The sequence below is a fragment of the Myotis lucifugus genome, unplaced genomic scaffold (genome assembly GCF_000147115.1).
Source record: "Myotis lucifugus unplaced genomic scaffold, Myoluc2.0 scaffold_6, whole genome shotgun sequence".
Taxonomy (NCBI): Eukaryota; Metazoa; Chordata; class Mammalia; order Chiroptera; family Vespertilionidae; genus Myotis; species Myotis lucifugus.
The window spans coordinates 7,829,131-7,901,219 of record NW_005871054.1 but is presented as its reverse complement, the minus strand read 5'-3'; the positions used below and the strand labels follow the sequence as shown (position 1 = coordinate 7,901,219).

The window sequence follows — 72,089 nt, the reverse complement described above, 5'->3', positions numbered from 1 at the left end:
TTTGTTTCCTTTTCCTGAGGAGACATATCAGAAAAAATACTGCCATGAGAGATGCCCAAGATTTTACTACCTAGGCCCGTGGTCGGCAAACTGCGGCTCACGAGCCACATGCGGCTTTTTGGCCCCTTGAGTGTGGCTCTTCCACAAAATACCACGTGCGGGCGCACGCACAGTGCGATTGACACTTCGTGGCCCACGCGCAGAAGTCGGTTTTCGGCCTGGGCGAGTCTATTTTGAAGAAGTACTGTTGATATTTGGCTCTGTTGACTAATGAGTTTGCTGACCACTGGCTAGGCTTTCTAGACACAGAATGCTTTCTTCACATAATCCTAGTTTCACATCACCCTTTAGTGTATCATTCCACTGGCACAAAGTGAATACCCACAGAATGGCAGTTGCCATTATTTGTGTATTGAAAAGCGCATTAGGCTGGAGAGCCGGGAAACTTGAATCCTCCTTTCCGTTCCTCAACTAAGAAAGCCGCCTGTGAAGCCCCTGCTCTGCATCAGGCACTGAGCCAGGCACTCTCCACAGGCCGTCTTGCCCAAGGCTTAGATGAAACCACCAGAGTCTGTACATCATTAAATATCACAAGTGAGGAAACCGAGGGTGAGCAGGTGTAGCAGGGCGAGGCTGTTCTACGTGATGTCTAAAGAAGCAATAAGAAGTGGAACACCAAAGTGCCTAACTTGTGTAGGGAAGGCTGTGGGCCTGTGGCTCTGGAGTCATTGACCCGGCAGGTCTATCACTCTCTGAGGGTTGCACTGGCCACTGAACTTTGGCCAAGGGTCTGTGAGGAACTCGGGAGGCATGGAGAAGCTCCATCAGTCCACTTTTATTCATATGTTGTAAGTGTGTCTTATATTTCCGGCTGAGGGCCATCTGTTCTCATTCTTATAAGTCTTTTAACCCAGACTAGCCCTTTGAAGTCTGGCTTAGCTCAGTGGGTTAAGTAATTTGTCCAAGATCATATAAATAGTGAGTGGTGAAGTAAGTGGCTTGTTTCCATTCTCCCAGCGATCTCTCCGCCAGCAATGCGGTTAGGACAGGTCATTCCACCTCTCTGTGTTGGTAACTCCCTCACCTGTGCAAAGAAAGAGTAAATAGATGATGCAGGCTGACTTTGTTGTTAAATGCACATCACAGGGTTCTTTTGTTTTCTTCAACATTGCAAATTCCTCAAAGACAGAGACTACACTTTCCACATTCTTGAATCACTAAAACTGCTTTGCAAATTAACAAGTGCTCAGTGAACATCTGTTGATGCAGAATGAATGAGTGACACAAAGAAAACAGGTTTAATGATTTTTCACAACAGATTTTCAATGCTAGGACACAACGCCTGTGGGGACCCTAAAATCTCTCGGGTTCACATTTCAACTGTGGAGTCTTTTCTAAAGACGGCATTTGTCATGAGCCTGTTCACAGGAAGATGCTTAGCCAGGGTCAGCTTGTTCTCATCTGAAAAGAGCAAAGAATTGAGGGTAGGAAAGCAGGACGCGTAGAAAGGATCAAGGTAAGAGCTGTGGTAGGTAGATGTCTCTGCAACAAAACTGTTAGGGCTATTTTTATCTTTGTGCCGCTGTTATAGCAACAAAACGACTAACTGACTATTCAAATCTAATACAACTAGAGACTGTCCAAACAGATTTTGAATAAATTGTGAACTATGAACATCTCTATTTGGCATGCAATAGAGAGAACTACTAAAGCTTATGTTCCTGTCTGTAATTTAAACAGTGTTTTAAATGTGCCCTTGGAAGATATAATACAATTACTTATGCATTATTTAGTAGTGTTCTTTCTTTTTGCCAAAAATAAAAAATCCAAAGGAAGGTATACAGCCCTCAGGAGGCACAGAATATATGGGTTTTTGTAGTTACTGATTTCGAACTTAAAATCTCATTGAAGTCATTAGCGAACAGTTCTAAATCTTTATGCCTGAAAACTTGCGAGCAGATATCCCTACAGCCTTCCTGCCTCCTCCGCCATCCCCGGCCAAAGTGGGAGGGAGGCAGGACCTGCGCTGCCAATATTGTTTCTGGAATAAAAACAGGAACCTGCAGCATACACTGGTGTCTGGCTTTGTCTCTTGAGGGCTACAAAGACCAGCATTATATTGAAACTATAAAATTATTGTTTCCTAAAACGTAAAGAAAAATATGGAGAAGTTAAACATTATTTTTTGTTGTTGAAAATTGCTTAAACTTAGAATGTCAAATTTTTCCAACTAAGTTTTTATGTAAAAGGCAGCTTGGGTGGGGGAAGCCATAAGGATTCAAACTGTTTTTGTGCTGCCACATTATAGACCGCCAGTGGTGCTTTCCGCATCCTTTAACTAAATCCAGTCTCCACGTTGTTTCAACCAGAGACACAGTAAAGTCACAGTGTCTTGACTTCCAATTTTTTTGACCACTTTGTGATAGCATTTAGCTTTCCTGTCCCAGAACAGGAAGAGGAAACACATCCTGTTGATTAAATTTGGGTACTAACTTATCCTTAGTGTGGATCATTTTTACATTCTCAATGTCATTCTAGTTTGCAAGAGAAAGTACAGGACTCGGTTATAGTAAACTAGAGGCCTGATGCACGGAAATCATGCAAGAGTAGGCCCTCGCAGCCCACGGCCCCGCCCACTGGTCTTTCTGGAAGGTCATTCCGCCATATGGTCTAATTAGCATATTAGCTCTTTATTATATAGGATGTCATGGCAACCTGAACGGAGATGGTCCTGAATCCTCTAGACTGTGTTTCAGGCTTCCTAATATTACTTTAAAGTTCTGTACAAGGAAAGATATGAAAGGAGAAAAAAAACCTCCGATCCTAAATAACCTTGGTCTTTGTAAATACTCCCACAAAGTTCATTCTGACCCTGAGTTAAAATGATCTCGCTGTACTGAATGACGATCCTGGGGCTGCGCTTCGGTACTTATTCATGTTAAATTTTACATAAGCCCTTAGATTGTATGAGTTAGAGAGCCAGAACAATGTGAACAAAATCCAAGCACACTTCTTGGTACCATTATCTCATTATCTGCCATATATCTCCCTATGTCACTCCCAACCATGGAATCCCAGGACTAGCTCGGTAGGACTATTTGACAGAGGTGGAAATCCCACAAGTATATGTTTTCAACAGTTTTTAATTTTGAAAGGATGCTAGTACTGCTTGATTATTTCTAGCTTCTGGTATTAGATCAGGAAAGAAAACCATTTTTTTTAACATTTTCCCTAAAACCTTGGAATATGATAGGAATGGATAGGAAGCCTTATGTTTTCTTTCTGCACCCCAGGGCGATGCTTCCCGGGGCTCCCACAGGGAGAGACTGACAGCTTTCAGAGTGCAGGTCAGCCTTGGGTTGAGCAGTCCCCTTTCTAGGGAATAGTAAGCTCTAAAAAATGATTAAGCAGATTTACAGAATTAAGTGAATTCCATTTAGGTGAACTTGGAATGTCAGCTGGTATTGTTGTATAACGAATATCCAAGCTCTGCTTAGATTTGCAGATTTGTTAAGGACAAAATAAGTTCTTATGTAATATATTTTATTTAGTTAATATTTAGTCAAATCATAAAATGCAAAAGCATATCCTTAACTATACTGTATATATTATAGTTTACATAGTTGTTATGGGTTTTATATTTACTAGTATATATCCTTTTTGTGAGAAAAAAATCGAAGCTAAAACTTAAATAGCTTACATAGTCACCTTTTCTTCCTTGTTAGGAAAAATTCCTTTAAAGACATTACTATTACAAATACCCCAATTATAAATGTACTCTGTTTTTAATTTTTACTCCCTCTAATCTGTCCTCCATGGGCACCTTGAATTTTCATTCTGAAATACAACTTGATCTGTGTCTTTACAGGAAAAGTCCAAATCCTTAGCAAGCTGTATATGATGCTTCACCATCCAGCCATAGCCCCAATAACCTATTTATTTTTTCTGCTTCTTTTATTTTTTATTTTTTGTGACATTTGTTATTTTATTATTATTATTTCTTTAAACTTTATTGTTGAAAGTATTACATATGTCCCCTTTTCTCCCCCCATTGACCCCCTCTAGCCTCCCCGCCCCAGGCTTTCACCACCCTATTGTCTGTGTCCATGGGTAATGCATATATGCATACAAGTTCTTTGGTTGATCTCTTCCCATCCTACCCAGTAACCTATTTTAATCCATAAGAGTCTTCCACTCAAAATGTCTGGTGTCTTAAATGTTAGTTCAGGTATTTTAGCTACTATTCTCCTTTGTGAATTGTACATGATAAATATGTTAGTCTAATAGTTTTCAATATTATAAAGTTACTTATACACAGCGGGGGAAATCGCTCTGCGTTACCATGCTGGAGCTACTAAACTCACTGAAAAGACTTGATGCCATTGGTAAAATAGTAGATAGATTTACCCCTGGATGTCATTACCTCCCAGCAAGAGATTTGTTAATAAAATTTCAGCATTCATTCTAATGACTTTGATCACAAAAGCCACATTTTATATTTCTCTCTGTTCAGATTATTTCAAACAGAAACAAAAAAGAAAATTTGTTTTTATTTCCAAAGGCATTTCCTCAATTTCATAATCTTTTACTAATTTAAAATTGATATATATATATATTGGAGGCATTTTGAAAATAGCAAAGAAAAAGGGAAAGAAAAACTACCCACATTTTAGGAGATAACTATTATTATCATTTTGATGCACATCTTTCAAATATTTTTCTATATATATATATATACATATATATTATATATATACATATATATCTTCTTACAAAAGTGGGGTCATACTACACATCTTGTTTTGTAACTTGTTTTTTTAAAAAACTTAATACCATATTAAAAACATTGTATATATTAGTAAAAAATAATCTTCATAATTTTATTTTTTTAAATATATTTTATTGATTTATTTACAGAGAGGAAGGAAGAGGGATAGAGAGTTAGAAACATCGATGAGAGAGAAACATCGATCAGCTGCCTCCTGCACACCCCCTACTGGGGATGTGCCCGCAACCAAGGTACATGCCCTTGACCGGAATCGAACCTGGGACCCTTCAGTCCGCAGGCCGACGCTCTATCCACTGAGCCAAACCGGTTAGGGCCATAATTTTAATGGTTATCTATTATTCCTTCATATGGAAAATATGGTAACTTATGTAACCAATTTTTAATTGTTGGACATTTCATGGATAGATTTGTTCTTACCATAGATCTTCGCAACCTCCACATAAGTTTTTCTTTCCTTATTAAGTCAAGAACTTTAATCTTTTCACTTAATGGCTTCTCTTTGGCATATTTGAATTGCCAGCATCACTATTCTTGTGCTTTGTGGCCATTGTTAAGTAAAATAAGGATTACATGAACACAAGCACTGTGATACAGTTATAGTCGGTTTGATAACTGAGGTGACTACTAAGTGACTAACTGGCAGGGAACATAGAGCACATATGCTGGACAGGGATCATTAATGACCTGGGCAGGATGGAGAGAGATTTCATCACTCTACTCAGAACAGTGTTTATTTCTGGAATTATTTAGTATTTTCGGGCTGCAATTGACCCAAGGTAACTGAAATCCCGGGTAACTGAAATCAAGGAAAGCAAAACCATGGGTAAGGGGGCGGACTACTGTATAGGTACTACGTTGTACAACAGCTCTCTAGAAAGTATTCATCTTGTTTTACTGAAACTTTATGCCTGTTGATTAATAACTCATTTTCTCCTTCCCCTGGTTTCTGACAACCACCAGTCTATATACGTCACATTTTCTTTGTCAGTTCATCTATTAATAGGCATTTTGGGCCCTAACCGGTTTGGCTCAGTGGATAGAGCATCGGCCTGCGGACTGAAGGGTCCCAGGTTCGATTACGGTCAAGGGCATGTACCTTGGTTGCGGGCACATCCCCAGTAGGGGGTGTGCAGGAGGCAGCTGATCGATGTTTCTCTCTTATCGATGTTTCTAACTCTCTATCCCTCTCCCTTCCTCTCTGTAAAAAAATCAGTAAAATGTATTTTTAAAAAAAATAGGCATTTTGGTTGTTTCCACTGCCAATAGTGCTGCAATGAACAAGAAAGTGCAGGTATCTCTTAGAGATCGTGATTTCAATCCTTTTATAGAAATACCCAGAAATGGGATTGCTGGATCATATTTAGATAATTTATTTAATTCAGTTTATCAAATTAAGTACCACGTACAAAGTAAGTCCCTGGAGCTACTACAGTGCACATGTACTGGGCACTGTCATATGCTATGTGGATACCAATGTCTCAGTCAGTAGGCTGAGAGGTGCCAGTTATTAGCCTAAAGATGGAAAGATAAGGACAGGCTGATGTCAGGGGCTGGACCAAACTTCAGTTGATTAAGACTTGCCATCTTCTTGGAATCAGGGTGGAAGAGGCATCATGTGACAGACATCACCAGAGCTGGAGTTTGGGGAAACCCTTGTGCTCAGTATTTTGTGATGTGGAAGTTAATTCTAGGCTCTGGTATCATGAAGCAAAATTAAAAAGCCAAAGTCAAAGCCATATTCTTATAAATGAGAATGTTGTAACACCTGGTGAGAGAACCAGGAAGATCTTGATTGTGGAGTCATTTTCTAAGGAATTAAATATAGATTGAGGTAATACAGAACTTAGATGTTTATGTAAAATGTTTTGCCAGGTTCTACTTTTTCCCCCATTACACAAATTCAATGAAATTTGTTTGAATAAGAGTTTTCAAAATAATAATTATATCCCACCATCTAATTATTGTCTTCTTTAGAATGAATGAAGCAAACAACATAATTTGCAAGCTTAATTACTATGGATTTTCATCCTATGTCCCACATAGGAGCTAAAGTGACTTGCTATTTGTTTTATTCATAATTCATTACCTAGGAGACCCCAGTTCTCTTGGAAATAAAATTTATGTTAATTTGAGTACTCTTGCCTCAAAAGTTTGACTTAATTGGTAAATCAAAGTCTCTTATGAAAGAACAGAATAGCCAAATTTTCCAAATCACAGAATACAACTCCCACGTTGGGGGAGGGGATGAGGGGCTATAAATAAAACAATAAGTTACCACAAATTCTACCATCAGGGATGATGAGGAACTAAAAATCAGTATTAACATTTTCAGACAATTCCCAACCCCTATCCCAATCCTCCTTTGTGTCCTCTGCTAGCTCCAGCCTTTATCTTCCTCCATAGTAAGCGGTCACCCTGTTTGTGGTCAGCTTTCAAGAAACTAATTCTGAGCTGGAGCACAATTCTGCTTGATTTGGTCTTAGTTTCCCACCATGTAACCCTATGAATGTTTAAGAAAAAGCACTGAATAAATACTTTCTTATTAATAGACCAAATCAAGTGACTGATCAACTACACTGAGCTAGTCACTCCCAGAGAGACCACTGGAAGCAAGCATTTGGTGGATAAGAAAACTAGACTGGTGACCATCTTTTTTTCTTAATATATAATCTTTAAAATTTTTCAATTACAGTTGACGTACATTATATTAGTTTCAGGTGTAGTATATGGTGATTAAACATTTACGTAATTTACATAGTGCTCATCCTGATAAGTCTGGTATCCATCTGAAACCACACATAATTATTACAATATTATTGACTATATTCCCTATGCTGTACTCTACATCCTTATGACTATTTAACATTTTTTTATTTTTTAGAGAGGAGGAAGGGAGACAGAGAGAGAAACATGCATTCATTGGTTGCTTCTTGTATGTGCCCTGACCAGGGATCGAACCTGCAACCTTGGTATATGGGGACAATGCTCTAACCAACTGAGCTACACAGCCAGGGCTCCTGTGACTATTTTTAGAACTGGAAATTTGTATTTCTTAATCCCTTCACCTTTTCGACCATTTCCTCAACCCCTTCCCATCTGGCAATCATTAATTTGTTCTCTGCATCTATGAGTGTGTTTCTGTTTTGTCTGTTGATTTTTTTTTTTTTAGATACCACATGTAAGTGAAACCATATGGTATTTTTCTTCTTGTATCTGACTTATTTCACTTAGCATAATACCATCTAGGTCCATCCATGTATTTGCAAATGGCAAGAGTTCATTCTTTTTCATGGCCGAGTAATTTTCCACTGTATAAATGTACCACATCATCTTTATCCAAATGTCTATCAATGGGCAGTTAGGTTGCTTCTATATCTTGACTATTGTAAATAATGCTGCAGTGAACATAAGGGTACATATATCGTTCAGATTAGGAGTTCAGTTTCTTCCATAGTAGGACCCATCTTCTGGCTTTCACTTCTTCGTTGTTGTAACTTTTGAGACCTCAGACTTTCAATTCTATTCAAAAGCAAGCATATCAATCACTCTGGTTTGTTTGAGCTGCCTCATCGGAAAGTCATTTGGAAAACTAAACATGGCAGCCATCTATCTACTATTGAAGTAGCTTTCAATTCAAAAGAGGGAGACATAATATGATTAATTAAATTGCATTTTGATTCTGGTGATTAGAAATTCTTTTATCATTTTATTAGTGGTGTCAGATTGAGCATATCTTAGAATGCAATATTATCATTATGAAGAGTTTTTCTTAACCTCTTCAATGAAATCTTTTTCTCTTCTTCCTTTCAGCCTTTAATCCTTCCCTTTCACTTTGTCACCTCCCATTAGACAGGCGATTTGAATATATGGATGATGACTTTTTATTTGTCTGAGATTCATCAGGCTGTTAATAAATTAGATTTCTTTATGAAAAACAACAGTTTTAATTCAGTCAATAAGCACACACTATTCAAATTTTTATTAGGGTGACAACAGTACACTCAATTTTTGTTTTAAAAGTATAGGCAGAAACATATTTATTGGGATTTAGCAATGACTTTTTTTTAACCACCTGCAAAAAAATCATTAATATTAGAAAGATACTTTTTTCTTCATCTTCTATTTTGTCTGCTTTTATAAAAGAAGGAAATAAACTGGCTTGGGTTTTTATGGGTACAAAAAGAAAACCATTTTGATAAGAAATGGCTATTTTCTGAATCTCTATTTGTATTACAGACTGAAATTAATGAGAATATAACACATTAACACTAAAAAAATTCAGAGTATAATACTCAAGTACCAATTGCAGGTGACCACTTATGAACTGAAACATTACAATGGCATTCTTACCTCCTTTTGTGAGCCTCTCTATGAACTGAGGCACATACCTGAATTCAGAGATAAAATACCCTTTCTAGGGGAAATGAGATGCTAAAAAGAGTAATTTTTTAAAAACCCTGGGAGGTTGAAAAGATAAGCCATTTCCCTAATGTTGAGACATACCCAGGAAGGGGAGTTTCCCCTTGACTATTTTGACTTCTTGTCAAATATTTAAAGGCATGCTGAGAGCCTCACCTTCATGGTTATCAACCTGTAGTGCAGTTTGCTCCCTCACAGACGACCCCTTTAAAACACAACCCAACAGTCTTTGGCACATTAAAAAATTTTCTTCGGATTTTCCACCTGGTGAATCTTTTTTTTCTAGTGGTTCTTGTGTCATTAGTTACCTCTCCATTCTGCCTTCAAATTATTCTTTTGATTCTGTACAAATTATTTTCAAAGTGGTTGTCAGAGAGATGCTTTATGAATGTCTGTAAAGCCTGTGCATGCATCTGCTTCCACTAGCCTGGCCCGGCCTGGGAGCCACCCTCCTCCCCCAGCAGCCACAGGAAAGCGCTGCCCGGCCTCCCCCAGCACAGCGGAGCCCCAGGGTTGCTCAGCTGAGTGGTCCAGTCTGAACAGCTCTTGCCCATGGGCTGCAGCTGAGAGCTCTTAGTCCCCAAGTTCAAAGCTGTATCCCAGATGGCGGCCTGAAGATACATGTTTTTATGACCTCAGAGTGATGCATGCCTCACTATAATGGAAAAATTGTCTAGGAAAGTCGGTTGTGAAGCAAAACTCCATAAATAAATTTCTGTCCCTCTTCCCAATCATTTTTATCCCTCTTCCCAATAATTTCGTGTATAAAATCAGAGAAACAGTATCAGCAAGAAGGAAAAAAAGTAACCTCACAGCTTTATATGTTTATAGCTCTCTGTTGCCAAGAGGATTTAAAGTGATTTGTAAGGATACGTAAAACTGTAACAGGAGGTGCATTTAAAAGTGAAAAAGGATTTAAAAACAACCACCCAAGGGTGAGGGATAAAACAGAGCCAGGAACAGGGCTTTTTAAAAAGTCTAACATAATGACCTCTGCTCAGGGTGGGTCACACTTTGGCTCTAAACTATCTGGTAGCCCTCTATCAGCTGATGGCATCACCCCAAAACTCAATTCGCTTATGAGCATTTGGGAAGGAGGTGGAAAAGGCCAGGGTGAGGGCGGAAAATACAGGGGAGTCTGGCCAGCTCCTTTTCATTTGGCTTCCTGTGGGAGCAGATCTTAACATATCTGGAATAGAAAACATCTTAAACTGTGTGTCCTTAAAGCAATCTTCCTCAAATATTGTTCTTCTGAGACAAGGTGCCCGTAAAGATTGGAAGGCATTGGCTTCAGAATCGAGGTGGGCTTGGCTTGCCAAGAACAGAACCTTAAAGCTGTATAAAGCTGCTTAGCGTTTCTCCTCTGCTTCAGAGTCAGACAGCTAAAGAGACTGATCTATTCATGCTGTCTCCATTTGTCCACTTCCCCTCACTTCTGAAACCATTCTAACCTGGCTTGCACCCCCAACCCCATCACTCCACTGAAGCTGATCCTGCGAAGGTCTGCAAAGCATTTTTTAGTTCATATTTCACTGGAGTCTCAGTAGCATTTGGAAGTTGACTGCTCTCTCCTTAAAATACTGTGTCCTTAGTTTTCCTAATGCCTCACTCCGTGGTCCTCTCCCTCTTCCCTGATCATTCTCTCTACCTGTGCTCTGTCTGCTTCTCCTTTGCTACCTGACCCTTCAGTGGTGGTGTTCCTCGGGATTTCTGTTCTCATGTTGAAAAGAACTCAAGATCTGACAGAGTCCATAAAAGTGTTGCTATGACACAGGCCAGCAAGAAACATTTCTGATCTTCTGTTTACCATAGTGTAGAATTTCAAGAAGTTCTGGCGAAGTGAATAATGACAGTGGTAGATCTGGTGGCGTACTGTCTTGCTCAACCTCTGTTCCAAGCTCTTCCTGGTACCTTCCTTTCACTGCAGACTTTGGAGAGCTAGGAGCTGTTTTCCTGATTTCCTTGCAGCTAAAGTCTTCAAATGCTATTTAGGCTTCATCAGTCAGAAGTCCTCCTGTGACATTTGGAACTGAGGTCGGGAGAGAAGCAGCAGCGCTTGAGTCCTCCATTTAGTTGGCGTGAGGATTTAGCAGACATTACGTGGAGCCAACAAGTCTGGTGGGGGCTTCCTGCTGTCTGGACTGCAGTAAGGGTAGCATGTTCATAAATGCAGTGATCTGGGTGGCAGCCTCCTGATTCCCAGCAGTTCCCCAAGTGGACCTATCAGAAAAAAATTGTCTAAGGCTTACACACAGAGATACAGGGTGTTGTTCAGGGAGGTTCTGGGTATTGTCTAGGGCAGCGGTTCTCAACCTATGGGTTACGACCCCTTTGGGGGTTGACCAGCCCTTTCACAGGGGTCGCCTAAGACCATCAGAAAACACATATATAATTACATATTGTTTTTGTGATTAATCACTATGCTTTAATTATGTTCAATTTGTAACAATAAAATTGGGGGCCACCACAACATGTGGAACTGTATTAAAGGGTCGTGGCATTAGGAAGGTTGAGAACCACTGGTCTAGGGCTGTGGTTGGCAAACCACAGCTCGCGAGCCACATGCGGCTCTTTGGCCCCTTCAGTGTGGCTCTTCCACAAAATACTGACTTCTGCGTATGGGCCACGAAGTTTCAATCGCACTGTACGTGTGTGCCCGCACGTGGTATTTTGTGGAAGAGCCACACTGAAGGGGCCAAAGAGCCTCATGTGGCTCGCGAGCCGTGGTTTGCCGACCATGGGTCTAGGGCAGGGGTGGGCAAACTTTTTGACTCGAGGGCCACAATGGGTTCTTAAACTGGACCGGAGGGCCGGAACAAAAGCATGGATGGAGTGTTTGTGTGAACTAATATAAATTCAAAGTAAACATCATTACATAAAAGGGTACAGTCTTTTTTTTTTTTAGTTTTATTCATTTCAAATGGCCGGATCCGGCCCGCGGGCCGTAGTTTGCCCACGGCTGGTCTAGGGGAATGCTCAGGAACTTTCGGATTCTAATGGATGTGCTGCATCTATTAGCAAGTTGCGTTTAGCATTCCTGATTGTATGTGTTTATATACAGTTATATACACGTGTGTGTGTATACGTACATGTATACATACTTACAGTCTGAACCAGACACAACATCCTCCAGGTTCCCTCATTAGTTAATGCACTAATTTAAGTCTTTGACCCGTATCATATTTGCGTGAGAATCACAATGTTAACATTTGGTACTTTAGCAGCCAATTCTATAGAGTTGCTCCAACAGGCCCAATATAAATCTGTTCTCCCAGCCCTTCCAGTGATTTTGTAAGGACCTACTTCCTTATGTTGAATTCCATTCGAAAATAGCTAGGGTGGCTTTCATTACCTGCACCCCGGCTGATACAAGGACTAAAAATTATTGAGTGTTTACAATTTTCTAGATAGTGTTAAACACTTCACACAGATGATCTCACTTAATCTTCGTAACAACTCTGTGAGGTTGGCAACATCATCTCTGTCGTACAGATGAGGCTCTGAATTTACGGAACTTGCCCACCATGACCAGTTAAGAAGTGGTAGCTGGATTCATATCCAAGCAGAATGATCTTAGAGGCTACTTACATGACCACTGTGCCAACATCTCATTTCTTCCCACTTCATAAATAAAGCGTAAAGAAGAGTGGATCTGTCACCTTGCTGGTCTGGGAGCTGGTGTGTGGCAGAGAAGCTAGAGCTTTCGGTCATGCCTTCTCCCCTTCTTCTCTGCCCCCCGGCCCTTGGACTCAGTTGCTGGTTCTCAGAATCCTGGGCATAGCTCCTGCCTGGAGGCAGCTCTTCTAGACTCTCTCGCTCAGGTTCATGACATGCCATTTCCCACTGTAGCTGAGAAGAAGCTCTGCCAAGGCCCAGAGGTATTCCTAGTGGAATTGCACCACAAGTGTGTGACTTTAAGAGTCGCAGAGTTTGCAAAACAGGGTGCCCACCAACACAGGCAAAGGCAGAGAACAGTTACGCTGTAATAACTGCTATTAAGGGCCTACTGTGTGTCAGACGTTGCCTTAGGCAACTTACATACATTCTCTTTAATCCTTTCAATAACGCAGTGAAGTATTATCCCCATTTTAAAGATGAGGAATCTGGTCTCAGGTTAGTTATGGGTGTCCTGTGATTCCCTTGATAATCACTGAAGTCTTTACTTATTGTGGGCTATTATCTGACAGAAATTCTAGACATCATATCCAAATACCATTAAATGCTTATTTGGATAAAGAAGTATATGGTCTTATTTGCCCACATCTAACTGAGTAAGAAAACTTGCTAAAGAACATAGAATAGTAAAGATATTATGTACTATCCTTCCATTATTATTTTTAAATATATTTTATTGATTTTTTACAGAGAGGAAGGGAGAGGGATAGAGAGTTAGAAACATCGATCAGCTGCCTCTTGCACACTCCATACTGGGGACGTGCCCGCAACCAAGGTACATGCCCTTGACCGGAATCGAACCTGGGACCCTTGAGTCCGCAGGCCGACGCTCTACCCCCTGAGCCAAACCGGTTAGGGCTATCCTTCCATTATTAATGCTAGCTTGAAAGCTTGAAATGGGCAAGCAACTGAGTATTTTCCGGCATGCACCACGTTAGCTTTTATTCCTTAGCTCTCATTCTACTGTCTGCCTTCTTGCTCTGCTCCACATTTATACCACCGCTGCAGAGATGTCCAAAAGGATTATGCTGCCCCACTTTAGTCCCAGGAAATAGAACTGCTATGAATTATTAATAGTGGATTTCTAGTGCTTTAATTTCACCTCTTTGTTTCAGAGGAGAATATTAGATGGAATTTTTATATCACCTCAGGAGCTTATTACATTTTATAGGAGACACTAACTGACTTGAATTATAGAAAAGACAGCCTTATGTTGATTTCCACTTCTACATGTGATGGATTCCCCATGTAGTCCACTCCCGATAGCCTTGCTCACTGATGGGCTAATAGGGCAGTTTTCCAATTGAGCTTTTCAGAGCCTTTGGGATTCCCCAGAGGTGCTCGAGGTACAGCTGGGGAGATTCTGCACCCCACCTCCCAACCAGTCCTTTACTTCAGAGAAGCAATTCACTTCCACTATAAACATTAAGCTTTTGTCCAAGATTATGTTGGAAGAAAGGATTCTTCTCTTTATAAAGCTTAAAAATCCTGAATTAATACAACAAATACAATAGTAGGTGTTTGTGCATCTTTGGGATAATAAGAAAAGTGCCTAAGGATTTGTATTTGATGATAACCACAATATGTCTGAGCATATACAACCACCCGGGCACTGAACTTGACTGAGCAGGCAGCATGTCACGTGACCGGATCTGTGGGCCGGACTGGGCCTCCTCTGGTGGAGTAATACTCACTCTGAACTCTGGGTGAAGTCATTATCATGCTTGTTTATATAATGAGTAAACTGACATGCACAAATACAGTAAAATTTGGGGGCTGGCAAAAATAAATGAACCAATTCTATGACTAAACTTGGTTCATATTCTTATATTCAGGTTGTTAGTTCAGATCTATAGGCCTCCAACTTCCTTTAAGAGGATGAATACAGTCATTACTTGTGTTATTTTGTAGAGGATTGTCATGAGTAAATTATCAGTTTTTGTAATAAGAGCAACTATTTCTTTACCTTTCAAAGAATGTAAAAAAAACACACAGAGAAGGGTTTTGTTTCATATGAGGTGAGATCAGAGTTAAAGGTCGTGCTCAGGGTTCCTTTCTGGCGTGGACTGTGTAGAAACGTTCCCTCTTTCCATGTCTGGAAGCAGGCAGGCAGGTGACAAATATTCATTCATTCGGTATATATTATTGAGTGCCCACCACCACTGGGCATAGTGGTAAATGTAGGGGATAAATAGTGAATAAGACTCCAGCACTGCCTTAGAATCTGTATTCTAATGTGGAATGGGCACGTAGTGAATACATACACGTAGCAATTATAGAATGTGATAATTCCCATGATGTACTCAACAGGTTGGGGGGGGGGGTCCTTTTAGATAGGGGCTGTCTAAGAAGGGCCTCTGGGAGGCAGAAGCCTGAGTGCATTTTAGAAGGCCGCAGCTGGCCTCTGCCGACTGCCACGGCCATAAATGAGTGGCACTTACTGCACTTGATAGCTAAATGTGTGCCATCTGCACCAAAGAATTAAAATGCTGTGGGCGCCCTGAGGGGCCAATATAGTTGGTGACTGCCTGAATAGGAACAGAAAAACACAGCACAGTTAATTTATTAAATGCATACTTTTTCCTTCATTTATCAGCACTGTGTTTTATTCATTTCTTTCATGCAAAGATGGCCTGAAGGACTTAAAAGTAATATATGCAAGATCTCTGTCCTTCAGCATGCCCTAAAATATTGTTTTCGCAACTGTGGAGAATCCTCATCACACATGTAAGAAATGCATCTATAATGAAAGTCCTTCTTATATTATTACTGTACAAGTGGCAAAGGAATAAAATAGACTTTCTAAAAATGGGTTTAATTTTTAAAATCTCTACATAACATTTAAAATATATTAAAGAGAGAACATGGTTATTAAGTAATAAGACTTCTGTCAATAGAATTTTCCAACTTACATTGCTATTCTTTCATTTTTATTAGTTGAGCTTTCTTATTGTTCTTTTAAAGCCAGTCAGTGGGTCATGTTTCTTAAATAAAAATATCTGAAAGATAGATGCAGACAAAGCAGATTCAGATTTACAGTAGAAATACTAGACCTCAGTCTCTTCCGAGCAAGTGTAACTCACCCATCTATCCAGCCATCCATTCAATATTTATTGAGTCCACTAAACCTATAGGTAGAACATGCTGGAGCCAGAGTGGTGTATTACGGCCTGCGGGCTGGCCCCCGGGCTGGGTGAATGCTGCTAATGTTCTTTCTCTGCATAGTTACTGTGGCAATTTTCTGGGAGGCATGTAAATAGCCAACATGTGGTTAGATGGCCTAAAATAAAGAGCAATTTGAAATTAGTCAATGTGATACCAATGAACTGACAGGATGAATTCAGGAAAAATACAAAAAGCGGTTTACCTGGGAACCCCAAAGAAAAGAAAAACTTATATCACCAGGAAAGTTCAGTAAGGCATCTGTTTACAATATAAGAGATCACTAGTTTCTTTATGTACCAGTTTAAGAACATTATGATTAAGAAGCATCTTGTTCAAAACAGCAAGAAAAATAGAATAGAATATGTCTAAGCATAAACTTAACAAGAAATATACAGGACCTGAACTAAGCAAAGCACAAAATCTAAATAAAGACCATTTAAAAGTTTTACATTTTTTAATTAGTTAATGTTATCAGTACTCTTCCTGTATTTATTGGTTCCCTGTCATGCTTGAATTAGAATTTCCATTCTAAGATTTGAAAAATTCAATAGTATTTTCTTTAAAACTTGGCTCAAATGCCTTTGCTATCACAGAGATGTCCCTGATCAGAAGTTAGCCCCCCAAATCCTCTCTTCCTTTATATAAAAATCACATTGCACATCACATCCTGCCTTATTATTAGTTATTTTTATTATTCTCCAAAGTCTTCTAGTAGATTGTAAGTAACCAAGGGAAGAAACCCCACTTTGAATATCTATGTATGTACTCCAGTATCCAGAATATGCCTTGCATTCAGTGCTACTTAAATATTTATGTAATTGAATTAACTGGTACTGTTTGTGTATATATCCAGTCCTCGCTAATTAGATATAAATTTATGTGAAAATTTGTGACTAGTTATTTTTTGCTTCGAAGAACTGTTCTGCCCTCTCTAGACCTGAGCCACACCCATTAAGAGCAGCACATGAGACTGGGGTCCTAGGACTTGCCAAGTGACTGGTGACCAGAATACCTAAGTGAGTAGGCAGGTCAGGCAAGGTGGTTTCTAGCACCAGGGGTGGCAAGTGTGGAGCCATAGCACCAAGTGGCATGAGCACATGCACACAAACACACACAGTGTAAGTGGGGCTGAATCACCTAACAGCACGACCATTCTGCCCCCAACAGTGGCATAGATTCCGCCTTGGTCATAGGTCTGACTGGTGAAGTTTTGGTGATGTCAAAGACCAGCTGTATATAGGTAGGTAGACAGGCTCTCAACTAGTTAAATACATTGAGTTATCAGCTCAGATGGATTAGTCCATTGCAGCCCCTATGCCCTTTATCCATTACTGGTTCCATTTCCTCTCTTCATTCTCTTGAGCCCATTCAAATATGGCTTTCAATCCACCAAAACTGCTCTGGTCAAGGCAATCAGTGACGTCTGGGTTGCTAAATGCAGTGGTCAATTCTCAGTCCTCACCTTACTTGACCTGCAAGCAGCATTGACCCACCTCACGATTCACTGTTCCTAGACGCTTCATTTGACTCTCAGGACACGATGCTCTCCCAGCTTTTCTCCTACCTCACTGGATGGTTCTTCCTGAGCTCTTACCACTGAGCAAACCTAAGGTGCAGTCCTCAGGCTGCTTCCTTTTTCTACTCATATTCATTTTCTTGGCGATCCCATCCAATCTTATGGCTTTCAATTCTATTTGCAGACAAATTCCAAATTTTATCTTCTCCGGCCAGACTCATAGATCCAATTGCATACTCAACATCTCGTTTAGCTAAAAGACATCTCAGACTTCCATTCCGAACTGAACTCCCACTCTTCCCCCAAATCTTCTCTTCTCACAGCCTCTCCATTTCAGGAGATGACAACCATCCAACTAGTTTTTAAAACAAATAACCCTAATGCTATGGGTGGATTAAAGGAAATGGAATATGTAAAGAACTTAGCATACTGCTGAGCAGTCAATGCACAATAAATGTTAGCTTCTATTATTTCTGGCTTTTCTTTTCTAGAAGGTTTCAAGAGGAGATCTGACTTGTAAAATTGAAGTTATCAGCTCCTTTTCATAATAACTAAATTTTATTCTTAGACACATGCAATTTCCATTTTAAGATTTCAATTAAATGAATTGAAGAAAATAAAATGTGCTACTGTGCTCATGGCTTAGCTTCTGAAAAAGAAGAAAAGCCACCTTTCCCAGTAAAACTGTTACAGATAAGAACCAAAGAAAATGTTACATAGCACAATGGCAATTTGAAGCATTAGAAATCTTCTCTTACCTAGCAGTAATTTTCAGCTAATCAGACAACTTGATCCTAGAAAATATTTTAAATGCATGGTTATATGAGATGTTAATATGCTATTCCCAGCTGTACACAGCTCTAGTTTCACAACCTGAAAGAATTTTGGGGATATGAGGAAAGTCATGGAATGTTTTTACAAAAGCTGGGATAAGTGGCCTCATATTATTAACCTGCAGTCCCACTCACTCTGTCATCCCACCTAATTATTAAGAATTTACTAGAAACTTTCTACCTATTAACAGTAGTATCTGAGTTATCAACTACATTGCAATAAGCCTTAATTATATAGGAAGCATCTTGGGTAAGTACACAATGCATAGATTAGACACATGGATATTGCTAATTTCACATTTAACCTGGCCCTTTAATATTTATGGTTTGCTAATACATATGGTAAGAGATGGTTTTTGGATAAGAAACAATGTTCATCTAATTTTAATGTTCATGGAAAATCACATTTATTCTTTTATCCATTCTCCTATCTTCACTTTCCTCCACTCCCTCCCCTATATATATATTTATATATGTCACCTACCATGTGCTGGGTAATGAGAAAAAACACTTTAACTCTTGTGTATAGCTCAACAGCTAGGTAGTAATGGCCTTGGATGTTTTAAAAGGGGGGAAATAACCTCAATATGAGATTTCAGTGGTTGACTGTGCTTAATTTGTTATTAGCTTTTCTTTGTCCATATTTAATTATATATTAAATTCGATGGTATTCTGATATTTTATATTCTCTAAAATTTATTAAATTTTGAAAAATTTATATTTTACATTACTTTTACTGAGTTACTTTTGCATATAAACTCCCATTGTGGGATCATTTTAGCTAGTCTATATATACTTTACATGCTAATTTTTATTTGTTTATTTTTTGTAGGAAGTCCTGGCTGAGCAAAGTTGGAAGTCCCAGTTCTCGCATTGACCGCACGGACTTTTCTAATGAAAAAACCATCTCTAAACTTGAATATTCTAATTTTAGTATTCGATACTAATAGAAATGATAATATATAGACTGCATTATAGACACTATATATTCTTATGTAGTAGGGTAATAGTAGCAGAGTAGTAAAAAAAGGAACACTGTTCTGAAAGCTACATTATACAGATTACTAAAAATGACACTGAAATAGTTTTACTCAACTGTTTTTCACTAATGCAAAAATTAGTATCTAAAATAAAAATGTCATTATAAAATATTTAATATGAGTATTTAATTTAAACTTGTCTCATGGAAACTAATTCTAATGAATGTTATAGCTTACATGTTATTTGGCTAGGCTAGACATAAAATAATAAAGTTAACCATTTAAAAAGTATTTTTAGGTACTGTTATCTGATTTGAATTCTAAAACCTTCCAAAAAAGAAGTGTTATTAAAGTTAAGTAATTTTAATTACTCAAAAAGAACCAGTAGTTAGATATAAACGTATATGATTATTAGTATAACCCAAAAATAGTATCAAAAAAGAGTTGAATTTTTAAGTTCTGATTAAGTGAGAACATGGTTCAGTACTTGGGTTGGCGCGCCTTAATGCATCTGTGAACTACTTTGTTCTGTATAGTGAACAGATGAGCGATGGCAACTGACTGAGAACCCACAATTTCAGTATAGCAAGCAGCAAGGTTTGTATCAACAACCCTCCATGATGGATATCCCTTACCCAGAACAACTGAGAGTCTCAATAAATCATACTATCCCCCAAATTTGGCCTATCATTTGGGGATTTTCACATGTAAATGATTTTTAAGGGGAAGTTTCATTTCTATACTACAGAATTACACGATTGAGAAAGGAAGACCTTTAACTCAAAATTTCAAATGTTGTGGGCATATACTTGTATAGATCCTTCAATGACTTACAAAATTTTAAAACAATGAAATCCTTCATTCAAAAGAAATTTACGTGGAATTTATTTCGTAAAGAAGGTGAAAAGACACAACCGGCATGATTGAAATGGGGCTGGGGGACCCTGGAACACTGCACATTTGGTCACGCTTTCCCTCCTGCATCTTGTCCTCCTTGGGGATGCAGGTTAGAAACCACCACTCTATCCATGGAAGAAATGTCCACTGCTGCCCTCCATGGCTTAGAGAAAGAATTCGGGCCTCTCTCCTATGCCTGCTGCAAGATCAGAATTGAGAAAAGGAGATGAAGAGTGGGCTGACTTTGTTCACTTGAAAGGTTAACTCCATGGCTGATAATATTGATATCAAATATATATGACAACACATTAGGGAATGACAAAGATATTTTTTAAACTTTCCAATACATGTAAAGAAATAAAGAACTTTCCTATTACTTTATAACATCATCATCATGTTAAGTATTCTATGTGTCAAATATTATACAGGAGAATCTATTCTGATACTCATTTGAGTTTTGCTCTCCTGGTTTTACCCACTCCTGGTTCAAGGAAGGTGGACAAGTCTTTGGGTTCCCTTACCTCAGGAGGGTTTTGGTGCCAGATCCCCTGGAGACAACATTCCTTGGAAGGTTTCATTTTAAAGAGGGCATTAGGTTGTGAGTTGAGGGGAAAGATAAACAGAGGCCTTTAGCAGGTAAAAGAGAAGCCAAAGTGACAGAGCCAAAGAGACAAGATTATTCAATACTTTGCAAAGGGACGAAAAGCCGTGGGTTTCCTAAGAGCTGGAGACCTGCGCCTTTCTCCTCAGGGCGCCTCTGTGGGATGGTTAAACCTGAGAAGGGAGCACCTGTGGTACATGCAGAAGAGCTGAATCCCAGCTGCAGGGGCTTCCAGCCAGATTCCTATCCCCAAAAGTGCTGCAAAGTATCCTGATGACAAAGGACCATGGTGGTGTGGACAGTAGTCATGGTAACTGGTGTGGACGGGAGACTTCCTCTTAATGCTCTCTCTGCATAAGGACCTTTACATGGTCGTTCTGCGAGAGGGCGCGAAACACCAGGATGGCACACTTACCTTCCCACCCACCGGACAGGTGGGGCTTGAAGCGGGCTCGGCTTCATTTAGAGAAAATAAAACGGGCATTTCTTGCACAGTCAAGTTTGAAAAAAAACAACACCTGTATGTCTTTATACATAAAAAGGCTAAGTGATTTTGGAAAAAGATAATCTCCGATGTGACACCAATATGTCACTTTTTATTACCCTGCTATGCTCTGCGAGTCCCCTTCCCAGCTCAGGTTACTAGGAAATCACAACTTGCTGGCACAATCTTCTAGCTGCACAAACTGAATCACAGTAGTTAAGGTTGCTTAATGATTAATACATAACAATTCTATTACTGGGTGAGAAATATTGTAAATAATTATTAAAAGTAGGTGTTCATGAATGGGTAGAAAGCAAGAGAAAAAAATGGTAAAGCAATGTGTAGAGGCCAGATACATTTTAACATTAAACATAATATGTCAAATTTCATATGGACTTACACAAAGAAGTTTTAATTCATATGTCACATTTGAATAATAACTGATACATTTAGTTTTGTTCAAATGAGACATTTTAAAAAACAAAAATATTAAGCAAAAGGTGGGTATCTACTTCGGTAACTATCAACCAGGAGTCTCAACATTCCACCTGTCCACACCTGTCTCTGGAAGCAACATATAAGAATTATGGGAGTATTATTTATAAAAGCAAACTTAATTATTTTTCATATTTATATAAAAATAACTGTCTTTATTTTTACTGACATTAAGACCGGCATGTAGATAAGTGGAACAGAATAGAGAGCGCAAAAATAAACCCATGTGCATATATATAACAAAGGAGGCAAGAATATACAATGGGGTAAAGACAGTCTTTTCAATAAATGGTATTGGGAAAACTGGACAGATACATGCAAAAGAATGAAAATGGATCACTTAAAAGTTTTTGTACAGCAAAAGAAACTATCAACAAAACAAAAAATCTACTGAATGGGAAAATATATTTACCAATTATATATCTAATAAAGGATTAATATCCAAAAGATAAAAGGAACTCATATAACTAAACACCAAAAAAAGAAGAGAAAAAGAAAAAAGAAAGAAAAAAAAATCCAAACTATCCAAATTTAAAAATGGGCAGAGGACCTAAATAGAAATTTCTCCAAAGAGGACATACAGATGGCCGATAAATATATGAAAAGATGCTCAACATCACTAATCGTCAGGGAAATGCAAATTAAAACCACAAGGAGATATCACCTCACACCTATCAGAATATCATCAATAAATCAACAAATGAGTGTTGAGGATATTCAGAAAAGGTAACTCATGTACTGTTGGTGGGAATGTAAATGGGTGTAGCCACTGTGGAAAATAGTGTGGAGGTTTCTCAAAAAATTGGAAATAGAGCTAACATGACCCAGCAATTCCACTTCTGGATATTTATTTTTAAAAAATCCAAAATTCTAATTTGAAAGATATATGCACCCTTATGTTTACTGTAGCATTATTTACAATACCCAAGATATGGAAGCAACCTCAGTGCCCATCAATAGCCAACTGGATAAAGAAAATGTGGTACATTTATAACGGCGGAATATTACTGTCATGAAAAAGAATGAAATCTTGCCATTGTGACAACATGAACAGACCTAGAGGTATTATGCTAAGTGAAATTAGACAGAGGAAGACAAAGACCATAAGGTTTCACTTATATGTGGACTCTAAAAAACAAAATAAACAACAAAACAGAAACAAACGCCTAGATGCAGAGAATAAATTGACGATGGCCAGACGGAAGTGTGGCGGGGTGGGGGGTGGGTGGTGGTGGTGAGGGGATGGGGGAAAAGGTGAAGGGAACAAGAAATACAAACTGCCAGTTATAAAAACAGTCATGGAATGTAAACTACAACAGAGATTATAGTCAATAATATTATAATAACTGTATGGTTTCAGATGGGTACTTGACTTATCAGGGCCCTCACTTCCTAATTATATAAATGTCTAATCACTATGTTGTATACTTGACACATGATAACTGTAATTGAAAGATTTTTTTAATTTAAAACATTTAAAGAAATGAAATAAAATTTTAAAAGCCTGTCTTTATTGTTTTCAACCTTGTTTGAAATTAGCCCACAGACTACAAGCACTGTGAGGCCAGCTTCAGTATTACTTTTCCTCCTTTTACGGCTACCAAGATCGGCGTTAAGGGAACCGGAGGGTAAAAAGCCTGTCTTTTTACAAAGTTAACTCATGAAATAAAGCTCAATAGTATTTTGGAGGGAATATGTAAATGACAGTCTTGACCAGGTGGGCCAGCCCATAGAAACAACAGGGATGTGGGAGAGAGAGGAGGTTTTTCTATTAGGAAGGGTATGGGCTTCTAAGCTCTAGAAGAAGCAATCCAAATTTCATCTGAGACTGGGAATTTCTGGGAATACCCTGGCGCCTGCAGAAAGCTTGTGTCTGCAAGGCAGGTGCTGTGCTAACTAAGAGCAAGAAGCACTGAAGGAGGAAGCTAACGGGGGCGGGTGGGGAATAGTGAATTTGACTTTGCTCGAAACTGGTCACCAATGTGATAACTAAATATTTTCAATTTTGTCTACCAAAGAAAACTTTCAGAAGCATGTATCTCTATACTCATACTTAGATAAGACAGAAAAACAGAACCTACTTCTAAAAATTAGCTTCGTGTTTGGATGTGTATAGTCCACAAATATATTTCATATAGTAGCTCTCCCTGACCGCCATAGAATGCTCACTACTTGGTTAAAAGGAAAAGATCTTCATGTCTGGAACTAATTTCAGGAACTGGAAATAGGCAGCATAGTATGGCAGAAAATATTCTGGTGTAGGGATCAGAAGACCTGCATCTGGGCACAGCCCACCTCTTAATTTGCTGTGTGCCTAGGTACCCTCAACTCCTAAACCCATAATTTGGATTAAATCGGGACTCTGGCAGGATTCCAGTAAGCCAGAGGCCTCCCAGGAGGTGGTACCAGGGCAGCTGCAGAAGGGCCACAAGAAAGATGGGCAGGCGAGTGCCCTAATCCCTGCTCCAATCAGAGCAGCCCTACTCTCATTTCTATCAGATATCAGGCTTCTCCATAAGACATCTTTTGAGAAGAATTCTGCCTAAAAGAAATAAACAAAAACAAAGACACTGGATTCGTATCTGGAGTCTTTTTTTCTAAATTTCTATTATTGTTAAACTTACACCTATTTCCTATCCTCTTGATTACTTCTGTCAAGCCAGTGTGGTATGTCTACTTTATCTTTAGCCATTTGCATTGAAACAATGCATACTTTGTGAAAAGTACTATTGGAAATAGATTCTTATTTTTCATAGTGGCCCCTAGAAGGGTCCAGGGTCACTAAAATATTTCTGTAATTGACTTTCAGTTGTCTCTTGTTTCTATTTTGATGTTACCAAAATGAAAAATATACAAGACAAAATACAAATATATCAGTGACTTAATTAAAAAGTTTTGTAAGCACATCTTGCAGATTTTAACCTAACATTTAGAATGATGTGAAAGAGGCAATTTTCCTTTTTCTTAACTGGTTCAAATAATTTTGAACAAAACAAATCTGATAAGAATTTTTAAATTTAGAATTAAAAGTCTAGTTACCGTATAATCTCTTTAGCAGGCTTTCCTATAGAAAACGAGCTTTTCTCCTGGAGAGCACGCTTTGTGCTTTCTCCTCTGTTTGGAGGTCAGCACACACTCTTGGTTGGATGTCCCAGATACTTCTTTCATCCTCAGACTACATTTTCTTGGTCTTAGTTTTATTTTCTATGTTGGCACAGTGGACGCTACAAGTAGCAGTGAATGTAAACCTCCGCTATGACTTTCCCCCTATTTTCTCATTTTACAAATACTAGAAGCAGCACAGAGAGAGACTCAGTAGATTCATTGTATTGGAAATGGAGTTTCTATTTCAAAACAATTCTGAAAAGCAAGGATTAACATCCATCACCTGGTCATTTGCAAGCATCAAAGCAGAATGTCTACTGAATTCCGGTCAGATTAATCTGAATTAAGAGCATGCTTAAGCAGACAATTGGCATAAAGTGGACAGACACAACATACCCTTGTTTTTTAGATGCAGTATCTATATCAACCAGAAAAAAAAAATGGAGCAGAAGTTGTTCTACTCCTTGGGTACTATTTTCTTACGTAGCAAAAGAAAAATCAACCTTCCTGTCTTCTCTCTGATCCTAACTGCCCTTCTTTCTCCGGATTATAATTCCTAAACCACAGCGCACAGGGGAGAGGACATGGAGTGGCACAGTGGGTAGTCCCATTACTTACAGCATGGAAGTCAAGGCCAGAGAACTTCCTAGGCGTCTATTGATACTTTATAACTTACTTTACACATCCTTTTACGTGTATGATGTATTTCATAATTTAAACAAATATTTAAGTTTCCTAGAGATCAGGATACTAGATTAGGGCAGATCAACCATTCCAAGGCCTTAGACCTGAGGAGGATACACTCTGTCAGCAAATGCAGTGTCTAACCAAACTCTCCTCATGAAAAGATGAATAAATCAGAAACAAAAATCAGCCCTGAAATTCAAAAAAATGCCATACCCAAGGCAAATGGAACATTATCCTTTGGAACCAGGGGAAGTACGTATCTTTAAAAGCTGTAAGAAAAAATAAAGTTTCAGGAACATATGCTATGTCCTCTATGGCATGTAGTAAAAGTTGATCTTTGAAAGCAGAGCAGGGAGCCACTGGGGAGAATGTGTGCAGATTAAAAGAAAATGTATGAATTAAGGAAAATTACTTGAAATATAAAAACCACATTCTGAAGAGAAGCCAACACACACATGCGATTACACACTTAGCGATGGAAACTATAGGAAACCCAAGAGGGAACAGGAAAGTTGCAATCTATCCTGGAATTAGTCACTGGCCAGTTTCATTAGTGACACAGCGCTGTGGCTGCCAACCCCAGCTGATTATCAGAATTATCTACATAGCATTTTAAATATACTTACTACAAGGCCCCACTCCAGACCTGATAAATCAGGGTTTTTCATGGTTTTAGTCCTTGAGCCTGCATGTTTAAAAATATCCCCTGGTGCTCTGGACAATCTGCAAAGCTCAGGGAACACCAGGGTAGAGAATAAATCTAAAAAGTTTATCAAAAAAGTAAAAGAACAAAGAAATGAAAATGTGAGTGTGAAAATGATTAATTTAGAGGAATGAGGGCACATATCTAACCCATCAGTAAATCAATATTAGAAGTTCATTGGGGGGGGGGGTGCGGGGGGCAGAGTTAAAACAGAAGGAAAACTCACTCATGATAGAAGAAAACTTTCTTGAGTTAAAAAGCTATAAATCATATAGTGTAAAGTTATACAGCTAAGAAGGGCTTGAGTTTTAAGCAAAAATTACTGAAAAGAGGCTCCTACATAAAGCCTGGCTAAAAAAAAAAAAAAATTTCAAGGTAAGAACTCTCTAGCATTCACCTCAAGAAGAACCTAATGGCTGCCCAGCAAGGCTTCGGTTTTTCTAAGCCATCAACTCCCCTACTCTCCTCGACAACCATTTCATAGCAATTCCTCACTCAGCCATGATTTTGCTTCCTATTTCCAGCAGAAGAGAACGTCCACAAGCCTCCCCCACTGCACCTGCCTACCTGCCTACATCTGTGCCCAAGGGCTTCCCTTACCTTCCTGCCTCTTACTGTGGATGAACCGTCTATGCTCCCATAAGGCAATGCCTGGATCCCACTTCCTCCAGGTCACCGCTCCTGCAGTTCTCACTCTTACATCGTCCATTTCCATTTCCTATTGAATTTCTCTTTCCCATCAGTCCACAAACATGCTATTAATGTCTCCCTCTCTGACCCCTCTAGCTACCACCACATCTCTCTCCCTTTTACAGATAAACTCCTCCAAAAATGTTGTCTATACTTGCTGTAATCCAGTCACTCCGTTTTTCTGCACTGTGATGGATCTAGTATTAAATTGGACTCTTTGTAAAAAATACAAGAAAAGACATTCTATGTCAGAGACATAATGGATTACTCTGAAAAATATAAAAATCAGTTATATGTCAAAACGTTGTCATTTGCCTAACTGTATATCATAATTTTCAAAGGGAAAGAGCTTTGCATTTATGGTTGCATATACTTTAACAAATACTTTAATAAAGTAGAAAATAAAATTACCTTAATGGACCAAAATTGAGATGAATAAACGATTTAATATTAGATTTTTAGAAAATTGAGAGGACATACTGTAAATTCTCCCCATCTGTCTATGACCTCTTCCTCATCCCTCCTTCATACCAGTTTGTTTCAATTTAGCAACAATAAACCTCTTACTGGGCCCCACTAGTGCCTCCAATATGCAGTCTGAATAATACATCTGAGACCTCAGCATTCTGGGATTTAAGCTATAGCTTAACTCTGGTTTTAAAAAGAATGCCAACGCCCCATTCATTTTATTGTTTCACCCTTTGTTTGAAGACAGAGTGGGGGGAAAAGCATTAGCTATTTCCACATGTCATCAAATGCGGGTGGCTCTCCATGTTTAGAGCTGTCCGTCCAGGGCACATCACAGGGCTTAACTCGGCGGGATGTGTATACACGGGCATCGTTGCCAGGCATGAGTGCAAACGCTACCAATACAAGGACAAATTCGACCAGCACATCCTTTAGCAGTAAACGTTTTGAAAGATTACAATTAACATTGTCCAAAGACAAAATGTGGGTGTTTTAAATGGTATTTGTATGATTAAATTTGTAAACATCACTTTGAGATATGACAGAGAGATGATTTTAATGCAAATCATGTCTTTCCAACCCATAACGTGCGTTGTTTTTTAAGTGCTGGCTGTCCCTAAGCAGCTCACAACCTGACTAGGAAACAAGACATTCACAATCACAGATCTAGAGTAAAATTCCCAGGTAATAAACAAATGATGTCATGGTACTGTGGCTTGTGTAGCGTTAGTCCTAACATTCAGGCCTGATACTGTGTGCTGCCTTACATCTTGCAGGGCCTCAGACGCCCATTCTCTTCCCCACTCGCTCCCACGGAGAAGATCCCCTAACCACCCCTCTTACCGGGGACCAGATGCACCTCCTGCCCATCCCTAAATAGCGAGGTTCAGTTCCTCGCCAGCCTGCAAAATTATTTCACAAGCCAATCCCATCCTCCAGTGGAAACCAGAGGTGACCTCATCCTCCTACCACTACGAAGCCTGCCTCCCACGGCCTCTGTTGTTCCGTTCTCATGTGGCCCCGCGCAGCATGGTGTCCTACACCCCTTGGCTGTGGTACATGTCGCTAAAAACTGCTGCCAGTGTTGGGTGTCATGTGTTCTGCCACCCCAAAATCCTAGGGCAGGAACCTCTTCCTCATCAATTGGGTGAATAGGAGGTGGTTAGAATCGGCTATATCTCTTAATACTATAAAAGGTCCCAATTTAGAAAAAGATCCTTCTGGTGGCTGGCTATACAGGTTTAGTGAAGTAGCTTGGTCTAGATGGAGAATGGTGTGAAGGGTTTGATTTTGCATGAGGCTTTGGTCGCATTCTGGGATTCTCTCTGAAGGAGTATACAGACAAGAAATGATAGCTAAGTAGCGACAAAGTACTGATTTCATTAACGGAACAAAGATCTAGCGACAATGGAGAACTTGAGAAAAAGCTAGATTACAGAAATTAAGTTAAGGCAGTAGGCCAAGGTGAGCCTTCTTACTTCCTATGCACCATCCCTAAGATTCTATACCCTCTTTCCAAATAGCTGTATGGTCATGAATGACAGGTCCATCGGCTGCATCCAGCTGCAGGTAGAACAAGAGGGTGGGGATGGCCAGGCCAGCGGAGCCAGAGAGGGCAAGGGTGTGACATCCCTGAGTACTGACCTTGAATACAATGAGCCCACCCTCTAGTGCAGTGGTTCTCAACCTGTGGGTCGAGACCCCTTTGGGGGTCGAACGACCCTTTCACAGGGGTCGCCTAAGACCATCGGAAAACACATATATAATTACATAGTGTTTTGTGATTAATCACTATGCTTTATGTTCAATTTGTAACAATGAAATTGGGGGTCACAACATGAGGAACTATATTAAAGGGTTGCGGCATTAGGAAGGTTGAGAACCACTGCTCTAGTGAAATGTCCCAGGCAATGTCCATTTCTGACAGTCTGCTGATGAGTTTGTTCTCCAGAGCAGTGCAAGTGGGTGGAGAGAGGGATACCAGAAATGCAGCGACAATTTCCTTCTAACCCAAGAGCTGAGGCTAAAATAAGTTCTTCTCCCCAAATAGGAGGGAAAGCAGTTCACCTAAGTAAAACTATCTCCATGAGCCGAGTAAAACAGAAGTGAGGATGGACAGACTGTTTGGACCAGAGCAGCCAAGCTGTGGGGCTGTGAGGTCAGTGGAGCCAGTGTCCAAACTAAGATTTAAGCCCTTTGAGAGTGTGAAGTCCAAAGCCAGACGGGGCTGAGAAACTACCAGAGAAAAAATATGCAGCTGATGAAACACATGAAGTCTTTCCTGCCTAAACAGTAAGGTCTCAGGACACTCCAGTGAGTCCAGTCTCCCCATAACTCTCAGCGAGCAGTTCCAGAAGCAGGGGAAAGCAGTGGCTGGCAGGGGAAGAGCAGGGACCATACAAAACGGACCGGATGCTTCTGCCATTCATTCAGGAGACAGCTACTGAGAGTCTGCCAGACGCCCCCACTGTGCCTGGGGCTCGGCACACAGACGCATATGAGACCACCTCAACCTTTAAGACCCTTATATTCTTAATGATGCTAATAGATAGCAAGTGGCTGAGTACCTACCATGTGCCAGGGAGTCTTTTAGCTTCACAAAAGCACTCTGAGGAAAGCGGTACAGCAATTACTAGCATTTACAGATGAGGAAACTAAGGTTCAGAACGATAAAAACTTGCTCAAAGCCATGTCACTAAGAAGCGGTTTCAATCCAGGGCACAGTTTGGTTATATCCCTTCATATATGAATGAGAAGCAAAGAGAATATTTTAAAAAAGGAAGCAAAATTTTAGTTCTATTTATACAGTATTCAGTTCAGAAAGAAGACTATCCTGGATTTAAGTAAAAAAAGTATAAACATTTTTTTTCTTAGAGAGGTAAAGATAAAAAGTTTAAAGAGTAGTAGCCATCAGAAAAAAAATCACAAGTCTCATAATACTATATATGAATAGAAAATGATAGAAAGAAAATAATAAGTTTAGGATATAACCCCATGAAGTATGCTCAAGATAAAATTATATGGTTTCCATATATTTTATTTTATATAACTGGAAGCAATCATTAGGGAAATAACATACTTAGAATTACTATATTTTCCCATTAGTGAGGTTTTCTGTTCTCATCCATCAAACCACATTCCAGTTAAAGCAAAAGTCTGAAGGTAATTATTTGATCCTATTGTCCACACTATTCAGGCCCATGTGCAGAGAGGGAAGCGGGAGTTGGGAGATCACCTTGTGGATGAGCTTCTCAGCCTGACATTCTCACAGAGATGAACTCTGGCTTAAGATAAGGATTCATAGAAGGCTCAACCAACAAACAGAACCTAAAATATAAACAAAAAGCAAAATGAAAAGTTTTGCAGAAGAGGCTGATGCAAAATATATGCTGATGCAAAACGCATTTTCCAGGAGTTGCCTTGTTCTATGGAACTACCCCAGGAAGGTGATGTTAGTTCACTAGCAAGGCCCAACTGATGCATTTAAGGAAGGGCAGTTTAACAAAGCTCTTTCATGTGAAACTGCTCCTTTCAAAAGCACGGAGACTCAGAGAGGTCAGACTTGCCCGACCTAGGTTTCCAACACCGGAGCCCAGCTTTGTATTCATTGTGGTAACTCATTACCTGCAACAACAATGGCTCACAAGGCTCCCCTGGTGCCATGAGTTTGACTAGCCATGATCCAGATAAAGTAAGGACTGTAGCCTTTCCCGTACCTATTCTCTACATGGCAAAAAAATTGCAGACATGCCAGATTTCCTCCAAATGTTGCCTATCTTCTCTTAAAGCATGGGGAAATCCTGTAAGATCTCTTTTCCTGAATCTTACAATGCATTATTAAAGCCTCAGAAGTTGGTAAAGAAAGAGAAAACTGCAATCAGGTAAGTAGTTTGCTTCCAAACTTATAAGAGGATAAAAAACATGGCTAAGTTTCCAAACTCTTAAAAAGCTTATAAAAACCGAAATAATTAACTATAACTTGAAGCACATAATACCATTATAATCACATTAGGGGGGAAAGATAGATTGGAATAATAGTTTAAAAGTGATGACTTGTAAAATGTTTATTTGCGATACCATTAGGTATTTGAGGTGAACTAAACTAGCCCTTACTAATGAAAAGTATTGCACTTTTCTATTTAAAACTTCAACTGTGATTTCCTTTTAGGTATATATATATATATCCTTTCAGTTAAAACCTTCCTTTTTCTTTAAATGGAAGCTCAAGTTATCTCCTAACTCTTCACTTTTGTTACAGAAAGAAAGCATTATTAAATTTATCACAGATCCACCCATTCATTCATATAAAAAAAATTACCATTGTCTATCAGTTCATTAGCTTTGTCTTAAATTGTGGCACTATGTAAGTTCATGAGTCTAAGTGATTCTGTGTGCTTATTCTTGATTGCTGTTGTTTCTGTTTTACCAACCATAGAACCTAAACGCCAGCTCTAACTACTGCACACTGGCCAAAACGCATTGTGTATTGAGGTGTTCCACCCCCCCACCCCACCATCACTGAACAGTTATCATGTTCTCCCCCATCACAGCCTTCCTGTCTTGAAAAGCTTTCATTCGCCATGGACTCATAACTTGGGCCAATTTTTGTCTTTCTTGTTATTTGCACCCACTTTCATACCATAGTGTTCCTAATCTTTCCATTAGGAAGACCTCTTTAGAATTTTACACTCAATTTTTATTGCCACTATTTAAAGTAAGAGGTGGAGAAACTAGATGTAGAGGCAATGAGGTCTAAGAAACAGAAGTGGACCCAAAATCAAGTCCTAGCTGCATCACACTCCAGCTGGATGCTCCGACAATGGGTAAGGGTTAGAGAGGGTGGTAGGAAATAATACTCACTGAGTGCCTACTTTGTGCCAGGTGCTTTACACATGTATTATTTCATATAACAACCCTACAAAATAAGTTCCTTTATCCCTACTCTTTTGGGGTCTTATTCGTTTATTTTTGTAAAGCTTAACAAGAGACATATTCAAAATCTAAAGCTCAAAGAATTTAAATCACTTGCCCAGAGCCTCAGAGTTTTAATAACAGAGCTAGGATTTAAACTAAGGTCTAACTCACCAAGTCAATAAATATTAGTTCTTCTGCCCTAGGAAAAGAACAGCCATGGCAATTTGTACCATCAAAAGGGATCAAAGGTAGATTTTATGGGCAAACATTGAAGAACTGAATTGCTTAGCTTAAAATGAAGTTTTAATTACCATTTTTTAAATGTGGAGATTCTCTGAGGAATTTGTTGACACAATTATTATCTGTGTCCATAAGAAAACACTTAAAAATTAAAAGTTGTGTGCGCCCTGACTGGTTTGGCTCAGTGGATAGAGCGTCAGCCTGCAGACTGAAGGGTCCCAGGTTCGATTCCGGTCAAGGGTATGTACCTTGGTTGCGGGCATATCCCCAGTGGGAGATGTGCAGGAGGCAGCTGATCGATGTTTCTCTCTCATCAATGTTTCTAACTCTCTATCCCTCTCCCTTCCTCTCTGTGAAAAATCAATAAAATATATTTTTTTAAAAATTAAAAGTTGTGTGTATTTTGTAGGATATAAGGAAGAATTTTTCTAGGTCAATCTCATTAATAGGGCGTATTATCTGCAGGGTACTTTTCTAGGTGCAAAGGATCTCAAATGAATAAACTAAAATCTCATGGCCCAGTGAGAATAAGCCAGAGTAGACAAGATGCTCAATACATGTTGTATTTCTCAATAATTAGATTATAAGATAGCCTGTAAGATGATCACATAGACCTGGAATTCTTTTTTTTTTAATAATAATATATTTTTATTGATTTCAGAGAGGAAAGTAGAGGGAGAGAGAGATAGAAACATCAGTGATGAGAGAGAATCATTGATTGGCTGCCTCCTGCACTCCCCCTACTGGGGATCGAGCCCACAACTCAGGCATGTGCCCTTGACCGGAATCAAATCTAGGACCCTTCAGTCCGCAGGCCAACGCTCTATCCACTGAGCCAAACCAGCTAGGGCAAGACCTGGAATTCTTTAAATGAACAAGAAAAATAGCCTTTAGGTTGCTACAAGACACACACACACACACACACCATCAAAACTAGACAGCTTAAACTGGTGATTCCTAACCTTTTGAGAATGGTGACACTCCAACAATCTTTCATTTTGCAATGTTCATTCCTCAAGAAGCTATATGCCTGTGGCTATTCATTCCACCAATCTTTACTACATGATCACTCTGCTAGAACTCTCCAAATTCATAAAGTATATACAGGCTTCTTCTTTCAATCAGGTGAATAGCAAAACTAGAGATGACTAACAATGATTTTGGAGCAACTCAAGCTGACTGTATTTATGTAAGTTATCTCAAAAGATTTCATAAAATTCAATTTTTATTTATTTATACAGCTATATGAACAAATGCAAATATACCCAGGCACATGTCCAGCATCACGTATATCAGAAGTGATCTATATGATTTATACTAGAGATGTTTACCTTTCAGGAGATGCAACACCTCATGATTATTTGTTCTGTAATGTCTCTCTCCCTCTCTTAAAAATCACTCAGCTTCGAACTTATACCAGAAGAAAGTTCAGGGTCCCTTTTATACCTGTAATTCATTTGAACCTACCCATCTTCAAAGATAGGCAAATCTAATGCTAACGTCTGTCATTCCCATTGCCCCCTAATGTGTATTTGAGTTTGATAAAATTCTTATAACCTAAGGTCATGAAATAAAAACAATGTAATGTATGCACTTGAACTTTCTACTGTACTAATTATAATAGGAAGAATACTAACAGCCAACTCTTAATGAGTGCTTACCATGAGCAAGATAAGTCTTCTGCATGTATGTAACCCTTATAACACATGTGTATCAGGCAAATAAACTATCTTTAAAAAAAGAAATTAAAGATAGCTTTGGTTTATGCTGTATCTTTGAGGTCCTTACCTGTATCACAAGTACATCGCTGAAGAAATGACTGAGAGGAAGCTGGGGCCACCTGGGCCTCAGCTTTCCTACCAGGTCACACAGACATACCACTCGTTATTTTTGGCATTTTCCTACGGTTCAAAAAAAAGTGGTGACAATTTTCTGCATCTATAACATTTTGGATGAGCCATTTCCATCCTATTTTGTTTCCTCACATATGGTGTTCTAGCTCAAATAGCATTGGTATTTTTAACTTGCACAGTATCAGTAAACTACTTTGAATTACTCTTGGCTGACAAGTATCCAAATTACCTAACACAAATGAGAAAACTGCATGTATTATGTAGGCTAGTGTGTTCACTGCCTTTCAGCTATAAATTTTCCAATAGAATCAATATATTTTACAGATGCCCTGACCGGTTTGGCTCAGTGGATAGAGCGTCAGCCTGCGGACTGAAGGGTCCCAGGTTCATTTCCCGTCAAGGGCATATACTGTGGTTGCGGGCACAACCCCAGTAGGGGGCGTGCAGGAGGCGGCTGATGGATGTTTCTCTCTCATCAATGTTTCTAACTCTCTATCCCTCTCCCTTCCTCTCTGTAAAAAATTAATAAAATATATTTAAAAAGAATATATATATATATATATATTTTTTTTTACAGATGGAAGAGATCACAAAGATGATGTAACCTGGCTACTTCTTTTTACCAGTGAGAATCTCTAGCAGAGAAGTTGAAGTGTCTCTCCTAGGTCAGATCAGTAGTTAGTAGTAGGAAAAAAGTAATAGCAGTCCAGCGCTTTTTCTACATGAAAATGTAAGTATTATTTTAAAATCTACATTATTTGTCAGAGGACGTATCAATCATAAACAACTGGCTAGTTTTTATAATACTGTATTATCATCACTACTGAAATTTAATACTTGTAACAATTGGTTATATAATGTGGTTATGCATCATGGCTGCTCTCAGTTATATCCTGTATGTCTGTTTTGGACCCATATCTACATTGTGACTGTGGTAGGCACGTATTTTTAATGTTCCCTATATCCCTCAATAAATATACACACATATGAACCACATAACAGTTGGAGAGAGATTGACAAAACGATACTTACAGTTTAGACGAATACTCCAAGACTCAAAATGAAACGGAACAGCTGTCATTCTGTACGGCTGCAGGTGAGTTTGTTTTGAGAGGGAGAAAGTCGAGAAAAGTCCTCATTTCTTCTTATCAAGCAGTTGGGATTGTCCCTGATGCGGAGTCGTTTTAGGAGTTTGAGGAGATTGGTAAAGGCTGGAATAGAAATTAGAGGGAATGATGAGATCGTTGACTAAGCCTTAAGACATGTGGTAAAATATGCCAATCAAATTGCTCAATAAAAACAGTAGCTAATAATGACCAACGAGTGATGAGATGTCTGGCGCTCCTTCCAATACTCTGACAGTAGTAAATCATCGAAACCTCACAACCACCCCAAGCACTGACCCCATTTTGTGGGTGAGGAAATTGAGGTGCACAGAAGTTTGATCATCTGCCCAAGAAAACCAGCTCCTGAGTGGTGGAGCCGGGGCATATGCCCCTATTCATAGTATAATGATCAGGATAAAACCAGTTAAGTAGAGTTGGCCCTCTCTATCCTCAGGTTTCTAGCCCCAGAATCCAACCAATTGCAAATAAAAAATATTACATTTTTGCTGACGTGCACTGTGTATTTAGGCCATGATGGTTGCATCTGTACTGAACATGTACAGACTTTTTTCCTTGTCATTATTCCCTAAACAATACAGTATAACTATTTACATAGCATTTACATTGTATTAGGTATTATAAGTAATCTAGAGGTGATTTAAAGTATACAGGAGGATATGTGGGGTTACTTGCAAATATAATGCCATTTTATATAAGGAACTTACTTGAATATCCTCAGATTTGGGTGTGGGGGGTGGGGTGGGGAAGTCCTGGAACCAATCCCACAGGGAAATTGAGGATGACTGTATACAGTGTTTAAGACAGTCTTCATATTTATTTACCCTCCCACCCCTTAATCCCCCAAACACACACATACTAGTACATAACCACACATTCCCAGACACTCAAGTCTTACTTCTATTCATATACTCTTCTTCCTCATAGGACTTAAGCTCACATATGTACAAGGAGTCCTAGGGCCAACCTCCACTCTCCCACATTTCTTCAAGGTAAACGTAAAGACAAGCTAATACTGACTCTGGGTCACAAAACACACGCGCACACATAGCCCAACACATAGCAGAATTCAACTCAGTAAGGATTTTTCTCCTCCCATCATCCAGGGAAATGCATGAGTTACCACGACAGATGCCAAAGACATTTGGCTCTGGCAGTGGAAACTGGGAGGCGATGGTGAAATGAGGTAAGAAATTCCAGGGCCAGAAGGTGGAGGCAGGTCATCAGCTGCTTTTCCCTGGAGCTTGCTCTCTTGGATAAGCGCTACAGGAACAGGGCCCCACCCGCCGCGCGAGCCCGCAGTCCCCTGGCCGACGCTGAACCCGGCTGGGGCCGCAGCAGATGCACGCACCGCGGGGAGTCTCATTGGCAAGATCTGAGTGCTGCCGCAGGGCCCAGGAAAGGGGTTTTGTCAGAAATGGTGAACCCTGAGAGCCAAGCTTTCTCTGCAAAGACTAGGCAGCCCAGGAGCAGCGAATCGTGACTTGCACCGTGTTTAATGGCTCTCGGGAAAACAAGTTTCTCTCCTCCTGCCTGCACTTTGCCGCCCGCTCCCGCAGCTCCCAGCTCCGGGGGGAGGTCCAGACAGACTCTAGCTGCGGGACCGGGACACTGGCAGCGTCGCCCCAGGGCCAAGGGGAGGCTCCAAACGGCCCCTCACTGATCCCAAGGGTGGGGTGGGCCCTGATAAATACTCTTCCTGGCCAGATTGCGGGAAAGCCAAGTTCAAACGCAGGGTGTCCAGCCTGGGGTAGGTCCGGGAAGGAAGCCGAGAGATCCGGCCAGCCTCCCTCGCCCGCCGCCGGAGCAGTGGACTCTCCAGCTACCCTTGGAGCGGGAGCTGGAGCCCGGTTACTGCGCATGCGCTCCGGGTTCCACCTCCACCCCCGCCGCGTTCCCAGGCCGCGCTTCCAAAGGCCTCCGTCGCTTAGCAACGCTGAGTCACAATCGCCGCTCCGAATGCCCTTTTCCTGGCAGAGCTTAGTCCCTGATCGACCCCTGAGGCTCCTCGCTGCCTCATGTCAGGTCTTAGGAGCCCATGGAGGCAAAGGAGGATAAGCAGCAGTAAGTGCTGGGGTTTGATTTTCTATTTTTCCTTCCAAAAAATATTTTCCTCCTTCGGGGGACCGTTAATTGAGTCACCTCCATGTAGGAGGGCTTTTCCTCTTCCAGTCCCCCATCACTGTCTCATTTCTAGTACTTGAGCACTTACAGTACTACTTTTGAAAACGCACTGTTTACCGGGCATCTACTGTGTGTCAGGTTCTTTACAGGCATTGCCTGGCCTAAAATTCTTGAAGTCATCTTGAATTATCCACTCTTTCTCACACACCATATCTACATGATGTAATTTTATTTTTTATTATTTTCAGTTCTTTTATTTTTAAAAAATCTTTATTGTTGAAAGTATTACATAGGTCCTCCTTTTCCCCCATTATGTAGACTTTATCTTTAAAATATATCCAGAATCCACCACAATTAATGCCTTACACTATCACCCCATCTGGTCTAGGTACCAGCGTCTCTTACGTGGACGGTACAATGGCCTTTGCTTCGCTCCTTGTCCCTTTCCAGCCTTCTCAACACAGCACTCGAGTGGGCTTTTTACAAAGCAAATTAGATCACTCTTCTCCACTGGCCATTGCAAAGGAAAAGCTAAGGCTCCAACAATGGCTTATGGGGCCTACACATCGGGCCCCTTTTCCCTTACTTGGCCTTATCTACTACTTGCCCTCTGACTCAACTCTGCCCCAGCACACAGGCCTCCTGCTGTCATCAGCAATGGTTCTCAAAGTGTGGTCCCCAGGCCAGCATCACCTGGGAACATATTAGAAATGCAATTGTTGCAAGCTTCCCACCACAGGCATACCGACTCAGCAACTCTAAGAGCAGGGCACAATAATCTGGGTTGAACAAGGCCTCCAGGTGATTCTGATGGATCCTAAATTTTGAGAACGATTGCATGGCTCGTTATGATGTGGAGCCAGTACTCTCTGCTTCTAAAGCCTGTATTTTTGTCACCGCACAGTGGTCCTCAAACTCTAACGTATATAAGAATCACCTAGAGAGCTGGTTAAAACTGGTTCCTGGGAACCTGCGCCAGAGATTGTGTTTTAGTAGTTTGGGGTAGGACCTATTCTAACAAGCTGACAATTGATGCCAATGTTGCTACTCCAGGGCCCACTCCTTGAGCACCATTGTGAAGACAGTTGTACTTCTGCGGCACAGCCTTGGCAGCTAAAGTTCACTCTGCTGGGTTCTCTTCCTCTTTCCTGTCTTTTTCATTTGCCACCTTCATAATGCAGCCTCCACACTATCTAAAAATGCAACTTACCTCCCCTATGCATGCACTCCCTTCTCCCTATTCCCTTCTTTAGTATTGTCCTTAGTACTTAACACCACCTAATACAGGCATACTTTTTCTCATGGTGCTTCGCTTTATTGCGCTCCGCAGAGGTTGTATTTCTTACAAAGTGAAGGCAAGACCCTCCACCAGCAAAAAGATTACACCTCGCTTTATTGTGATACTTGCTTTATTGTGGTGGTCAGGAACCAAGCTGGCACTATCTCCGAGGTATGCCTGTATGTGTTCTACTTATTATTTTATTTTTCATCTGCCTTCCCCACTGGAATGTAAGCTCTGTGAAGGCAGGGATTTTTGTTTGATCACTCGTGCATCTTCAGTGCCTCACAACAGCACCAGAGGCATAACTCAATAAAATATTTGTTGAAGGAATGAATTATTCTGATGTTTAGTTACTCACACCATGAGTACTTAATTGGGTGGATGCTTAAGTATGCAAGCAAACAGACACAGTCCTTTCCTCCAAGGACCGGTTCCAGTACAAGCATTTTGCTGGGTTACAGCTATGAGAAGCAGATGGAAAAAACTAATGTCAGAAGTCTACAATGACGAATCAATCACAACCTTTAAATTAATGTTTCTATCTATGGAAAGGTAATAGGAAAAGCCTTAGAAGTTATTTACACTTTACCAGGAATCAGCTTTTCCAAATCCTTTACGGAGAGCACTTTTTGTTGGGATGCAGGAAGTAGGATCCAAGGGTGCTGAATGGTGTTTGTGTGTATTAGAGTAAGGGCTGGGAGTGTACCGCTAACACAAAGCCAGAGCAAAACAATTCCAGGAGATTCACTAGTGGCAGTAAATCTTTTAATGGCTCATTAATATATAATGGTCCGGATGGTGGGGACCTAATGATAAATGAAACACAATCTTTGCCTTCATGGAACTTATTGATTAGTAAAAGGTATTGTAGTGCGTACCAAAATCATGTAAACAACAAGTGGGTACATAAATAATTAACTGTGGTGTTAGGAAAGACATGAACGAAATACTAAAATGGAGACTACATGGAGTGAGGAAGGAGAAACCTTAGGAAACGCTTCTGCGATGACTTCCAGGCTGAGACGTAAATGTTAGTGAACCAGGTGTGCAGGGAGGCAGGCGTTGGGAACGAGCCAGTCCAGGCAGAGGGAAGGCAGGATGTGCAAATACCCGAGGGGAACAAGACTGGTGCTGAAGGAAGGGGGGCTGGAGAAGTGAGTCGAGAGAGGCTTGAGTGCAACTGAAGACTTTAGCTGGACAGGGTCTCCCAGGACCGCAGAGCCACGGTATGAAGGCAGTATTTATTGTAAATGCGATGAAAAGATATTGGAGCGTTTGACTGGAAAAGGACTGGATAAAGGAGACGGACTTGTCTTTGGTTTGAAGTAAGGGAGGGATTATATTTTAAGGGATTATATTTTAAAAGCTTCTATGTAAAAGTATTCTAATTCACATGTTCCATTCTTACCTTTACTTTTCAAGTACATGGCATTTAAAATACTCCCTTTTAGGATGTCTATTACAACTTATTTAAAAGAAGAAAAATCTATAAACTATTTCCTTCTAGACATTTCTTTAACATTTTAAAGAACTCAGTAACTTTCTTTTTTTTTTAATACCAGTATAGTTATTAGAAGCAAAAAGTGATAAGAAATTGAATTGCTTTGATGCCTGCACAGTGGTCTTTTCTTGATTAATTCTTTTGGTCATTTGGTAGTTTTTATAAGTTTTCCAGGTGAGCTTTTAAAATTAAATAGTCTTCCTCATCCAGATGGATGAATTTACTAGGTAACTAATTTTTAAAGATGAGTTAAGATTAATAAGTATCAGCCACATGACAAAATACTGCAAACATGCTTCGTAAGTGTGATCAAATCACTACTCTTCTACTCCCAGCGAGAGTCCGTACACTGCACTGGTATATTGGAATAAATAATCATTATTCACACAAATCCCTTTATCTCATATAATTTAGAGTGAGAAGATGCCCTCTCAAATTTTAATAGCCTGAGCCCCTTATTAACTATAATAAAGGCTAATAGTCTTGACTGACACTTGAAATATATTTAACTCTTATATAATTATAACTCAGTACTGAAATGCTCATTGAGATAAATGATTTACTATTTTACTCTGTTTTTCAGACAGCATAAAGTAGAAGATGCTGGCATAGTGTATAAAACTGAAAAAGAGGAACTCAAACATGAAAAAGAGCCTGGAAAGAGCATACCACATTCAAAACCATGTGTCAGGAGACGCCGTGTATATTATGCTAAATTCATTAACACAAATGCAAGAACATGCAATGAACCAGTTCCCTACATAGATCCCAAAATAGGGACAGAAAATCAGGTCGGACACATGTTCATTATATACAACTAAGATTTAGATTCAGAAGCTGTTTTGCAGGATAATTTAGTCACAGACTACTTAAAGGATGTAACATATGTCAGACTAATACTAATACTTTTTATAATCCAACTAGAGGCCCGGTGCACAAAATTTGTGCATGGGTAGGGTTCCTAGGCCTGGCCAGCAATCAGGGCCGACTGGGGCCTTCCGGCTGCTGGCTGGGGCCTTCCTTCATTCTGTGCCACCCCCTGGTGGTCAGTGCACATCATAGTGAGCAATAGAACTCCCGGTCGAACTCCCAAGGGGACACTTTGCATATTAACCTTTTATATATACAGTGGGGCCTTGACTTACGAGTTTAATTCCTTCCATGACGGAGCTCGTAACTCAAATTACTCGTATGTCAAATCAACAGTGAACGAGTGAGACACGTGATGCTGGGCTGATGTGTGGCGTTCACTGTGACGTTCGCTGCGCCAACTAGCGGTGGGGTATCTGAAGCTGGCTTGTGACCCGAATTTTAGCTCGCAACTCAAAGCAAAAAATCGGCCGAGAAATGGCTCGTATCTCGAAAAACTCGTTAGTCGGGACACTCGTAAGTCAAGGCCCCACTGTATATATAATAGTTTAAAGCAATAGCCTGGAACTACTCTCATATAACTTTTGCATATAAACCATATACAAACACACATATTTCATATACATTACATACATTTCATTATATATATTCCATATTCATTCTAGAAAAATGATTTAGATTCCTTCCATATATATATAGCCACACAGTAGTGCTTGGAGGTTACTGAAGAAATATCTTCCATAGTATTTGTAACATATTCTAACATAAAAACTTCCCATGATACCTGATAATCAGGTGGTTTCTATAAAACAATAGTTACCATTTATTGAAAGTGTATGAAGTGTTAAGAATAAGCTAAGTGTATCATATGTTATATCCCTGAATCTGCACAATAATTCCTAGGATGTATTATTGGAAATATTTTACAGATGATAACATACTCCAAAAAGTAAATTAACATGTCTGAGACTACAAAGTTAGCAAATGTCATAGTCACATCTCTCTGGTGCAGGACTATTGCTTTAGCCAAACCACACTCTTATTCACACTATTATAGTAAATATATTCCATTATCATATTTTATTAAATTTGTTAGTGTTTTTTTTTGAGGTATAATTTATCAGTCTCCCACTGCTACTGTTACAAATAACCACAAACTTAAACACTAGTTTAAAGCAACACTAATTTATTTCCTTACACTTCTGGAGCTTAGAAGTCTCAAATCAGTCTCATTGGCTATAGGCAGGGCTGGTTCAGTCTCATTGGCTATAGGCAGGGCTGGTTCCTTCTAGAGGCTCTGAGGGGAGAATCTGTTTCCAGTTTCTAGAAGCTGCCTGCATTCCTTGGCTCATGGCCCCTTCCTGGTTAAATCTCTCTCTCTCTCTCTCTCTCTCTCTCTCTCTCTCTCTCTCTCTCTGCCTCTCCTGCCTGACAGCTTCTAAGTACCTTTGTGATTACATTAGACCCACCTAGATAATCTGAGATCATCTTAACTCAATCACAGCCCCAAAGTTCCCTTTCCCTTGTAAATTTGGGTATAGTTGTGAGTTAGGTGTAGTTGTGATTTAACTTAACATTTGAATAGAAGTTTGTTTTAGAGGAATCTCTTTACAGTGATAACACGAACTGTTTCTATAAAACTGCACACCATGACAAGTATGTGTGGATGTGAGGCGGGAATTTCTGAGGTCAGATATGCTTTAATATCACGTAGTAAACCCTTACATGGGCAGTTTTAAGACTATTTTATTAAAAATTATTTGGGATTTAAAAGAAATTTACAGACGAGGCCTACACTGGGGAAATAAGCCTGGTACCGAGATCCAGGTTAGTGATGTTCTCAGATATTTTACAAAAGTCAATGAATGACTCTCCTGAGCTCTAGTTCTGGCTGAAGGTAAACCAGACTATTAACTGAACCCATCCTTACCCTGGAGATGCTAAGGAAAACATGCTGGTTTGAGAATAGAAATATGGAACATAAAAATTTTAAAATTAAATCCAACTGATTTTCTCTTACTTCTAATTCATATGTCTCTTGGAAAAAAATAATATGAACAAAAGTGTTAGGAGCTGCTGTCAGCAAGTGACAGAGCAGCAGCAGAATCTTTGCTTTACCAGTGCCTAAAAGCTAACCCTTTAAGAAACGGTAAAAGTAAGTCTGAAATGAAGTAAGAGGATAGGTAAGAGAGGTCGACAGTGGACTTGAATGAGGAGTTACAGAGACTGGAGGTGCCTCTCAGAGTTAACAGCGTGTCTGACTCCAGTGTGGAGTGGAGGGAATGTTTATATTTAAAAAACAAACAACAACAATAAAAACCCTTAAATGTCCTCATTTCCAAGTATCCGAGGAGTCATACAGTGCTCATTTCACATATTTGTAAATGGTGTTCTATTATTTTAGATGACAGATTTCTTTATAAAGTTAGCTTGTTTAAAAAAACAAACATACCGGTTTATGGTAATGCTGGCTTTAAGAGGAAAGACAATAAAGTTGCCTAAATATTTAAATTGACATATTTGTTGTTTTGTGTATTTTGCTACAATAATATCTTTAGAACACCAGATTGGATGATTGTATTTAATTACAAGACTTTTAAATGAAATAATTAGTGTCATAGTTCTGCCTGGGGACATAAAATTGGTGCTAGCAGGAGTAAAGGGTGCTATAGCTCAGTCACTCCCCATGAAAACTAGTATGGTTGTCTGGTAGTTTTAAATATTGGCATTTTAACTGTTTTCCGAAATGGGTTTTATTTTCCCCAAAGTGTACTTTTCAGAGCACGAGGCCTTCCTTATGAGCTCAATAAAGTTCCAAAGTCCAATGTTTTTTTAAAAACTGTATTTTTATCGACTTTTCTCAGAGCTTCACAATTTACATTAGCATATAAAGGTTCTGAGAAATCCTGTGATGAGCTTGTTTAACTTTGCTTATCCCACCCTTTGCCAGTATTCAGCTATGGAAACCTCTTTCATGTAGCACCTCTTCATATGCTACACAGCTGGTGTTCCACAGACCACCATTCAGGAATAACTTGTTGGGACATTACAAATTGCTTACAAAGAGGTATTTTTCAGCACTCCCGGTATCCAGAGCAGACTGGAGATGTAGTAATCCCTGACATGAATGTGACTCTAATGTTTGTTTAATGCCACTAAGCTGCCTTAGTAAAATGTGATGGCCTGTGAGTAAGGTGTTAGTAAAAGCCCGCATTTCCCGGGGGTCCTTCACGTATATGGTCCACAACTCACTCCCACCAGCAGCTGTCTTGGCCAGGCCACTGTGGCTGCTGGTGTAGAGCTCGGCTTACCACCTCCTGCTTCTTGGAACTGGTTTTCCCAGGATGTCTTATTTGCTTTTACTACTTATATCCCCTGAGGATTCTCCTTTAACTTCCCGAAGAACGGAAAATTTCTAAAGGCTTAGGGAGAACACAGATATAACATAAAGACAGCTGCACAGTGGTTTCCAAATGGGGCTCAGGGGTCCACGGCACCCGGGTCCACGGCACCCCAGCCGTCAGGCCTTCCAGGGTCAGGGGTTAAAGGGAGCCTCATCATTAGGAATCTCCAGGCATCTTCCTACCATGGGGCCCAGGCACTGTCATCCTGGGGCAGGAAAGGAGACAGGCTTGGAAGGGAGGACTTCCTTTTCTCTTTGGGTCCAAAGTTTTGAACTGGGAACAACCATCTTTTTTTAGGCAAAACCCCTCCCACCATCTGCCAGATGTGGCCTGATCTCCAAAGCCTACACGAAACTATCATGCTAGAGGACTTTACCCAGACTGACCAAGTTCATCATCAATCACTCTGTCAGCCCTCAAAATTCAATGTAAGCGATGGTAGTCAGGGCAGTAAATTCTTCGTCTTTCCCTTTAGCATGAGGTGAAGAATAAAACAAACCTCCACCTATACCTTTAATCATAATTTCTTATCAGCAAATGCTTGGATCAAAAAGGCAAGCCCATGTGCATGGGCGCAAACGCCCTCTCACTATTCCAGGAACAAGCCAGACTTTTAAGGGACGGGGCAGACTCTCCAGAAACAAATGATATATTTTTTTTTCAACTGTGGGATTTCATCCCGCTGAAGTGAAAATTCATCCAATTAACTAGCCAGGACACTTTCTCCAACTTTGGGATCTTAAAGTCAATCACACTTGAAGAAAAACTATTCATTATTTCCTTGGTGAAACTAAAGAGACCGTTTTGGTAAAATTCTAAATTCAAAAGACTTCTTCTTGAAAGGTGAACCAGTATTTCTGCTTTAAATATAGTTTTTGCTCTAGTTTTGAGAGAAAAAGAATTGAAGCCTGCCAGGCGTTCCCTAGTGGTTCACTTATCCCAGAGTTAGTCCCCCAGTTCCTGGGTGTTGGCAAAATCTCTGGTCAATAAAAGAAGATGCACTCTTATCATAGGAGACCTTCCTCAGGGCGCTCACTTGGCACCCTTTTATTTTTATTTTTGAAATAATTTAAGTGCGTTTGTGCTCCTCTGGCTTTGCATTCCCCAGCTGATTTGATGCAGCAACGGGGCAGGGAAAGCAGTGCGTGCACAGGTGGGCGGGGGTTTGCACTGTGGCAGCTCTGCTGCCTGTGGGTGGTAGACCCTGGCGAGGTTACCTGATCTGCCAGCAGTTTTCTCATCTGTAAAGTGGGTGTACCTACTCACAGCACTGTGGTGAGAGCAAGTGAGAGAAGGCCTGCACGTCCCAGACCTCTGGGCATAATAAGCACCATCATAATCGTGGAGCTGCAAGAACGAGGCATGCTGACAACAGTCGGGTATGACTATTTTCAGTAATCTGCTCTAGAATTCCTAGGGCCTACATCAAATAGTTTTATGTTTTGTAATTCACCTTTTAACCCATTCTGAAACATGAGGCAGCTGGTTTCTCCTATTCTCCCAAAGTCCCTACTTTCTTGTATTTCTTTGATCTCTGAAAACTTATTGGTTACCTCTGGTTACAATTTGTCATTGTCCTAAAGCAGTGGTTCTCAACCTTGGCTGCACATTAGAATCACCTGCGAATCTTTTAAAAATCCTGATTTCTTGGCTTCATCCTCCAGAAATTCTGTTTGTTATGGGGTGAGGCCACAACATTAGTAACAAAGAAACAGAATTTAGGACCTAAAGGCTCAATTCAAGTTGCAAAGTGAGGTCTAACTCTCTCTTCAACGATGCCTGTTCATCCCATCTTCTTCAGTTTGAAGATAATCTCCCTTCACAAAGAACCTGATGTTGAGTAGGCCCGACTTAATGCTCTGCAGGGTGTACTCTTCTCCGAACTTTTAGCCTTTTCTTGATTTCTTGCTGCGATAGAATTTCCCCCCACAGAAAACCCTTTTGCTGCCGTGGGCATATTCATGAATTTCTCCTATCTAAGCGTCTTGACAATTTTCTGACAAGTTGACTGCATTAAATTATTTCTTTTGAGTTTGATTGTGTGCTCCTCTTCTATACTTGCCTGTCTTTTTAGAAACGAAACTCATTTCAGAGCTGACTCCCATGCGGCCACATGGAGTTCTTTAGATGCCTCTTGCTGCTTATATCAACGTAGCTTTAATTGCATTGTCAGAGTTTTACTTATTAAGTCTTTGATTGTGGAACCATAGCGGATTTTTTAAAAAGTTGATCTCCTCTCTTAAAGCTAAGGTGGGTGTTTGATGATACCTAAGGTTTCATTGCCTAATAATAACCAAGAACTCCTAAGTGTCACAGTTGCCTTCTCTCAAGGTTCTCTCACTGGTACCTGATCAATCAGTTTCTAAAAAAACACACAAACATTTTAGTCAGAATTAAGTCAAGTAACTGTGAGGGAATTCCCTCCCAGCTTTCTCAGCTTCTAAGAGATCAAACTGTCTTACATGCTAATGAAGAGCTTATCACTTCTCCCTTTCCTGTGTATTAGGTCAGGGTTTCTCATAAAAAATTCAGTAACATCAGAGATACTTCCACTTAGAACAAAGTTTTTCAAGTGAAGCCATTAGTTATAAGTCATGTGGGTTGCAACAGGTATTGTGAAATAAAACAGAAAAGCAGTAAAATAGAATAGAAAAGTAGCCAACTGCACTGCATGTAGTAAGAGAATTGTTTTGTGAAACTAAAAGAGTTTTATGCATGTGTATGCACTGTGTGCTCCTACAGGACACAAAATGTAGTTCATGGTGTGGGTCATGGACAAAAAGCTTTGAAATCCACCCTCTTAGATGATAAGACATTATTTGTATTGTCGTAATAAAAAGTATAGAACATAATTTTTAAATTAAATTGTGTTCAATGTTATAGGCATACATGTGTACATCCTATATAATAAAAGGCTAATATGCAAATTTTCCCCTCGACCAGGTGTTGGACCGGGAGTTCGACCAGGGGGTGGGGCCAGCCAGCAACTGCCCATGGCTCTTCCCCCCCAGCCGGCCCCACCCCCGATCACCCCGATTGGGGCAGGCCAGCTGGATCCCACCCATGCACAAATTCATGCACCAGGATTCTAGTATATAATAAAATTGTATAAAACAGAAATATAACTATTTTGTTTATTTTTATAAATCCACCTGTTAATAGAAGGTAGTTTAAGAATTTAGCATCTGTATTTTAGCTAAAAATGTATGATATTTCATTTTTAGGTGTCTTTTAAGAAATACAGTCTTTGTGAAAATATATTAGATTTCAGAACTTTGTTTTAGAATATCCAGTGACTTGTGGAACCAAATGACTGAGCATTAAAAGCCCTTAAGCAGCACACAAACATGGCCTACAGTAGCCAATTTTACGTTTCCAATCTGTTTCCATAAAGGATGACTGGTGGCCACATGGTAAAGAACCTGAGCATCACTTCCAACCACCTTATGATACTAAGAGCACCCAGAGGAGTGACTTTCAAAAACCAACGTGTCCTTTGGTTTTGCCAGTCAAGCACAGCAAGTTGCAAAAGCCTTCTTGTGGAATAGGTAAGGTTCGCAGTGGTAAAACTTCTTCTCGATGATCTCAGGTTACTCCCATCAACTTAAGATGTATTAGATCTGCTGGCACCTCCTGAGAAAACCTCTTCTCTACAGAAGGTGAACATAGATATGCCAGTGCAGCCCTTGACAAGTTTTTTTCCTTATCCCTTCCTTGTGGACAGCCTATCTCCAAACACGTTTAATATACCATCATACAAATCGTACTGATTAGTAAACACTAGCCTCCAAGTCAGAAACTTAGTAGCATTCTGCTCGTTATTGCACCAAACTTTAAAAATTGCAACTATTAAAATAGTAGGCAATACTATATGGTAGCATTTCTCAAAGTGCAATCTGAAGGGTACTAGTTTTTGTGATGTTTATAGATGCTCAAAAACAAAAACAAAAACCCCAGGGTGGCCAACACATGGAGACGGCCAATGTGTCTTTCGATAAAGGACTGGATAAAGAAGATGTGGTACATATATGCCAGGGAATACTACTCAGCCATAAGAAAAGATGAAATACTGCCATTTGCGACAACATGGATGGACCTTGAGAATATTATGCTAAGCAAAATAAGTCAGTCAGAGAAAGCTAACAACCATATGATTTCACTCATATGTGGGATAGCAAACAGAAACTCAGAGAAATAGAGAACAGCATGGTGGTTACTAAAGGGAAGGGGATGAGTGGGTGGAAGAGCGTAAAGGGGCCAAATATATGGTGAAAGAAGATGATTTGTCTATGGTGGTGGGCACACAATGCAATATACAGATCATGTGTTATAGTAATGTACATTCGAATCCTACATGACCCTATCACCAATGTCACCTCAATAAATTTAATTAAAAAAAACAACAGGAAGTGGTTAAATAAGTTCTGCAAAAACTGAATATATATATATATATATATATATATATATATATATATATATCCTATCTAATAATAGACAAACATGGTAATTGACTATACCTTTGCTACACCTCCCATGGGCTAATCGGCGCGATATGCAAATTAATCACCAACAAAGATGGCGGTTAATTTGCATACGTAGGCTCCAAGCGGCGAAGGGAAGACTGAAGGCGAGCCGGAGCAGCGAAGATGGAAGACTGAAGGCGGCTCCAGCCAGAGCAGCGAAGACGGAAGACGGAAGGTGGCTCTGGCCGGAGCGAAGGCCTGGGTGCTGGAGGAAAACCTGTGCTGGCAGCCAGGAGAAAGGAAGGCCTATTGCACGAATCTCTTCGTGCAACAGGCCTCTAGTATGTATATATGTATGTATGTGTGTGTGTGTGTGTATATATATATATATACACACACACACACATATACATATACATATATATATCTCTCTGTCTATATATTCAGAACTCTTAAAACCCTTATTCTAAGCATAAACAAAGTTCTCAGGAGTAGTAATTTTTTAACCATGAAAAGAGGAATTGTATGACATGGACACTAGAAATTTGTTTTCAAGTGGTGCTGGGCATTGAACCCACTGAGAAAGAAATGTAGTCCTGCACAATATTTGGACCATAAATGAACAAAATTCAATTATATTTAAGTGCTGTTTAGCAAGTCTCAACTTTTAGCATCAATCTAGAAACACAATATGGAAAACTTAAACACTGAACAGAATTTAAATTTTATAGAATAGAATTATGTTACCTGCCTTCACAAGAAAAGTAAATATACAGTTGACAGAAGATGAGGCATAGAAGAGAAGGGTGTAATATCATTATTTAACATGAGCACTCAAGAGATGCTACCCAAAGTAGATGAAACAAAGAACAGAAGATTAAGCTTAAAGAAAAGGGACCTAATATACGAACCAATTTTCTCTCCAGCCCTGGCCTCTTCACTGAACTTCAAGACTACATAGCCAACCACCTACTTGACATCTCTTCTTAGCTAGCCTCCTTTTCAAATTTTGCGTGGCTGGAGTAGACCTTCTCATTTCTCCCATCCAAACCTATTCCTCCACCAGCCTTTCCCATCTTGATAAATGTCGCTTCTATGCCCCCAGATGCTCAAGTTTTGATAATCTAGAAGTCATTCTAAAACTCCCTACCCTCCACATCCAGTCTATCAGCAAACCTTGACATTTCAATTTTCAAAATATATCCCAAATCTTCTTGCCAGTGTAGTGCAGCCACTGCTTCCCCACCCCCATCCTTTCTCCTCTATAATTTGTTATCCACACCATCGTCAGAAGGATTTTTTAAAAACATAAATGATATCACTCTCCTCCTTTAGGTCCTCCAGTTACTTCTTGTTTGTCATGAGAAACAAAGTGCCTACCACCATGCTTAGTACATAGCAGACAACAAATGGTAGCTATTTCTATTAATTATTGCACTGTACCAATTAGGTGTTGAACTGGAATCTAACTTTGGGAACCTGGCATATTCGTCTTCTTTTCTTCCTCCACTTGCCTTCCCTCCCTCCTCCTTCCTCCTCCTTCACCTTCTGTCTCTCTCTCATTGGTATTTCTCATTGGCAAGACCATTATTGTACCCAAGTCCTAGCACAATGCCCAGAGTCAACCAATGTTTATTGATTAGTTTAATGAGAAATACATATCATCCAACAGATTATATAAAGTCATACTGTAATTTCAACTAACATACACACCAATACAGGCTTGTAATTTATTCATATTTTAGATGGTATCTGGATTCTAGATGAGCATGACTTTAAAATATTTTAATGTAACATTTTGAAGTACTTACATAAACTAGTCTGTATATGCCAGCTTATGCATGTGGACATGGAAAATGTGTATGTAAACATGCATTAATGCCAATTGTAAGTCATCTCCTAGTCATTCTGTTCCATCAGCCCACTTAATTACGCCTGGTCTTTGGCATTTCATCTTGTGCTGACAGTGAAAGTGCCCTTTATGTCTTGTACCACCACGCAATTTCCTGGCTGCCTTCCACAGCCAATTCAACACATGACTCTGCTCCATCATATCTGAGTCCCTGCAAGAATAAGTATTCACTTTTGGTTTTATGTAATAAATCTTTATAAATTGGAAAAGCTGATCTAATTTGTGAGGGAAGTATTTCATATTTATATGATACTGTGGCTGTTTATTGACTACTTGATATTTTAACATTCTTTTGAATTTCAAACTCAGATACAGTGGTTAAAAATAATTTTCTAAACTAGGTTTTAATTTGTGTTGCTGTTTTTGCACCAAGGGGTAACAATAACAATTGCTATAGTTATGTTCAAGTTTCTGTTTTTCCACTATATTTTGAAAATCTGTACTATTATTTTTACATTAATAATCTTTTAAAAACAATTTAAATATATTTTTATTTATTTCAGAGAGGAAGGAAGAGGGAGAGAGAGAAACATCCATGATGAGAGAGAATCATGGATCGGCTGCCTCCTGCAAGTCCCCCACTGGGGGGTCAAGCCCACAACCTAGGCATGTGCCCTTGACCGGAATCGAACCTGGGACCTTTCAGTTCACAGGCTGACGCTCTATCCACTGAGTCAAACCAGCTAGGGCCATTAGTAATCTTTTTATATAAGATCAAAATAAATACTATTTAGAAGAATGGGATGTCTAATAGAAAAGTATCACTCATGTTTTTTTAAGTAGACACAAGCAAAATGTTAAGAAAATTTGTCAAAGTAAAAGCTGCTAAGTTTCCTCCAATGAGGAGTAAGTTGTATATTTGAATAAATCTTTGTGTGTGTGTTGTTGTTTTTTTATAAAATATAGATGGCTAGCACCAACTTGCTTGTTGTATCCTTGTTTAGAAAATTCCTATTTTAGTTAGATTAAGTTTCTAAGAAACAGAAAGTGGATTTCAAACATTCTTCATAGACTTTGCCTTATTTCTTGCAAGCCTCATCTAACAAGGCTTCTTTTTAAAGTAATTAGTTTGGGTCTGATTTGAATTCTTATGTAGAGCAACCAACCAGTAAGAAATTGAATATCTTCTTTGATGTTTTCCCACTTAAATGTTCTTCACTGCAGAGGGCTTCTTTAAAAGACTCATATATTTGCATAAGTGAACATGGTAGTTATGCCTAATTCTGATAGGCATAATATCCGAGTAAGAAATTTCTCTCTATAATAGCTCAGGTTACCTTTCCTCTCCTTTTATTCGTCCCCATGAAGAAATTTTCTTGAGTTATTATTTTTGAAATTCTGAGAGGTTCTAGATCACTACATAAAAGGTGATTCATTAAATTTATTTGACTTCCTTCTGAAATATTTCTGTTATCTGCATAACAACGCACTCCAACATTTAGTTGCTTAAGAGAACAATCATTTTATTTGCTCGTGATTCTGCAATCTGCACTGGGCTCAGCTGGGCAGCTCTTTGGTTGGTCTTGCTGGTGGGTGCTTGTGTGGCTGCATTCAGTTGGCAGGTGGTCTGAGGACTGGACTCAGGTAAGACACTGGAATGATTGCTCCTCTCCATCTCCATGTGGTCTCTCCATGGAAGTTCTCCAGCCGAGTGGCTGGACTTCACACATGGCAGCTCAGGACTCCCCCAAGTGCAAAAGCAGAAGCTGCAAGGCTTTCTTGAGGTTTATACCTGGAACTGGCACCATGTTACTTCTGCCAAATCCTATTGGTTAAATTTAATCACCAGGCCAGTTCATATTCACTAGGAGGGGATTGTTCAAAGATGTGAAGACTGGGATGCCTGATTCATTGGGGCCACCTATGTAACAGACTACTATAATGTCCTTAATCGTGCTTTCTGTGAGAGTGTAGAAGTGGCCACCTCTTCACCTAGCTTTGTCTGAAAATATCTTTAAATTGCCCTCACTCTTTACTGAATGAAGGAAATGATTTCCTGTCCCTTTCAGTTTTCATGTTACAAATATTTCCTCCCATCCTACTATTTCTCTACCAGCTTTGCCCATAGTGTTGTTCATTGAATAGGAATCCTACATTTTGATGTAATTAAATTTATCAGGTTTTCACCTATGGGCTGTGCATTGATTGTTTATGATAAGGTTTCCTACCCTTAAGTCACAAAAATTTTCTCCTATATTTTCTTCTCTTTTTAAAAAAACATTTTGTTGATTTTTTTACAGAGAGGAAGGGAGAGAGAGAGAAAGAAACATCAATGAGAGAGAAACATCGATCAGCTGCCTCCTGCACACCCCCCACTGGGGATGTGCCCACAACCAAGGTACATGCCCTTGACCAGAATCGAACCTGGGACCTTTCAGTCCACAGGCCGACGCTCTATCCACTGAGCTAAAACAGTTAGGGCTATATTTTCTTCTCTTGATTTTATAATTTTACCTTCCATAATTAGGTCTTTAATCCTAGATTCTACCTATATGTGCGTATAAAATAGGGGAACTATTCCATTTTTCTCCATGGAGTTTTCTGCATACCGTCTACTAAACAATCTACAGCCCCATCACTGACTTGTGGGACCTCCTTCATTGTATGTTAGGGTTCACTATAGAAATGGGCCTGTCTCTGAGCTCTGTTCCTTAGGTTAATTTTCAGTTGGTCAATACTGAAATGCTTTCATTACGTAGATTTTTAGTTTGTCTTTATACCCGACAGGGAAAGTCCCAGTCTTTGCTCTTCCTTTTTCAGAGTTGACCAATTTATTTATGACCTTTATTTTTCTATTTAAACTTTGGAACTCATGACATTCCTCAAAATATCCAGCAAGACTTGTATTCGGTTGTATTGACATTATAGACGAATTTAGAAAAAATGGTCACCTTTGCAGTAATATACTATCCCTTTCTATCTAAGTGTATGGAAAGTCTATTTCTACTTTTTTTGTTTAAGTTAAAAGTTTAAAATTTTTCTTGATAGAGAGCTTCTGGATTCTTTGTTAATTTCTAATTCTTTGTTATTTTTTTCTTCCTATAGAGAATGTATCTTATTTTTCATTTTATTTTCTAGTAGGTTACCGTTATTACAGCAAAATGCTTTTGATTTTTATACACTCACCTGCTTACTTTGTCACACCCTTATTCTCATAATTTATTGATTCTAGTGGCTTTTCTATTCAGGTAGTTTTAGCACCTACAAATAATGAGTTTTTCTTTTCCTTTGCAATCATTATACTACTTTTTTTCTTTTTAAAATAATACTCACCAGATTCTCAATTAATATGTTAAACAGCAGAATTTTAGTTCTGAGTTGTTATGGTGAATATTATTTTTCTGTCCTTTAGTCTTTCTCTTTTTAAGAAAATAAAAATTTTAATTTTCTATATACCTTAGGTACCCTCCTTGATTTATTTCTATTGAGTTCTTCCTCTAGGAATTTTTCAAAGTAGGTCTATTTTAGGGGAAAACATTTTGAGGCCTTCTTTACCTCCCAATATTTTTTATTGTGGCTTTAGAGTTAAATAACAGTTTAGTTGGGTATAATAATTCCTTTTTCCTTTAATATTTAAAAAATATTAAGTAAATTACCATTGTGTCCAATGTTGTTGTGCAATTTGATATAAATCTACTTCTTACTCCTTTGTTGGCAATCTACCTCTCCTCTTTAAAAGCATTTAGAATTTTTTTTTTGTCTCAGATGAAAATGTCTATAAATGTCTTAGATGTGAGTGTTTACTTATCTACCCTGCAGGATTGGGAGGAGAGTGAGGCAATAAGAAGCTGAGGGCACAAAAATTTAAGGAGGCACTCACTCCCAGGATCACACATGTGCTTCCTTAAATTTTGCATCCCATGGGACTGGCCTGTCTCACTTATTCCTGGCCTTGCTACCTGTGTGGTAATCTGTGAGCCCTTTCAATCTGAGGTCTTTGAACTTTAATTCTTAGATATTTATCATCATTATTTCTTTAAATATTTCCTTCTATTTCCTCTTCCAGGTCTCCTGAATTTTAGTTTTGGTACTTCTACTGTCCATGTTTCTTAGCTTCTATTTTACATTTTTATTTCTTTAGGAATAAAGAGATAAAAATATATGCTGCCTTCTGGGAGAGCTTCTTCGTCTGATTATCTACTTCATGAATCTTGCTGTTGTTCTCATCTTTTTTATTTTAATTATTACATTTTTTTCTAATATTTTATGTGATTCATTTCTATGGCCTCTAATTCTTGCTTCATCTTATAATACCATCTATAGTTTTGAGGATATTATGCTTAAATTCTTAGTGCATTGATTCTAGTAATGATGCTTCAAATGACATATATATTAAATTTTGTTGTCTTTATTTAATAACATCTGTCTAGTTTATCTTAGCTCATGTTCCCTGAAGGGAATCAGCAACCCTGTGTAGACAAAGGCTAAAGACAAGGTCTGGCTTATGTGCCTCCCAGTGACTTTAAGGAAAGAAAATAAGGTGCAGGCTGGGAGCATCAGTCCCCACAAAACCATTTGGACCCTCTCCAGCTGTTGTCTGGACCAGTCCTCAAGTCGGGCCTCCACTTCTTTCCCTTTACACTCTTAGAAAGAGGCATCCCTGAGAGAAGGCAATCTCTTGGTATTTTTAATCCCCCAGCATTGACGGTTGCTAGGGGAATAGTGGAGGAAATGCCCAAAGGGGCAACATACATCTCCCTTTTTCTATCATCATCTTACCCCTAGAGCAGTGGTTCTCAACCTTCTGGCCCTTTAAATACAGTTCCTCATGTTGTGACCCAACCATAAAATTATTTTCATTGCTACTTCATACCTGTAATGTTGCTACTGTTAGGAATCGTCATGTAAACATCTGATATGCAGGATGGTCTTAGGCGACCCCTGTGAAAGGGTCGTTCGACCACCAAAGGGGTCGCGACCCACAGGTTGAGAACCGCTGCCCTAGAGGGACTTCCGTGCTGTTTTGATGTTACTAAATTGACAATAGATGGCTAGACAGTTTCTGCCATTTTCTGCAGGCCCGGGGCAAGCAACAGTCTTCCCAAGGCAATGTGGGGGAAAGCCAAGAACAGATTTCAAAAGCTTTCCCCAACCTATTCTCTATTGGCTGACCTCCTACCCTCCAGCAAGCTGCCATCAACCCTTCATAGCAGTTCGCTGAAGCCTTACAGTTTTTTGGTAGTTCATCAGACTCATGCTTCTTTTTCCTTCCATGGCTTCCCCCTTTGTCAGGATACCAAAGAGCTGGCCCCTGCCTAACTGTGAAGACCCTCTCTATTTTGACCCCAGCATCCTAGAGATTTTGTCTTTAATCCTCACAACTCTGAAAGCAAATTATTATCCCAGTTTTTAGAAAGGAGGGAATGAGTCTCAATGAAATTAAGTGATTTTCTTCAAAATCTCACAGCTAGGAAATGTGATAGAGCCAAGTGTGAAAACATGTCTATCTTATCCCAAAGGCCATGCTTTGGATACTTCATTAACCTCTTCTGATTAAGGCCTAAATTTAGAGCTGCTTTATTTTATTCAAAAAGTTATCAAACTGTGTTTCTGTGTGCTGGACCAAGGCACGCATCCCCAAACTAGTAATCTTTTCCCAATTGGTAGCAAAAAAAATATGTTATGGTTAGAATTTTTTCAATGTCATATTTGTCCACAAATTTTAGTAAATCTTTGGCACCTGCTGTTCTTTTATGTGCTAGCAAATCCTAAATTTAAGGTAATGATTAAGTAGAAAATGAGTTTTGAATATCTGACCTCAGTTAAAAATCAAGAAAATATCAGTTAGCACTGTTCACCTACTGAGAAAAGATAGCCATTTCATATCATGTAATATATATTTGAACTCTCATTTTTGTTGGTAACATTAGTTTATATCAGTGTCTGAATATTGAATTGAATTCATGAATGTTTAGTAAATGTGAATTTACTAACATATTTTTCCTTCCTGTATATCCGACCTAATTTTAAAGGCATATTTAAAGAAAGAAAGAAAAAAGAGAAGGAACTCTTGGACACAAACAACACTGTAGTGTTTGCAGGGAGTAAGGGAGGTGGGCAGAAGTAGAGGAGGTTATGGGGGATCAATAGTGATGGAAAAAATCAAGAAAAATATTTTAAGTTTATATTTAACAGCTAATACACTCATACAGTACACAATTCAAATGGTAAAACAGAATATACAGTGAAAGTGAATCTACCGCTCTCCACCTCTATCATCCAGCCAGGTAATTCTCTCTCCATACAAACACCCTGTTTTCAGCCTTCTGTTATCATTTCATAGATATGGTAGGTATACATAAGGTCTTATGTACATATTTTTTTATAAAAGAAAGAATTTTTAAAATTTTGCAGCTTGACTGAATTTTATGTCACTAAATTGGGAAGTACCCTTACTCCTTACATAACCTTGTATGCTAAAAATAAAGTGAGTTTTAAAAATTATTTAAAGTATTAAACATAGGGTAGAGAGACCAATGTAAAGTCCCTTATATGCCTATCACCCAGATTGAAAAATTATTTTCAAGTCAGGGTTTAATACTCTGGCAAATTTGCAGAGCTTCTGTCAATGGGAAATTTAAAAAATTATGTTTTCAACTACAACTGCAGCAGCCCCAGGGTCTTCCAGTTCATTCTGTTGGTGCTAGCTGGGAGCAACTTGGGCATAAATTTCTCAGAGCCTTTCTAGGAGCAAAAATAAGTTGAAAAACATATTGTCCGTATGCTTTTCCCAAATTTTGGTTGGTATCTGTGCAAGTAATGTACTTAACAGATTTCTAACGTCATTATTGCATTAATAGTTTTTTAAATTACAAGTAATTTCACATGTGGGGCTAATCTGATGGCTTTGATTTGGTTCCTTTCATAGAGAAAGAATGCTGAATCATATTTATTATGTAGATGTGTGTGGCAACCTTCCAACTTAGGAGAACTTGGTTTCATTAGCATTTTTATAAAGCATGAATATTATGAATGCTGATTTTATATCCATCCACAAATCTAATTTTTGCCCTGACTTCACAAATCTCTTTTTCCCCCCTTAGTTCCACTTGCCTCTCCCAATGCATCCACAGAACTTCAAAAGAATTTTATAGAACGTATCTCCTTTATACATCAATATGATTCCAGGAAAATTCCCAGTGAGCCCATGAGGTGTAAGGTGAGACAGTATTTAGAATCAATTATTTAATACTTTAGGATGCGATATATTTATGATAGAGCCTTAAGCCTTTTAAAGTCATAGTCATCTTTCTCAAAGTCGATTTAAATAAGTTAACAGGGTTATTATAAAATCTCCACCACGTCATAGTTAGAACTAAACAATGATGTCATAATTTTGGATCACAGTGCTTAGAATTTGGTTTAAATTATTAAAATCATTCACTTAAGGTAATAGCAAAGCAGTCTGATAAACTTTTTGATATGCTTACATATGTGTTGCAGGGGGATGCATGTAAGGTTTACAAAGTCAAACAAATATAATAATAGTCAGTTGCTGGATTATTTCCAACTACAAATGTTTGTTTTCATACTTCACTATAAGTCTTTTGTGGGAACCAATAGACATTTGGCATGCAATCATAAATCCTCACGTCTATGAACTGTAGTTTCTACTGTATCCATAGCAACCTACAGAGCAAGAAATAAAATTTGATATGAATCGTCTTATACAATCCAAGGGATAGGAGTTGAGAATGGCAGATAATGAGGTGCTGCTTCTCTGACTTTCTACTTTTCCCTTCTCTTCATTTCCTGGTGCATCTATTTCATAATTTGTTTAAAAGTTCACCAATAAGTTTGGGATGAAGGTGACAGCCAATGAAGAAGCAGAGATAGAAAAAAAAAAAGCAGCAGAGATATAAGTGCCTGAATCACCAGGACTTGACTTAACACATGAATTCAGTTCATAGTCCCAGCAACTTGTGTTCCCTGGTTAATGTCAACTTTGTTTTCCTTTCCAGCGGCATGGAGTTTTCATGCAGATAGAGATAAAACCAGGGAGCAGGCCAAGAGCTCCTCAGGGAACAGCGGCATTACTGAATGCTCCAGGGCCATGCTCATCAGAGCAGCCCCAAAAAACAGAGAAAGGAAACTCAGCGGAGAGCAAAATGACCTCACCGGGTGTCGGCCAACAAACGTCCCCAGAGCTGTTCGAGACGAAAACCCCCTTATCAGAAACAGACGTCAGGGAGGCGGCCACGGCCGGCCCCACGAGTCCTGTGAGGAGGGAGTCTGCCGCCGGCGCTCCAACGACTGCAGCGGATGCTCTGATCACCAGGCACAATCCTTCAACTCCGCCAATAAAAAGTCAGGATAAAGTACCTTCTCCAGATAAAGACATAACCCTTGGAACGTAGAGAAATTTCAGAATCATCATATAGGCTCTTGCATTTGCCTTTTCTCTTACCAATAACCTCAAAACACACAATTTACATAACTGAGAGAATTTTTAAAAAGACAATTACAATATACCAGAATTCTAAGCGTGGTCTTAAGGATTTTTATTCTCTAGCCTCTTCTATCATTTCCACCCCTCTCCATTCTCTCTCTTCGTTCCTTCTGGAACAGCTACTCGCTGGATGATGGAATACTTGGATTTATCTTCTATGCCTCTTTTACTTTCCTCTTATTATCCTTCCCATGGTACTTTACCACGAAACGATGCAAGAGCCCCTTGACACTCACTTTCTATTAATTTGCTTTTCAGCCTTGTCCATTATTATGCTGGGCCACCTATTGAAGTTTATACAAATTTTAGTATTATATTTTAAATTTCCAAAATCTATGCATGCTTTCTAAACACACAAGACTCTTCCTATAGTATAGGTAGGACAGCCTCGCTTATCCCCTTAGAATAATACTATAGTCTTTAGCGCAATGCCTCACTCTCTTGGTATTGTACTTTTTCCTTAAACGCTTGGTGCTTCTTGGTTGGATACGCTGCTTTGAGGATGAGATTTCCAGATCCTGATCAGCGGAAGCTGTTTCTGTCCATCACAGCCTGGCTTTGGGACAGGGCTGGGCTATGCCGGCAGGCAGGCTCTGAGGAGGATCTGTCTGAGGCTCTCTGATCCTCCTGGGGGTCAGGAGCTGCTCAGGCTCTGCCTTGCTTTTCCAGACCCAGTGTCTGATTCGATTCAGACCACAGCTGCCCATTGCTTAGCACCGCAGACCGGGGAAGGGGAAACAGAGGTGCTGCTCCACATGTGGTTCCCCAATTTCCCCAATTGATCAATGTTCCCAGGGTCCCTTCTCCTTCCTGATATCCACTGACGCTCAGCAGAGCTCTGTAAGACCCACCTCCACAGCCGTCATCGCCACACACGCTATACATGTGTCAGATTTCGTTACATTTAGTTTTGTTCCTCCACACGTTTGTTCTCTGGTAATAGCTTTTTAAATTTATTAAAATGTGTTTATTCTGATAGTCAGTTTCCCTGTTTTTCAATGCTATTAAACTCTATTTTATTCTCTATATCTATCTATATGTATTTTTCTAAGCAGATGTGTATATCTGTCTGCCATTTTGAGTCAATTTCTAATTTCCTTTTAAGTAAATCATTTGAAAACTACATACTTAAATATTAGTAAATAAATTCTCTGCAATAAAGCCTCACAGTTGACTGACAAACATCACTGAGAATTGACACAGTCTTCCTTTTTTTTTTTTTAAATTCTCATCTGAGGATATTTTTTCCATTGATTTTTTTTTCTTAGAGAGAGAATGGAAGGGAGGGGTCGAGGGGGGCGGAGAGAGAAAGAGATAGAAGCATCAATGTGAGAGAGACAGATCAACTGGATGTCTCCTGCACATACCCCGACCGGGCCCGGAAATCAAAACCTGCAACACAGGTACATGCCCTTGACCGGGAATCAAACACATGACCCTTTGGTCCTCAGGCTGATGCTCTAACCATTGAGAAAACTGGCCAGGGTAACACATTCCTCTTTCTTAGAGAATATGTTTTAGTAAGAAATAGAGGAATAGCCTAGTTAGTGGACCACTACCATAGGCTAGGTTGGTGGTTCTCAACATTTTCAAATAAGAGGACAGACATCTTTTCTGCATTAGAAAAATATTTATGGTCCTTCACAAAATAGTAATAGAACTTTCAGTATCCATAGTTTGAGAAAACACATAATAACAAAATGCAATGATGATTTCCAGGTTCAAGTCTCTCTTTTAACTGATAAGGGTGTGTCTCTCTACGATGAATTTCATAGCCTATTAAAGTTATAACAGCCTGTCAGTACAGACAGTACTCTTAAATTTCACAAGAAAAATGTTTTCCAAGTAATTCCCTTATTAGGTATTTTAGTAGAATAAAAAGCCCTTACCAAGATACAGGATTTTTTTTTCAGCTTACCAAACCAAACATAAAACATGAACTTTCATATGTTTTAATATTTTAAGACTACCTTAATGAATGTGCTAATAACATTGCTATTACTAATACCATACGTTTGTATGTTTTAAGCTTGAAAGCATTTTCAAATCCATTATCTCATGTGATCCATATGATAATGCTATGAGCAGAGCAAATAATAATATCCCAATTTTATGGTTAATTATAGGCTCAGAGACTTTTAGTGGTTTCCCCATGTTTGCAGTTAGCAAGCAAGAAAGCGAGAACCAGAACCTTGGTTTCTCAATGCCCAGTCCATTCATTTCCAAATGCCAACCAACAGGACAAATGAAAAAAACAACACAACACAAAACACAAAAGGCCCATGGAAGAAGCATCAAGAAAAAAATTTTCAATGCTTTTATTGAGAGATGATAATTTTACTGCTTTGGGGGATCTAAGATACTCTTTGTTAGACTTTTTATTTATAATGAACTAAGTTGATTTGGGAAGCACCCGTCATTTATAACACAGATAAATGTCCATTAAAACGTAACAAAAACATTTGAAATGTACAACTGAGCATTGAAACAAGAAATCGAAATCCTTGGGAGCCAGAAACAGAACACGACAGTAGTGAGCAAGAGGTGAGGCTAAATAGGCAACTGAAGAAGTGGAATCAGAAGTTGAACTCAGTGGCAGGAATTTTAATAGCTGAGCTGGAAGGGGGACTTGAGGCCCCAATGTGCCATGGAGCCTGAGCTAAGCATTGAGCCAGGATTAGCTAGAAGAACTCTACTGCTGTGAAAAGGACTCTAGATACCTCCTCCCATTAGCCTGAGAATTAGGGGAGGAAGTGGACTGATTACCACGCAGATGACACAGGAGTGGGAATCAAATGTACCTTCATGAGCAGGGCCAGTTCCCAAACCAAGGAAGCAACAAAAAACTGGTTTGAACCAGGGAAACCTGAAGGACCCTGGTAGAGATAAATATGAAACTGCCCCATTCTAACACTGTACAACCCTGGATACATGAGCCACCATGGAAAGAAATACCTATGATGAGATGGGTATATCTGCAAGAAGGAAAACTTTTAGGGAAGGGAGTTTGCAGAATTCATGCCCCAACAGTTACAGACAATAGAGCACAATTATAGATAATTATGCATAAAATGATTCAAGACATAAAAGAATAAAAACTATGTAGAAAAGCCAGAATACCATACAAATAGCCATATTGGTGGGTGGGGGAGGGGAGGTTATAGAAATTCTAGAGATAAAAAATGTCATTTTAAAAAAACTTAACTCAGACAGTAGCTTAAGAAAAAAAAACACACACACCAGTAAACTGGAAGATAGAGCTGAAGAAATCTCACAGACTACAACAGAAAAAGATGAAAAGAAATCTAAAAAAAAGAGACACAAACAATAGCCTGTTATTAAGAGTTCCAGAGGATATAATAGAAGGAATATGAGGGGGAGAAATGTGAAATAAAAATAGCTCTAAGAGATTACTACTGGTTGCCAATAACAAATCTCCCCCTCTACCTTATTAATAGAATCACCCTTTTTAAACTGGGAATTGGCTGCCCAAATGAAAACAGCATTTCCTGGTTCCCTTGAAGCGGGCTTGACCAGACGAGTATGTTATGGGATATAACTAGAGCTGCATGTGCAACTTCCAGGAATGCCCTTATAGGGAAGAGGTAGGCCTTTCTCTGTACTTTCCCTTTCCTAGTAGCTGGAATAGAGATATTATCATTTGCGTGGAGACTCTCCTTGCTGGGAGTGGTAGAACAATAAGACAGAACAGTCCCTGAGTCCCTGATGTCATTAAATGCCACCTGGATTGCCTAATTTATGTGAGAAAGAAAGAAGCTCCTATCCTGTAGAAACCACTCTGGTTTAGAGAGTCTTTTTAAATCACTTGCAGTAGAACCTAATCATAAAGCACACAATGATTGAAGTTTGAAAAATGAAATTCAATTCACACATGGACACTCAAGAGTAAAGCCACAGCTCATCAAATATAAAGAGAAAAACCTTAAAAGCAAATCAGAGAGGAGATTCTGACTTAGGAAAGTCAATCATAATGGGAGCAGGCTTCTAAACAGTAGATGCAAGAAGACAGTGGAGCAATATCTTGAAAATGCTGAAGGCAAAAATGGTCAACACAGAATTTCATGCTTAACTGAGCTATCATTCAAGAATGAGAACAAAATATGAACATTTTTTCAGACATACAAAGATTAACAATAACAGCAAGTGCTTATATAATACAATTTTACAAGGCACTGTTCTAAGTGCTTTGTGCATTTTAACTCATGGTGTTAACCCCCACAACAACCCTCTGAGATAGATACTATTAATATTGCCATATTAAATATTATGAAACTAAGATACAGGGAGGTTAAGGAACTTGCCAATGGCCACACAGCTAGTAAATGGCCAAACTGAGATTCAAGCACAAGTATTTTGCTCCAGATTCTGTGATTTTCATTATTATGCTACTCTGTCTCCATGACTAAGAGAGTTAGTTACTCACAAACCTTCTTTGAAATAACCGCTAAAAGATGACATATAAAAGATCAATATTGGACCTGAACAGAAACTGTAGGATGTAAGCAGAAAACAAGACAAATCAGCAAGTCACATTGATTAAATTAAGTATTAAACTAAAAAAATGTTCTTTTGTGAAATGATTCTGATTTTAGATTTCAGGGCATTTTTTCCTTGTAGTGTATTTATTTGGCAAAAGAAAACATTTGACAACTCTATGTCAGTTTCCAAAAAATGTTTTCATAAGTTTCCTTATCCATGAAGTCACAAAATCTGGAAACTATTGGTTCAATCTACTATGCAACAAAAGTTGTTTGTGTTTGTTTTTTGAAAGAGCAAATTTGCAAGGCTGATAGCTAATGTGTCAAACAAAAAAAAAACACATATATTGGTAATGGGATATTTTGTTGGATATTTATAGTCATGATGTAAGGATAGGTTGCATGTAATCATTAGTGAGAATCACTGTTCTTCCAGAAACATGGCCCCAGCCAAGGGCATACTATAAATCAAGATGTTAAAAAAGGAGAAAAAAGCCTTTCCACCACATAAATTCATTGCTAATGTATGAAGACTTCTGGAGAGAATGCCTTGGGTTGATAAATTATATCAAGATGATCTACAATATTTCTGCCAGGAAGGTAGAGAGCCAAGTGCTGCTACATGCCCACCAAAGTCAAAGATGGATAACCACACCGAATAGACTGAATTTCTTCAGTATAAAATTTTCTTCAAATGATGCTGTAAACTGTCTTTTTTCCTTCTGTAGATTGAGGATGCCTAATGTTTACTCCTAAGTAACCTTCTAGGCCACATGATTTCCTCATTCTCTAGTCAACTTTGCACTAGAAAGAGACACCCAAAAATGTTCCCCAGGGTTCTTAGCTCTTTGTTTCACAATCATAAGCAAATGGTTTGAAGAAATGTATGACCTAATGCAATTTTCATGGCCAGAACCTTAATTGTAGCTCTCACAGAAATTAAATCTTTGGTTAAGTTCTATAAAAAACAATTTCATTTTTAAGGTGCTTTTGTTTGCTTGCTTTTGGTTTTGTTTCTTTATAGCAGCAGCAGCGTATGTTTTTTTTAATGTGGTTGGAGTGGGACAAGAAGGCTTTTTTAAGAGTCGGCCTATAGTCAAAATTCTGTCCGCCAGGTGTGGCTCAGTGGTTGAGTGCTGACCTATGAACCAGGAAGTCATGGTTTGATTCCCAGTCAGGGCACATGCCAGGATTGCAGGCTCAATCCCCAGTGGGGTGCATGCCGAAGGCAGCCAATCCATGATTCTCTCTCATCATAGAGGTTTCTATCCCTCTCTTCCTTTCTATCTCCCTTCCTTCCTCTGAAATCAATAAAAACTTTTTTTTTTTAAAGGCTGAATCTCTGGGAGAATAGTGAGCTTTGTGGTGTTTTAACTAGCCCTATTCCTAGTCTACTGTCAAAAAAGAGTAAAATACTTAAAAATAAATTTAACAAAAAGGTATAATAATTTTACACTGAAAACAAAATATTGTTAAAAGATAGTAAAAACTATCTAAATATAAATAAATGGAAAGCCATTACATGTTCATGTATTAGAACAATTAATATTGTTAAAATAACAACAATCCCCAAACTGATTTACAGAGTTAACACAACACCTATGAAAATCCCAGGTGCAATATATATATATAATTGATATATACATATATATAATTGATATATATATATTATTGATTTTTAATAGAGAGGAAGGGAGAAGGATAGAGAGGTAGAAACATTGATGAGAGCGAAACATCGATCAGCTGCCTCCTGCACACCCCCTACTGGGGATGTGCCCACAGACAAGGTACATACCCTTGACCGGAACCGAACCTGGGACCCTTCAGTCCTCAGGCCGACGCTCTATCCACTGAGCCAAACCGGTTAGAGCCCCAGGTGCCCTTTTTGCAGATATGAAAGCTGATCCTAAAATTCATATGGAAATGTAAGAAGCCCAGAATAACCAAACAAAGCAAAAGAAAAACAAAGTTGGAGGACTCACAATTCCCAATTTCAAAATGTACTGTAAAGCTACAAGAAAACAATGTGGTACTGGCATAAGAATAAACATATAAATCAATGGAATAGAATTAAGATTCCAGAAAACTCATACAACCATGGTCAACTGATTTTCAACAAAGGTGCCAAGACAATTCAATGGGGGAAAGAATGGTCTTTTTAACAATGGAGCTGGACAACTGGGTAACCACATGCAGAAGAATAAAGTAGGACCTCTTCTTTACATCTTACAAAAATTAATTCAAAATGGGCCTAAAGAGTGAAAACCATAAAAGTCGTTCAAATAAAACATAAGTGTGAATCTTTATCACCTTGGATTAGGTAATGGTTTCTTAGATATGACACCCAAAACAAAAGAAAACTTAGATAAGTTGGACTTCATCAATATTAAAAACTTGTGCTTCAGAGAATACTGTAAAAAAAAAAAGTGAAAAGTCAAACCAATGGAGAAGATATTTACAAACATGTAATAGACTTGTATCCAAAACATATCAACATCTCATAAACTAACAATAAAAAATGCCCAATTCAGATAACCTGAATAGGTATTTTTCCCAAGACATACAGATATATGAAAAGATGCTTGACTTCACTAGCTATAAGGGAAATGCAAATCAAAACCACAATGAGATACCACTGAACACCTGTTAGAAAGGCTATCCTATATAATAAAACCTCAGCGACCAAACAGCCGGGCAGAATAACGGGCCGACCAGTCGCTATGACACGCACTGACCACCAGGGGGCAGACGCTCAACGCAGGAGCTGCCCCTCTGGTGGTCAGTGTGCTCCCACAGTGGGAGCGCTGCTCGGCTGGCCCAGATGAACGGCTGCTCCCACAGTGGGCTGATCCCCGCAGGCCATGTTCTCTACCAGTGCATGTATCCTGTGCACTGGGCCCTCTAGTTATTAATAAGACAAGAAATAACAAGTTGGCGAGGATGTGGAGAAAAAGGAACCCTCATACATGGCTGGTGGGAATGTAAACTGGTGCTGCCTCTATGGAAAAAAATATGGAGGCTCCTTAAAAATTAAGAATAGAGCTACCATATGACACAGCAATCCCTTATCTAACCGAAAAATTTGAAAATACTCATTAGTAAGATATGTTCACTGCAGCATTATTCACAATGGCCAAGATATAGAAACAACCTAAATATCCTTCGACAGATGACTGGATGAAAAAGAGGAGATACATAGTACAACAGAATACTATTCAGTCATAAAAAAATAATGAAACATTGCTATTTGCAACAACAGGCATGGATCTTGAGAGAACCATGTTAAGTGAAATAAGTCAGTACAAGAACCATGGGATTTCGCTCATATGTGGGATATAAAACAGAAAGCAACAAACAGACACAGACACAGACAATAGTATGGTCGTCACCAGCGGGGATGGGAGGAGGATAAAGAGGGCAAGAGAGATCAAATATATGGTGACAGAAGGGGACGAGACTTGGGTAGTGAGCACACAATGCAATATACAGATGTACTATAGAACTGTACACCTGAAACTTATGTTATTAACCAATGTTGCCTCAATAAAATTTCAAAATTAAAAATATTATACAGCATAAAAATATCCAACTGAAAAAACAGACAAAGGATTTGAATAAACATTTCTTCAAGGAAGGTATACAAACGGCTAATAGACGCACAAGAAGATTCTCAACATCATGGGTCATTAGGGAGATGCAAATTGAACCCACAGTGAAATATCACACTACAACCTCTGGGATGGCAAAATCAAAAGGAGGACACGAGTGTTATTGGAATCCTCATTCATTGCTGGTAGGATTATAAAAATGGTGCAGCCACTTTAAAAACCATTCTTGCAGTTCTTCAAAAGGTAAAGTTAACCACAGAGTTACCCTATGAGCCAGCAATCATACTCACAGATATACACCCAAGAAAATGGAAAATATATGTCCAAATAAAAACTTGTACTATAGAACTTGTACACAAAGGTTCATAGCATTCTTTATAATAGGCAAAAAGTAGAAACAACCCAAATGTCCATCAATTTATGAATGAATGAACAAAAGGCAGTGTATCCATACAAAGGAATATTATTCAGGCATAAAGAGGAATGAAGCATGGATAGATGCTATAACATGAACAAATGTTGAAAGCATATGCTAAGTGAAAGAAGCCAGACATAAAAGGTCGGCGTTGTATTAATTCCATTTACGGAAAATGTCCAAAATAGGCAAATCCATGGAGACCAAAAGTAGATCAGTGGTTGCTGGGGCCTGGAGATAGGAGATGGGGGATGGGAATATAACTGCTAATGGGTACAAACATGTAACCCATACTTCATTCCTCTTTATGCCTGAATAATATTCCTCTCTCTGAGGTGATGAAAATGTTCTGCAATCAATGGTGGTGAATGCACAACCTTGTAATAAAAACCACTGAACTCTACACTTTAAAATGGTGAATTTTTATTGCATGTGAATTATATCTCAATAATGTTGTTTTGAAGGGAAAGACTATAGGCAGTGCTTAAACCTACGTAGTGATGGCGAACCTTTTGAGCTCGGCGTGTCAGCATTTTGAAAAACCCTAACTTAACTCTGGTGCCGTGTCACGTATAGAAATTTTTTGATCTTTGCAACCATAGTAAAACAAAGATTTATATTTTTGATATTTATTTTATATATTTAAATGCCATTTAACAAAGAAAAATCAACCAAAAAAATGAGTTCGCGTGTCACCTCTGACACGCGTGTCATAGGTTCGCCATCACTGTACTAGTATGACACACTATGGAAACCAGGCCCCTTCTAAAGATATTGTAGTTCAGAAACATTTTAAATACAGGGCTCAACAAAGCAACTACCAGTGCTGTCAGATTCAGATCTTAGGCCCAAGTGTGCACCCTCTACGAAAGTCTCTGTTTCTTCACACCTGCCTCCCGACACACTATGGCCTCCCAACCGGGCTGGGGCCCACAGGGGAGAGGCTTTCCCACTGAAGTGGGTTCCACCTCTCTCTATCACCCCCCTTGTCTCCTACATGACCTGGTCAGGAGAGCACCCGGAGTGAGCATGGGGTGCTTCCCTAACCACGTTCCACCCTTCTCTGACGCCCCTGGCCTTATCTGGGAACACCGATTCCAACGCTACTCCAGGAGGCGGCTCAATCGAGTCTAGCGCCACTGTCCTCCCAACCTGCTCGGAAACCTTGAGTCCTCTGGACACCAAGCCCCAGCTTCCCCGGGAGCTGTCCAGCCACTCGAGTGTTCCTTGTCACCTCTGCGCTGCAGACTTGATGCACGTGGAACACACCCGGCCACAAGAAACTTCAACCACCACACCAGGCCACTGAGTAACATTCCTCTCATAACAAGCACTTAAATTCTCAGCTTGCCGAAAGTAAAATATAATCGACACAGACAAAACGTTCAAGAATTCATGTGGGCAGTGTGTATGGGCCTGTGTCTGTCTGTCTGAAGTGAAATGATCCTAGACTTACAGACATTTTGACTCATATTACCTAACAGTAATCCCCTCTCGGGAAGTTAAAAAAAAATAAAAATAAAAAATCCCCAAAATCTCTAGGAAGGCAGCTTGGACCAAATATTGAAACAAATATTGAAAAATCTAGTTTCTATCCCCAAAGCAGGTCATCTCATCTACTATATAAACATCAGTTTTCTAATCCATGAAGCAAAAACAATTATATTCAGCTCTAAGCCACAGGTGATCTTAAGGATCAAATTGGAGAAGGAAATCGATTTGGAATTGCTTTAAAATGTATAAAGCAACAGACAGATGTGCAGTTTCATTATCTCATCTTTGAAGTCATGACCCTACAAAAATTTAATAATCATTAAAAATAGTTGTTTAAATAAGTGGGCCAACTCCTCAGTTACAGTGAAACAGTGTTTTGAAGGGAGAAAAAGAACATTACCAAATGCTTTTATTTTGTAACATATATTTGTATTTTCCATGTTGTATACTTAATATTATATATATTTATAAATAGCATATATAACTATAAAATACATATTTTATAACATACGTATAAATATTAAAATTTTCCTTCCTAGGCCACAGAGTAGTTTGTAAATGAATGTCATGCAGATATTTCTCATCACACCAATCACACCAAAGTTATTAGAGTTGCTCAAGGAATTCAGCAATGAAGGGCACCCCACCTCAAAATGGTCCAGGGAGATGTTCCTTTCTTAATCTTGATTCTACCTTTATTGCCAGTAAATTCACACAGTACAAAACCAGTAATTCTCTCCTACGTTAGTCCTACATTCTATTTCAGTGCTGCCAGCTATACCCCAAAAAATTCAAAATCCCATTTTCAGATGAGGAAGAAAAAGGTAAAATTGCACACTATTCTCGTCGAGGTGGTAGAAAAATGCTGAGATGTTAATTATAAAAAGTACTTTGCATATGCCTTTGAAAGTACATTACGTATACTGGTTGTTGTAATAAAAAAAAAATAAAGAAGAGAAGCAGGTTTGCTAATGCAGACCCGCTGCTGCATAGCCGATGAGATGTTTTTTGGCTTTGCCATCCAGGCTTCCACCCTTCAGGATCTGAATGGGGTGGGAGCCTAAATAACTTGTTGGAAACACACATCTGTGAGTAGTTCTGCCTAGTGACTCTTCCTAAACTGACCCTGGTCAGCTTCACCAGGGGTGGGGAACCTTTTTTTTTTTCTGCCAAGGGCCATTTGGATATTTATAACATCATTCTCGGGCCATACAAAATTATCAGCTTAAAAATTAGCCTGCTGCATTTGGTCAAGCACTTAATGAACTCACCCCTAATGCCTTGGCAGGGCCAGATCATATGGCCCATGAACGTTCCCCACCCCTGGCTTCCACTGTGGGAAAAGGTGAAGCAGCCCCACTCGTCTTTAGCAGAAGAAAGTGCTGTTCCAGAGGCCCCTTCCCTTGCGATGTGGGCGGAGAGGAAGCCTGGGTAGGCAGGTGGGCTGGGACCCACCAAGGCCAGACAGGGTTCCTGACATTCTTGGAAACTTCCTGAAAGCTTGAGAGGGGAGGGAGACACAATCCCTGGAGGGGGCAGTCTACCCGGCAGCCTTGGCCATACCCAGGGCCACCCGCCAAGGGAACTGTTTTTATTGTTACCAAATGTCACTCCACCCAAGGCAGGATTTTCAAAGATTCCTTAGATGAATGGGGACTTCTGGTTGTGCCTTGTTTTCTGAAGGGTGTTATGACAGGCATTTGATCTGTGCCTCCTTTGTGGCTCAGGAAAAATTCCTCCGGGCCCCGAGGGTGACCTTTAGCAGACAGCAGCGGACATTGTTATTCTCCAGGCAGTGGCAGGGTCTCTGATGGGCTGGTGGGTGCGTTTTCTCACAGCTGTGTCAGTGTCTTGGGCTGCTCAAGTAGGAAGAGAAAACCTGTCTCTGTTCAGAATACTTCCTTGTTTGACTTCCAGTCCCCAAAATAGGAAGATGGGTGGGTTAAGACTGGGAAAAGTACTAAACCCTCAGTGTGAGAGGCCCAGCCGTGCGGGGACCACCCCTGGGGGCAGACAGCCTTCACCGGGGTGCAGGCTTGTGTTGGATTTTTAGGCAAAAAGCAGGCCTGTCTTTATTCAGCACTTACCCCCGCAGCCACCTGGGCCTCTCTCTCCAGCCAGGTAAGAAGGGGCAGGACCATCTGGGCCCGGCATCTGTTCTGGTGCTGGGTCCTGAGAGAGCCCGCAATACAGTGATGTGTCCAGTCCTGGGTTCTCGCTGGCTTTGGGGAAAGGGCTATTCCCACCAACGCACCCCCACACCAGAGCAAATGCACTCATCTGCAGACGTCAGGCAGGGAGGCGGGCGCCCACAGCAATCACACCTGCTGTCACAGTTGTCTGCTTCTCACTTCTAGTAAATTTCAGACATGCTGGTGGTGGGTGAGGGCCGATGCAGCCGTGGTGGCGTCTCCCAGGAGGACGACATCA

General features: G+C 39.5%; 2 protein-coding genes and 1 long non-coding RNA gene across 11 annotated transcripts in view; 2 read left to right on the top strand and 1 right to left on the bottom strand.

The window, feature by feature from the left end:
* Nucleotides 1–20,055, top strand: part of ACYP2 (acylphosphatase 2) — a 155,195-nt gene extending 135,140 nt beyond the window's left edge. For 7 of the 9 annotated variants that reach the window (XM_023746820.1, XM_023746815.1, XM_014447308.2 and 4 more), the window contains one exon: nt 19,230–20,055. In XM_023746820.1, coding sequence (XP_023602588.1) covers nt 19,230–19,344 — 115 coding nt within the window. In that variant the 3' untranslated portion in view covers nt 19,345–20,055. Of the gene's footprint in view, nt 1–7,338; nt 7,431–19,229 lie in introns of all 9 variants that reach the window. The other 2 variants (XR_002827008.1, XR_002827010.1) reach the window with 2 other exon arrangements.
* Nucleotides 20,056–30,610: 10,555 nt separating this feature from the next.
* Nucleotides 30,611–36,470, bottom strand: LOC106694791. Its single transcript, XR_002827019.1, has 3 exons — nt 36,346–36,470; nt 35,547–35,725; nt 30,611–30,834 (listed from the first exon to the last, which is right to left on the bottom strand). It is a non-coding gene; the product is annotated as an uncharacterized LOC106694791 (long non-coding RNA).
* A 1,206-nt stretch (nt 36,471–37,676) lies between these two features.
* CUNH2orf73 (chromosome unknown C2orf73 homolog) lies at nt 37,677–59,551 on the top strand. The gene is made up of 5 exons (XM_006083467.3): nt 37,677–37,702; nt 41,129–41,336; nt 48,214–48,367; nt 58,238–58,353; nt 59,156–59,551. The coding sequence occupies exons 1-5, from the start codon at nt 37,677–37,679 to the stop codon at nt 59,549–59,551; spliced, it is 900 nt and encodes a 299-aa protein (XP_006083529.1).
* Nucleotides 59,552–72,089: the final 12,538 nt, after the last annotated feature.

Bases quoted from the DNA above. Each gene is read 5' to 3' on its own strand.
- CUNH2orf73 (XM_006083467.3), top strand. From the start codon at position 37,677: ATGGAGGCAAAGGAGGATAAGCAGCA. The intron at 37,703-41,128 runs GTAAGTGCTGGG...TCTGTTTTTCAG, and splicing joins GCAAAGGAGGATAAGCAGCA to ACAGCATAAAGTAGAAGATG. The intron at 58,354-59,155 runs GTGAGACAGTAT...TTTCCTTTCCAG, and splicing joins GTGAGCCCATGAGGTGTAAG to CGGCATGGAGTTTTCATGCA.